The sequence below is a fragment of the Erinaceus europaeus genome, chromosome 16, assembly GCF_950295315.1.
Source record: "Erinaceus europaeus chromosome 16, mEriEur2.1, whole genome shotgun sequence".
NCBI classification, from domain to species: domain Eukaryota; kingdom Metazoa; phylum Chordata; class Mammalia; order Eulipotyphla; family Erinaceidae; genus Erinaceus; species Erinaceus europaeus.
The window spans coordinates 86493799-86565887 of record NC_080177.1 but is presented as its reverse complement, the minus strand read 5'-3'; positions in this window follow the sequence as shown (position 1 = coordinate 86565887).

Here is a 72089-nt window from a genome sequence, read left to right as displayed (position 1 = left end):
GAGTAGTGAGCATTCCTGTCCCCACTGGAGTAGTGAGCATTCCTGTCCCCACTGGAGTAGTGAGCATTCCTGTTCCCACTGGAGTAGTGCGTATTCCTGTTCCCACTAGAGTACTGCACATTCCTGTCTCCGCTGGAGTAGTGCACATTCCTGTCTCCGCTGGAGTAGTGCACATTCAGATCTGAATGGTGGCTGAGGCCTACTTTTCAGAATATGATATATTCCAGTAAGAATGACTGAAGCGATTGGGTCTCTGTGTTGTAGTCTCTGGGATCTCTGCACTGGGATATGGTGAGGCCATTTGTACAAGAAGCAGGAAGATAAAGCACTGAAGCGTGCAATTTGAACTGCAGGGCAGGATGGGCAGAGGTAGGACTGTGCACCTGCTCAGGCTAGAATGACTGAGCATCTGGAGTGCTTGACTGCACTGATCAGGTACCCCATCGGGAAGGAATGCTGGGGAGAGACAAAGCACATGTTGATATTTGGAGAAATGGTGCAAGAGCTCTGGGGAATGAAAGAGGCCAAGCAGACTTGACTACTCACTTCTGTAGCAACTCAGAATATTTCAAATTTCCGCTGTGAGCTGTACTGTAGCATCAGAATACCCCCACAGGATATTCACTTCATGAAATGCGAGATGAAGATCAGATTTCCCTTCTCCTTCTACCATCTCCTGCAGATGTCTGTCTGCTCCTGGAAATGAGATGCAAGATACCTGCTTAGTAATTAACTGGCAAGTGTCATGTAAAACATCAACATTAACTCCTTGGCTCTGGAAACCAGGGCAAGAAAGTGTTCATTGATTCTGAATCAGCAAGGAAGTAGGAACAGATCCTGGCTAGAAAGGGTTTGGCAAACAAGGGTTTCTTCTGATTGGCTGATAAAGGCCTTGTCATATAATCAGAGCATCATCCCTGAGACATTTCTCTTCCTTTATTTGCATATTCTAATTATTTATGAAAATCATTCAAGCGGGAGCTGTGCTCCAATACTTGATTAAAAACTGTGGGTGTTTATACTGGGGAGTGTTTTCTACCTTCAACATTTTTGTGTTGATATGCCATCTCTAACTTTTATTCATGGATACGATATTTGGGTGGGGACAAATAACATTGCTATTTATTTTTTTTAGGGTTTTAAATATAATTTATTGTAGAAGCAGAGAGAAGTTTTCTGGGATATTGTGCAGATGCAGTCACATCTGCCATGTTGTCCCCTCAGGCTACTGCTAGTTCCCGCGAGAGTTGGGACATTCTCAGAGTGCCAGTTTCACCATGTTGTGCCCTCAGGGAATTGTCTATTTCCCTGAGATATTTGGAGTGCTTTGGTCACTCCTCCCCCTTCCCATTCTCACGAGAGTTATCCTATCCTGGAGTGCTATGGTTACTCCTCCCCCTTACCATTCTCATGAAAGCTGCTCCTATAAAAGCCCTTCTTGCGCACCTCGCTCTCTTGCCAGCACTTCACTTCAGTGTCCAGACACAGGAAAGGTTACTGCAGCCATTTTCGCTACCTCCACATGGCCCAATCTGTTTCTCTAGCACCCAACTCTGAGGTGCCAGCACAAATAAAGATTTATGTTCCCTCTTTGCTCCGGACCTTCTCTCTCTCTCTTCCCTGTGGCCTGAACAACAACATCTGGCGCCCGACGTGTCCCGCACTCATGCCCAGCCTGAGGTCCAGAAAAGCTGCCCAGACACAGGTAAGTGGTAGCTGCCTGACTCTGTGGCCCTTCGTTTCCCCTCACCATGGGATTATTTTCATTTTATGAGGAGGTGTCCCAGACATTATCTCCTTCTCTCCTGGGACAGGTTCTTGCTCTCAGAGACACTTAATTGTCACTACACCATGGGTTCTCATAGCTATAATCGCTACTTACAAGATATGTATAATGTGGTCTGCCATGAGCATAAGTGACCTTGAGGCTGAGATACGAGAGTTAAAGCATATGTCTTTAATATGCCCTAAGCAGTCAGCAGCTAGTCCCAAAACTTCCATCCCCACAGACACGTACATGTGTTTGGACGCTCCTCCTTTGACCCCGCCCCCAGCTGCCACGTTTTCAGCTTCCCCTGAGGCTTCCGGTTCTCTAACCCCTCCCCCTGCTGATACCTCATCATTAAGAGACCTTGTGGCAGAGATACAGCAGTTAAAGGATATGTTTTCAGCGTTTAGAGACCTTAAACCTTTTGCAGTCTGTCCCAAGAGCTCTGTCCCCATAGATACGCACTCAGTTTCCCCTGTAGCCACTACGGCAGCCTCCACTTCTGTAACTCTTTCCCCCGCATCATCAGACCAAGTCCACACATTCCTGGTAAATGTGGCCCCCAATAGAGAAAACCCTCAGGTGTGGCACTCCATACTCCATACTCCTCAGGGAACTCAGACAAGCTGTGAAGGAGGACCTGTTGAAAGGAAACAAACAGCCCTCCTCAAAATGTAGGTTAACTCCTGAGGCCTCCTCAGCACTGGAAAGGGTTAACCAGGCCCTCCAGGACATGCACCTTGTTCTATTCTCCCCCTCCTCTCCGGTAAACCTTCTAATATTTAACTCCACCCCCACAGTAGTAGGGGCATTGTGGCAGAACCATGGGGTTCTTGAGCGGCTTCACACGCCAGTAGGTGGATCTCCAAGATTCCTCACTGAGATAGATGTATTAGCAGTCATGGCTCACCAAGGAAGAAATAGGTCTGTGCAGGTCTTAGGGAAAGAACCGGATTTAATTATTCTGCTCTTTTCTCTCACAGATACAGAGTGGCTCATACGCAATCATTCCTGCTTTGCCATAAGCTTCGTGGGGTTTCCAGGACAAATAGATAACCATTTTCCTTCTAATAAATTGATAGCTTCTTTACCTCTTTTGCCTCTACTAGCACCTAAACTTTTCTCTCGAGATCCCATTCCTTCTGCTCCTACAGTCTTCACTGATGGTGGAAAAAAGGGATCTGCTGCCCTTATATATTACCCAGACCAACAACCCCCTAAACCTCTCTTTACTGAGCTTCCCGAGAATTCCCCTCAGTACAAAGAACTTTATGCTGTTTTCCTTGCATTAAAAGCTGTACCAGAATCCTTCAATTTTTTTTCTGACAGTGTGTATACTATTAACTTATTCCCATGGCTTGCTCATTCTTATGTGAAAATTGATGACAACCCACTTTCCCCTCTCTTGATTCAAATAGCCTCTATGCTCTCTTCTCGAACCCAAACACTATATATTCAGCACCTTCGTTCCTACAGCCCTCTTCCTGGTTCCCTTTCTGAGGGGAATGCTGCAGCTGACCGCCTTGCCTCCACAGGAGCTCTCCTAGTCTCTGTCTCTGATCCTGCTGATTTCCATTCTCTAACCCATGTTAATCTTAAAGGCCTTCGAGCTCGATTTCCTGATGTTCCTTTACCACAGTTAAAACATATTCTAGCTACATGCTCTTCCTGTGCAAGTCTCATAAAAACACCTGCTATTCAGACTCTTGGTGTTAATCCCCGAGGCTTAAAAGCTAATGGTATTTGGCAAATTGATGTCACCCACATACCAAACTTTGACAAACAAAATTATGTGTTTGTGTCAATTGATACCTTTTCTAAATTTATGTGGGCAAGAGCTCAGACAGGAGAAAGCTCTAAAAAGCTTATAAGCCATATGCTCTCCTGTTTTGCTGTGATGGGCTTACCTCTTCAACTGAAAACTGACAATAGCACTGTGTTTACCAGAAAACAATTTAATTTTTTTTGTTCCCTCTGGAACATTACTCATACCACAGACATTCCCTATAATCCACAGAGACAAGGCATTGTCGAGAGGGCCCATCAAACCCTTAAGGCTCAATTAAATAAAGATAAAGGAGGAATGTACCCCCCCAATAACCAGCTAGCAAAAGCCTTAACTACGTTAAACCTCTTTAATATTTACAATAACTCGGACTTACCTCCTATTATTCTTCACTGGCAAACACCATCTACTCTCTCATCTATTAAGGTCAAATGGAAAGACCCACCTGATAAAATTTGGAAAGGGCCTGACCCTCTATTGACCATGGGAAGAGGTTTTGCATGCATTTCCCCACATAATTACTCTAAACCTGTCTGGGTTCCTGCCCGTCATGTCCGACAATACCCGCATTATGGGACTGTTATCCCTGAAGAACAAGAAATACAAGAGGACTAGCCGCAGGATACATCCCAGGATCCATAATATGACATGGCAGAACCTAGAAAAGTTGGCTCACAGAGCCCACTCTCCTACCCCTCCCCTGAAAGTCTTATGTTATGACTGGCCAGTTGTGTTTTGTGAGTGTGTTGAATGACCAAAAATTTTTGCATGACCCATCTGCACAGAGTACTCTATAAGGTAATTTTATATTTTATATAAAAATGCTGAATGCAGTCAAAATTTCTGGAGACGTCCAGAAAAATTCCAAATTTTTTTTTCTCTCTCTTTTGATTTTATATATAAGTTTTGGTATATATGTAAGTGTTTAGTCTTAAACTGTGTGAGTAATAACAGATAAAATTTGTTCTTTTTTTAGGTTGTTTCAGTATTTATTTATTTATTTTTATTTAAATATTGGTCTGTAGTTTTCCTTTTTTGTTCTGTCCCTATCAGCTTTTGGTATCAGGATGATGTTGGCTTCATAGAAGGTGGAAGGGAGTTTTCCTGTTTCTTCAATCTTATGGAAAAGCTTAAGAAGTATGGGTACTAACTGTTTCCTGAAAGTTTTGTAGAATTCGTTTGTGAAGCCATCTGGTCCAGGACTTTTGTTGTTGGGGAGATTCTTAATAACGGTTTCAATTTCTTTGTCTGTGATTGGTGCAATTAGATTGTGTAGTTCTTCTTGGTTCAGTTTTGGAAGGGCATATGCTTCTAGGAATTGTTCCATTTCTTCCAGATTCTCTAGCTTGGTGGCGTATAGTTCTTCATAGATGTTTCGCAGGATTCTCTGGATTTCTGTGGTGTCAGTTGTGATATCTCCTGCATCCTTTACAATTCTATTAATTTGAGTCTTCTCTCTTTTTTGTTTGGTGATTCTGGCTAGGGGTTTGTCAATTTTGTTTAATCTTTCAAAGAACCAACATTTGGCTTCATTGATCTTTTGTATGGTTCTTTTATTTTTGATGTTGTTTATTTCTGCTCAAACTTTAGTGATTTCTGTCCTTCTGGTTGCTTTAGGGTTCCTTTGTTCCTCTTCCTCTAAGTCCTTGAGGTGTGCAGTAAGGTCGTTCATTTGATCTTCTTCTTGGTGCTTAATATGTGATTGTATAGCTATAAGTTTCCCTCTCAGTACTGCTTTAGCTGTGTCACAAATATTTTGATAGGTTGTGTCTTCATTTTCATTTGTTTCCAGGAACATTTGAATTTCCTGCTTGAGTGAGTCTCTGACCCAGTGGTTCTTAAGGAGTATGTTGTTTAGTTTCCAAATTCTGTGACTTTTAATAATTTTCTGTTTGTTGTTAAATGTTAGTTTTACTCCACTGTAGTCTGAGAAGATACTTTGGATGATTTCAATGCTCTTGGATTTATTGATGCTGTCTTTGTGGCCTAACATGTGGTCTATCCTTGAGTATGTGTTATGTGGATTTGAAAAGAAGGTGTATTCTAGTTTTTTAGGGTGAAGGACTCTGAAAATGTCCAAGAGGTCTAGTCTGTCAATCTCTTCATTCAATTCTCTTGTATCTTTATTGGTTCTCTGCTTTGTTGATCTGTCTAAGTGTGAGAATGGGGTATTGAAATCTCCCACTATTATATTACTATTGATGAATTTTTGAAATTCTTTCAGTAGGTGCTTAATGTATTTAGATGGTCCCTCATTGGGTGCATAGATATTAATAATTGTTAAGTCTTCTTGGCTTATTGATCCTCTAATCATTATATAATGTCCTTGCCTATCTTTTATTACTTTATTTAACTTAAAATCTATCATGTCTGAGATGAGAATGGCTGTTCCTGTTCTTTTTTTTTTAAATGATATGTTTTTATAACAAAAGTTTTTTTTTCCTCCTGTGTGTTATAACTAAGTGTTTATATGTATGTTTCAAGTTTGGTAAAACATTAACTTAATGGTTCAAGTGTAACCTTGAAGCTATATCACTACCAGGAAAGGTAAAGTTAATTTGCTAAAGTTACTGACTATTTAAGGTAAAGTCTAAATATTTAACGTGACAATATATCCCCAAAACTAAAATGCAAATTCTGTATACAGGACGCTTTTGGAGGGCCCGCAAAAGTGCCCTGTAAACTATCTTGTGGAAATTAATCCACAACAGATCTGGCATCAATCTGGCACTGCAAATGTTAAAGCCATTGTCACTAAGATATGTTAACTCTGTAAGTAACCTGAGTCTGTTTATACTCTAAAGTAAAAATGGTTAAAAGTCAATATATATTTTAACTATAATTGGTCTAAAGATCCTGCTCTAGAGACTGCTACAGGAGGTCACATTAGATGAACTTTTAACAAAATCATAAAGATATTCAAACCAATTATAATCATCGAGGTATCAATTATAGTAAACCTCTAACTTGTTACAAGTTTTATTATTTTTTTCACAAGTAAGTGAGTACAGCTATTAAGCCTTCATATGAAGAATCATCTGTTCATATGGTAAGGTATTAAACTATAAAAAGTTCCTCCATACACAACCTATGTAAATTAACAACATTCACATATTCTTGTAAACTTAACTGGGATATCTTTTCTTGCCATCATAAGCCATGCCTTTGTCAGCCAACAATTTAAAGATGTTTCCCTTTATAACGTCACCCATGCCACGGACATCCTTTACTACCCCCAAAGACAAATGGCTGTTCCCCTAGACATCACATCCACTGACTGCTTCCCTTAGACCTGAAATACGATCCCATCTCTTCATACCAATGGATACATTCCCCCTTCCTTACCTGTCTACCCTTAGTTGTGGGACCCTAGCTTGTTTCACTTCTTCTGCTCACAGTAGGTCCTATAATTCTTTTTTAAAAAAAAACATTTTAATTTATTGAGAAAGAGAGGAGGAGAGAGAAAGAACCAGATATGTTTCTGGTACACATGCTGCCAGGGATCGAACTTGGGACCTCACGCTTGAGAGTCTAACGCCTTATCCACTGCGACACCTCCCAGACCACGGTCCTATAATTCTTAACAAGCTCATGGCCTTTTGCGGCAACAGATTGATGCCATAAAGATGCAACCTATACAAACTCACTATCATAGGCTGGACATGGCAGAATATTGAGTTGCTTTGGAGGATTTGCCCCCCTCCATCAGAACGTCCACCATGTAGAGGGCTGGCTAGCCAATGACGGGTAAAAGGGAAACTAGTGCCATCCAATCAACCTAAGACAGGGCACCTGGTACTACTGGGCAAAAATGACCAGGTGTTCCAATGATGGGTAAGACCAAAGACTGATCCCCAACCTAAGACAGGCACCGTCTGCCCTGCCACAAAACAAAGTCCGCCAAACATCAAAACATGATATAAGAAAGGGGGACATGTGGGGAGCCACATGTGCCGTCAAGGTTGCTATTGGCATGGCCATAGAGTTTATGTTAAAAGATAGTTCCTGGGAATCAGGCAGTGGCGCAGCAGGTTTAGTGCAGGTGGCGCTAAGTGCAAGAACTGGCTTAAGGATCCCAGTTTGAGCCCCTGGCTCCTCATCTGCAGGGGAATCGTTTCACAGGCGGTGAAGCAGGTCTTCAGGTGTCTCTTTCTCTCCTCTTCTCTGTCTTCCCCTCCTCTCTCCATTTCTCTCTGTTCTATCCAACAACCACAATATCAGTAACAACAACAATATAATTACAACAATAAAACAACTAGGACAACAAAAGGCAAAATACAAAAAAAAAAAGAAAAGAAAAAAAGAGATAAGTTTCTGTTTCCCTACACCTTAGAGTCCTTGTTGAAAGATAAGTTCTTTTTCCCCATGAATCACCCAGGACCTTCCAGATAACGGCTGACTACCATGACAAATAATATAAAATAATAATAATAAATGAATAGGAAAGATACATCCCCCAATACTCAGTTGGCTAAGGCACCAAACCTCTTTTTCTATAAAGAATTCAAATCAGATGCCCTGCTAACCACGAGAAGCAGATTGTTTGTGTTTCTTCCACAGTAATCCTGGAAAAAACCATCTGGACCCCTGCACACCCTGACATCACCCACTAGTTGGCACGACTACAGTGGCACACCTCCCCCGAAACCCTAGATGTCACCTGACGTGATCTGAAGAACCTGATTCACAGACTCCAAGGACAGAACTTTTTTACTGCCTGTCTGCCTTTCCTGCTTCTGCTTTGACCTGTCACGTTTTGGCGGTTCCAGCTCACTCTCTATAGAAAAGCAGAATTCCAGAGGCTGACCTTCCTTATGCAGCATTTCATCCCCTGCCATTTCTCCCCCTAGTCGCCTACTTTGGACTGAGACTTCTATCGGACTTGCTGGCATACCCTTTGGACACTTTAGACGATTTTACAGCAGCTTCCTTCCCTTCACGTTGCTGGTTTTTCATAGACTGACCCTTAGTAGTTCATAGACTTTACACACTGTTGCCCTGGGCATTAGATAAAAGGAAAGGGGGAGATGCTGGGATATTGTGCAGATGCAGTCACATCTGCCATGTTGTCCCCTCAGGCTACTGCTAGTTCCTGTGAGAGTTGGGACATTCTCGGAATGCCTGTTTCACCATGTTGTGCCCTCAGGGCATTGTCTATTTCCCTAAGATATTTGGAGTGTTTTGGTCACTCCTCCCCCTTCCCATTCTCATGAGTTATTATCCTATCCTGGAGTACTATGGTTACTCCTCCCCCTTCCCATTCTCGCGAAAGCTGCTCCTATAAAAGCCCTTCTTCTTCCGCACCTCGTTCTCTTGCCAGCGCTTCACTCCGGTGTTCAGACGCAGGAAAGGTTACTGCGTGAGGCGGCCATTTTCACTACCTCCATGTGGCCCAATCTGTTTCTCTAACACCCAACTCTGAGGTGCCAGCGCAAATAAAGAGTTGTGTTCCCTCTTCGCTCCGGACCTCCTCTCTCTCTTCTCCGTGGCCCGCACAACAACAGAAGCTGAGAATGTAAAGGCGACAGAGAAGGAATGAGAGACACCTACAGCCTGTTCACTCTTCCTGAAGCTTCCCCTCTGCAGGTCAGGACTAGGGACTCGAACCCAGATCCCATCCTCCATATTTCTGTTCACCTGTATCAATATAATTCTGGTATTTTCTATTCTCAGAATCCACACTCCTACTGTCAAGTGAAGCCCTTGTGTGGACCCTGGGAAGCCCTTTCCTTATGCCATGTTTTGATATGAACTGTCAGAAATGACAGTCACCCAGTTAAAACCTCAGAGTGCTGTTGGTGGACCTCTGTCTACCACCGTGCTACCGTCGCCCACTCTGGGAAGCTGTGCATGTTTCAAGGCAGGGATGACATCTACCCTTTGCCTCTTAGGACACCCTCTGCCCAGAGGCCTCTTATAGTTCTGCTGCTGAGTAGTTGTAAGAGCTCTTGAACCTGGTATTTTGGTGATTCTGAATCAGCAAGTGTTATGATCACAGAGAGAGAATAATAGAATGGGATAAAAATGACAGAAGTCTGCAAATTCTGGATTTACATTTCCTTTTCAATTTGGTATAAAAGTAATTGAGTGTGTGTATGTGTGTGTGTTGAGGGGGTGTCCTGAAAGATGTTACATCTGATGTCTCAGTACTTGATTGACATTCTGTATCAAAGATCAAAAGACTTGAACTTCTCCTGGGACTTTAGCTTTTCCTATTAGTCACTGTAAGTGGCCAAGTGAATTAATAAGAAATACTAATCTGCCAAGAATGTAGCCTTTGCTGAACATTGACACTGGTGTTACAGTCGAACAAGAATATTTCCCTCATCCAGCCAGGCTGCCTCTCATCACCTTAATTCACTCTCTTCTGATGTGGTAAGTTCCTTTGCTCTGCTGAGTCAAATTTAAGAGTGAATTTAAGAATCATTGTTAGAAAGTTCTAACACACAAACACATAAATAGACAGAGATGGGGGCCGGTGTGCAGTGGGTTAAGTGCACATGGTGTGAAGCACGAGGACCAGAGTAAGGATCCTGGTTTGAACCCCTGGCTCCCCACCTGCAGGGGGGTTGCTTCATTAGCAGTGAAGCAGGTCTGCAGGTGTCAATCTTTCTCTCCCCATTTCTGTCTTCCCCTCCTCTCTCCATTTCTCTCTGTTCTATCCAACAACAATGACAGAAATAAAGACAATAATAATAACAATGACAACAAGGCAACAAAAAGGGAAAAATAGCCTCTGGGATCAGTGGATTCGTAGTGCAGGCACTGAGCCCCAGTGATAACCCTGGAGGCAAGAAAAAAAAAAGAAAAGAAAGAGAAAGAATGACAGCCCAGCATGCAGCTTCCCGCGGAGGTGCGGTCCTGGTCTGATTCAAGCTTGTGCCCCTGACAAAGCCTGAGACCCCTTTCAGTGAGCCCCTTGTGGCTCCCTAGAGATTCTGGACTTCTGGGAAACCCCGAGTGCTGGAGGACACTGACATCTGTGGGTCCACGTTCTTTGCCTCAGAGTGGGTGAGGGGAAGCCTCCACACCAGCAGCTTCTCCGTGGTGCTTAGTGATCCTGGCCGCAAGGTACTGCCATTCTGTGTTTGCACCTCATATTTGATTGTGAACCTCTCGAGGGGTGTTTGCTTTGTTCATATTTTAATGAACTATTCTATTGTTTTGTTTGGTTTTTAACCACCAGGTTTATTATTGGGGGTTGCTGCCTGTATAAACTCTATAATTCCTTGTGATCATTTATCATCCTGTTTTTCCATTAGTGATTTAATAGTGATTTACAAAACTATAAGACAACAAGAGTATAATTATTATCCTTTCTGACAGATGGTGACAGACAGAGAGGAGAGAGGCTGAAGAGAAGGAGAGTCAGTGAAGTATGCTCTACTGCCATGGTGCTTCCCTCCCACGTGCTGCCCTGGGGCTTGAACCCTGGTCCTTTGTGGCGGTGGCAGGTGCTCACTAGCAGGCTGGCCACTTGTATTTATTAAGCCCCACCAGTGCTGTGCACACAGTAAGTGACATTTTGGACAAAGTTTACAGAGGTGGTCTCTCCTTGTCCCTTGGGCATGTGGAAGCAACTCTTTACTTTTCTTCTTCAGATAAATGTTTATTTAAAAGACACTTGTTATACTGTGTGACAGCTACTGTCTGTTGTTTTCGATGGGCTGGCTTCACGGGCGGGTAACAGATGACCAGGGACTCATGGTTGAGCTGTACAGAGTATCTCTTTATTCATGCAGGATGCAGCACAATCTATACCAAGCTAAGCTAAAACTAACTACTACAAACAATCTTGTCCTTATAAATATACTAGCCCAGTAGGGTGGGAACAGGATGCGATGCAGAGAGGGTGGAGAGAAAAGTGACTGGTGAAAATCAGGGTATGACAAGGAGAGGGGGCGGAGCAGGTGAGAATTCTACCACTGAACCACCAATGCCCTGGAGGGAAGGTGGTGCTTGTTAACAGAGGTTATGTAAATAGAATGAAGTGGTTATGTAAATAGAATAGTGTTAAGCAGGGGGGATTAAACTAATGAAACAGAAGGGGTTTTTAGAAGCATACCAACAACTGTCCCAGTGCAGAGACCTAGCAGTGACTAGAAAGACAGAAATCTTCCTTTGTGTGTGTGTTTTCCTAGAGCACTGCTCAGCTTTGGCTTATGGTGGTGTTGGTGGTGGGTGGTGCTGAGATCTTAGGAGCCTCAGACAGCAAAGTCTTGGATCAGCATCATACAGGGGCTGTGAGGTGGCACACCTTTTAAACGCTCACGTCACAGTGTGCAAGGGCCCTGACAGTGTGTTCAAGCCCCCGGCCTTCACCTGCAGGGAGGGTGCTTCAGGAATAGTGAAGCAGGGCTGCAGGTATCTCTCTGTCTCTTTCCCTCTCTATTTCCCTTCCTCTCTCAATTTATCCCTGTCTTTAGTCAATAATAAGTAAATTTAAAAAATCTAAAAAAGGTAACCATTACACTATCTTCCCTGCCTGTCTTTTGTAGTTAAATAATAAAAGCAAGTAAACTTAGTTGGTTCTGGGAGTGGAAGAGAAAGGGGAATTGGGGAGAGGGTGGCGGCTGAGAATAGCTTTCAGGAAACACAGTCAGGAGAAGCCTGTGCTCAGTGACCCAGGGCCAGTGGAGAGACAAGTTTTCTTGATTTGGGGGGGCATCAAGGACAAGCCTGGGGGTCTGGGGCTGGGTATTCAAGAAGGAGAAGATACCTGTGTATTTATAGGTCCACACCTGAGGGAGAAGGGACAGGAGCTGAGTCCATAGGAGTGGGGAAGGTGAGGCCAAAGAGGCCTGTGAGCCCAGGGTCCCCTCTGCAGAGCACTGAAGCTGGATGGACAACTGCATTTTTTTTTTTAAAAAAAAACTTGTATTTATAAAAAGGAAACACTGACAAAAACCATAGGATAAGAGGGGTACAACACCTCACAATTCCCACCACCAGAACTCCATATCCCATCCCCTCCCCTGACAGCTTTCCTATTCTCTATCCCTCTGGGAGTATGGACCCAGGGTCATTATGGGATGCAGAAGGTGGAAGTTCTGGCTTCTGTAATTGCTTCCCTACTTCATCTGAACTATTCCAGCCTTTAGGTTCATGATTAGTCAACAATTTGTTTGACTTTTTATATTAAATCATTTTTCAGCCACCAGGTTCCAGATGCTACCATGATGTCAACTAGACTTCCCTGGGCAGAGGACCCCACCAGAGTGTCCTGGAGCTTTGCTTCCCCAGAGCCCTGCCCCACTAGGGAAAGAGAGAGGCAGGCTAGAAGTATGGATCCACCTGTCAACGCCCATGTACAGTTGCATTTGTATCAGAAACTCTGACATCCTCTATGACCAAGAAAGTTCTCTAAGATAGAAAGCCACTAGATGGGGTACACAGCAGCTTACCTTCTAGAGCACACACCTTACCAGGAGCAAGGACACAGGTTCAAGTCCCCATCTCCCACATGGTGTGGGCTACCCAAGAGCCACAGGTCTCTCTTGTTCTCCTTTCTTCAGTCTCTCCCCACCCTCCACTCTTAATTTCTTTGTCTCTCTATAAAAAAAAGCCTCTGGGAGCTCATGCACTGAGCCTCCTTCAGTAAGAAGCTTGATGGCAAAAACAAGCCAGCAATTCAATGGTTTGGGAGCTTAGAGTTGAAAGCATACTTTTGTCACACCCAGAATTTTAAGAAGCATGTTCCTGGGCAGGGGTAGATAACATAATGGTTATGCAAATAGACTCTCATGTCTGAGGCTCCAAAGTCCCAGGTTCAATCCCCTGCACCACCATAAGCCACAGCAGATCAGTGCTCTGGTAAAATTAAATAAATAAATAAACAAATAAATAAATACAATGCAAGTTTCTTGCTAGTCAGTTAGGGAGCTCAGTCAGCAAGTGGAGCACAGGCCATGTGAGACCTTGAGTCCCATCTCCCCCACCCCAGCACCGCACATGACAGAGCCATGCTCAGTCTTCCTCTCCCACCTTATAAAATTAATTAATACATTTTAAAAGACAGCTGAATGTTTCAACCCATAGGGAGATTTTTGTGATTCTGAAGTGCATGTGCCTATATTTTACTTATATAAAATTGATATTATATGGCCTATGCTTTAGTGATCTTTGTTTTTCTTAAAATGAAGCTTTATGCAGTACTCAAAATATACTTTTTCTGGCTTCTCATCTACCGAGGGGCTTCTGCTGTGTGCTTTATACAGAAGGGACTATAATTCATTGAAAGTAAAACCCCACTGAGGCAGTAGTCATTGTAGGCCAGCAGTCACAAAGTATTTTGGACTTTGCACCCAGACCAGTAAGACTTTTGGATATTCACCTCCACCCTACATATGCGTGTCATTTACATACATGTACTCCAGTAGTCCTATATGTTCTTTATAAAGCCTATACTTATAGGATTAACAGGCTAACATAAACATACGATAAATAGCTCAGAATGATATCCTGCCTATTGTTATAAAATACTTATTACTCTCCCTGAAACATCATGGATTTTAAATGGCAATGATGTACTTGAATCAGTTTTACTTTTTTTTAGAATATGAGTTTAAACCTTGCAGTGAAGCACTTGGAGGTGTGTTTCAGATTCTAGTTTATTTTGAGATTTAGTTTTCAATATTATCATAGTTGAAAAATAGTTCTCAAAAGTATCCATGTGGTGAAGAAATGCATCATGAACTTCACTTAGTCGTTTAAGTTAATTTCCACTTTCAAATTCGTGTCACAATGGTTTTCACTAAGACATGACTAACACATTTCCATCTTCTGTGATGGCAATCAAGTGTTTTTGCCAAGAAATTTTGAGGTATACATTCTAATGTTCTCAACAAAGGCATTCAGGACCCCACTGAAGCTCTGTGTTTGGAAGATTTAAGAAGAGTCTTAAGATAGAGGATGTTTATAGCAATATGCTTAATGCTGTTTGCTTCAAAAATCCTTTAATGATGCATTCGTTTGCACAATGCTCTTTCTGCAAATGAATTGCTTTTGAAAAGCAGTTTCCTTCTTGCTTATTGTTGGGACGTCTAATTTACCATCAAGGGCCAGATGAAGTGGAGAGCCGACAAAGAATTTGCCCTGGCACAGAAGTGCTGGCTGGCTCCACAGCTGCCATCTGAAGTCTAAGATGACCTGCATCTTGCACTATTGGCGTGTTGTTTTTGTGCAGAAACCTCTCATAATCATCAGAGCGCCTGGTGGGCTCAGTGCGACTGAAAGGAGATGATATGAAACATTTGATTGCCACAGCGTCCATTGGGGCTTGGCGCTTGAATGACAAACCCACCGCTCCTGGTGGCCATTTTTCCTTCCTTCCTTCCTTCTTCTTTCCTTCTTCCCTTCCTTCCTTCCTTCTTCCCTTCCTTCATTCCTTCCTTCCTTCCTTCCTTCATTCCTTCCTTCCTTCTTCCCTTCCTTCCTTCCTTCCTTCTTTCCTTCCTTCCTTCCTTCTTCCCTTCCTTCCTTCCTTCCTTCCTTCCTTCCTTCTTCCCTTCCTTCCTTCCTTCCTTCCTTCTTTCCTTCCTTCCTTCCTTCTTCCCTTCCTTCCTTCCTTCCTTCCTTCCTTCCTTCCTTCCTTCCTTCTTCCCTTCCTTCCTTCCTTCATTCCTTCTTTCCTTCTTCCCTTCCTTCCTTCCTTCCTTCTTTCCTTCTTCCCTTCCTTCCTTCCTTCCTTCCTTCCTTCCTTTTCTTCCCTTCCTTCCTTCTTTATTTCTTCTCTCTCTCAGAGAAATTGAGAGATGATGGTTAGATAGAGGGGCAAAGAGAAAAACACCTGTAGACCTGCTTCACTGCTCATGAAGCTTTTCTCCTGTAAATGGGGACTTGAACCCAGGTCCTTGAGACTGATAACATGTGTGCTCAACGGGTGAACCACTACCTGATCCAACATATGGATCTTTTATTTATTAGTGATTTAATAATGATTAATAAGATTGTAAGACAACAGTGGTGCAATTCCAAACAGTCCACCACCAGAATTCCCTGTCCCATCCCTTCCATTGGAAACTTTCCTATTCTTTATCCCTCTGGGAGTATGGACCCAAATTCTTTATGGGGAGCAGAAGGTGGGAGTTCTGGCATCTGTAATTGCTTCTCCACTGTACATGGGTGCTGGCTGGTGGGTCCACACCCCCAGCCTGTGTCTATCTTTCCCTAGTGGGGTAGGGGTCTGGAAAGGGGAGGTCAACTTCCTAGGGAGGCCAGGTTGGCATCATGGTAGCATCTGCAGCTTGGTGGATGAAATGTGGTCAGATATAAAATAAGAGAAAGTGTTTAATAACCAGGAACCCAAAGATAGGAATAGAGCAGATGAATAGGGGTCTCCATGTGGGAGGAGCTAGGAAGTCTAGTTTAGGTACCAACACATAGTTCTTGATGGGGCTCTGGTACACCACAAGGGCAGGGTGGTCAGCCCCTCCACTCCGTTTCAGAACCATCTCCTGGGTAGTGACATCTGACTCTGAAAGGTGCGAGAGCTGACTCAGACACTTTGATGCCTTCCACGTTTAGAGTATGAGGATGCATACGAAACAGAAGTCCAGATATTTTTGCTGTGGGGGCTGGGCCTTAGCGCAGTGGGTTAAGCGCACATGACACAAAGAGCAAGTAAGAATCCCAGTTCGAGCCCCCGGCTCCCCACCTGCAGGGGGGTTGCTTCACAGGTGGTGAAGCAGGTCTGCAGGTGTCTGTCTTTCTCGCCCCCTCTCTGTCTTCCCCTCCTCTCTCCATCTCTCTCTGTCCTATCCAACAATTGAAATAGCAACAATAGCAATAAACAACAACAAGGGCAACAAAATGGGAAAATGGCCTCCAGGAGCAATGGCTCCGTAGTGCAGGTACTGAGCCCCAGAGGTAACCCCGGAGGCACAAAAACAGAAAAGGATATTCTTGCAGCATCTCACATAACCCAGGGTCCCTACAGCTCAGCTGGAGGCTGTCATACCTGAGGGGGCATTTTCCATGGGAGCTTGATGAGTCATCAAGAATTAAAAAGTATCTTGCTGGAGCTGGGTAGTGATTCAGCTGGCAGAACACACAAGTTGCCATTTCTGAGGACCTAGGTTCAAGCCCCTGATCCCTATGTGCAGGAGGTTGGGCAGGCTGCAGGGGCCTTCTGTCTCTCTCACTCTGCTTCTGTTTCTATCATAATAAAAAAGACAAAATAATTAAAAGTAGACTGCTATTCTGTTGCATGTCAGATCCCACCAACAGAAGATGAGGCAGTGGAATACTGATAGGGGGGTCAGAGAATTAAGGGCATTCCAGTGTGTGAAAGCAGACTTGATTAGCCCCTGATCTGGGATGCTTATGGCACAGGCAGATGAGTCCACAGCTCTCTGAGAAGCACTGCTACCTGCTTTGCAGTGGACCCAGTGGGGATGAGCACACACACATACACATTCACACACATACACACACACATACACATACACATACACACACAAACACACACTCACACACACATACACACATATACACACATACACTCACACACATACACACACATACACACTCACACACACATACACTCACACACATACACACACTGACACACATACACACACATACACACTCACACACACATACACTCACACACATACACACACTGACACACATACACACACATACACTCACACACATACACACACTCACACACATACACACACACTCACACACATATACACACAAATACACTCACACACATACACACACATGCACTCACACACACACACTCACACACGTACACACAGTCACACACATATACACACAAATACATTCACACACACATACACACACTCACATACATACACACACACTCACACACATACATACACACACACTCATACACACATATACACACAAATACACTCACACACATATACACACACATACACACACATACACACATACACACACACACTGGGTATTTCATTGCCTGGGGATATAGCAGGCTCATTTATTTATTTCCTCCTTTTGATATCAAATTATTAGTGTCATCTCAGGAAGGGAAGTGAGTGGTTGGAGACCAATGCACCATTTGTCTTGAATTTATGAAATGTTTTTAAGTGACATCCAATCTGTGATGTTTTTTGTCTTTCTTTTTCAAAGAAAAGTTATTATTTTTAACGGGCTCCGGGAAAAGAAAGTGCTTCTTGCTAGCTTGATAGTGTGAAAGCACCTCTCAGAGCTTACAATTCCCAGGGTGTTGCACAATATATGTATTTTTTCTTAACCTTTCCTCCTTTTCCTGAGAAATATCTTGGGAGAAGAATAAACTGTTAGAACATAGAGGGATTGCAAATAATGTGTGGCTACAGTGTTGAGTTGTGTTGCCACTGGTGAATAATGTTAGAAACCCAGGGGCACAAACATCAGTAGAAGGAACAGGACTAGGCTTGATGAGTCCCTAGGCATTTTGTATTCCTTCCCTCCCTTCCTTCTTGCTTTGCTTTCTTTCTCTCCTTGATCTTCCTTGATCTTCCTTTATCTTCCTTGATCTCTTTCTTCCACCACCTTCTTTCTATGTTGCATAGATACATTTACAGACATTTCTGGGAGCAAAAAGAGAGATAAAATACTTATTCTGGACATAAGATGTTTAAGGAAGTCAAGAGCTCAGGTGATGTGAGAACCCAAGTGAGTAAAGATGGGTGACACCCTGGCAGGCAGGCCACATGTTCTCAGAGCTAGGGACACTTCTGGAGACACCCAGATGAGGGGAGGAGTCTGACCTGCTGAGGGTGCCGGGCAGAGTTCACGACCATGCACATGTGAAGTCTGCACAGGCGAGAGAGCCCACGTGGGCTAGGGACATGGTCACATAGACAGAGCGACTTAGCTTTTTAAATAGAATAACACACTCATGCAGCTTAATGTTATTTATTTTGAACCTTATTTATTTATTACTGGATAGAGACAGAGAGAAATTGAGGGGGGGGCAGACAGAGAGGAAGAGAGTCAGAGAGACACCTGCAGCCCTGCTTCACAACTCGTGAGGCTTTCCTCCTGCATGTGGGGACCAGGGGCTTGAACACTGGTCCTTTCGCACCCTAGTGCATGCACTCAACCAGATACACCACCTCCTGGCCCCTCAGAGTGTGACTTTTTTTTCCCTTTAATAGCACTACTCAACACTGGCTTAGGGTGGTGCTGGGAACTGAACCTGGGGTAACAGAGCCTCAGGAAACAAAGTCTTTTATGTATAACTGCTATGCGATGTCCTCAGCCTCAGTGTGACTGTCTTCTGCAAAACTTGATTTTACACCTTCAGAGGATGGTAGAGGACAGCAGAAATTTGCCCGGCTCCTCCAGCCATGGGGGGTCTTGTGAGTGTAAAGCCTGCTGGCCGCACCTTCACTACAGACTGTCAAACAGCAATGAGGGAGGGTGAGAGGGATGGATGCACTGGGCACGTGAAGCAGATGCCTGGGGAAGAAATAGGGAGGTGGCATTTTAATACAGACAGAAGTAGAAACCTGCCCGTCAGGGCTCTGGGGACTTTTGTGCTCAAGGTCACAAATCTGGAATAAATGTGGGTGATCTCTTCACTGAGTGCCCTTCAGAAGGGGGAAGAGGAGCTCTTTTTGTCTCCCTTCTCAGTGTGACTGTGACTGTGGTGTGCTGCTGGGAGGCTTTGTATTTCTACTGTGAAGGGCACTGTGCTAGGACACACTGACCTGTGACACTGGGCCGGGTTACAGGTGGAGACAGGTGCAGGAGCCCACACACCATCTTCCTGACTTTCCCACGCAGTGGGAGGCTGGCAGGGTGCTGCTGAGAGGGTGCAGGATGTGCTGTACTTTCTTCATCTCCCTGAGTGCTCTGGGGGTGGGGGCACCCATCTCTGCTCACACTGTTCAGCTATGTTTGTGCACTCCTTCTGAGGTGAACTCCTTTGCACCGACACACTGAGCCATGATCTTTCTTCATATTCTGACTGTGCTGGGGAAATAAGCTCTCTGCTCCCTTGGCTTTTTCAGAGATGATTATCCTTTAGGGTCTTAGCATCCAGAATTCACCTGTCTTATTTTATTTTATAGTTTTCACTTGTTTTTTGGAATTTATGATAGGCTATAAAGTAGATGATGTGGTGTGTTGGTAAATGTTGAAAAACTAACTCATAACCAAACCAAACCAATCCAAATGAAACCAAGCCAAGCCAAGCCAAACCAAACCCAAACCAAACCAAACCAAACCAATCCAAATGAAGCCAAGCCAAGCCAAACCAAACCAAACCAATCCAAATGAAACCAAGCCAAGCCAAGCCAAACCAAACCCAAACCAAACCAAACCAAACCAAACCAATCCAAATGAAACCAAGCCAAGCCAAGCCAAACCAAACCAAACCAAACCAAATGAAACCAAGCCAAGCCAAGCCAAGCCAAACCAAGCCAAACCAAACCCAAACCAAACCAAACCAAAGTAAACCAAACCAAACCAAACCAATCCAAATGAAGCCAAGCCAAGCCAAACCAAACCAAACCAATCCAAATGAAACCAAGCCAAGCCAAGCCAAACCAAACCAAACCAAACCAAACCAAACCAAACCAAACCAAACCAAACCAATCCAAATGAAACCAAGCCAAGCCAAACCAAGCCAAACCAAACCCAAACCAAACCAAAGTAAACCAAACCAAACCAAACCAATCCAAATGAAACCAAGCCAAGCCAAGCCAAGCCAAGCCAAGCCAAGCCAAGCCAAGCCAAGCCAAGCCAAGCCAAGCCAAGCCAAGCCAAGCCAAACCAAACCAAACCAAACCAAACCAAACCAAACCAAACCAAACCAAACCAAACCAATCCAAATGAAACCAAACCAAGCCAAGCCAAGCCAAACCAAGCCAAACCAAGCCAAACCAAGCCAAACCAAACCAAACCAAACCAAACCAAACCAAAGTAAACCAAATCAAACCAAACCAATTCAAATGAAACCAAGCCAAGCCAAGCCAAGCCCAACCAAGCCAAACCAAACCAATCCAAATGAAACCAAGCCAAACCAAAGCCAAACCAAACCAATCTAAATGAAACCAAACCAAGTCAAGCCAAGACAAACCAAGCCAAACCAAAACCAAACCAAACCAAAGTAAACCAAACCAAACCAATCCAAACCAAACCAATCCAAATGAAACCAAGCCAAGCCAAACCAAACCAATACAAATGAAACCAAAACCAAGCCCAAGCCCAAGCCCAAGCCCAAGCCCAAGCCCAAGCCCAAGCCCAAGCCCAAGCCCAAGCCAAGCCAAGCCAAGCGAAGCAAAATGCCCCTTAGCTTGTAGCTCCAGTTGTCAGTGTTGTAAACACTCTCCATGCAGGTGGCTTCACATACTACTATGATGTTGTCAGCTGCAACGTTCAGTGATCAGTTTTTGCAACTGGCTACAAGTCAACTTCAGTGTACCCTTGGAGACTTTACCCAGAAAGGCTTTCTGTTTAAACTTTGCTAATTTTAAATATTACCTGATTATATAGGAACTAAGCCTATGTGAATGGTCATTTGGAGTTGTAATATAAAGTGATTAAATCTTCTTGATTTCTCTTCTTTCTTTGTTCCTTCCTCCCTTCCTTTCTTTCCTCTTCCTTTTAATTTTTTTAAAAATATATATAAATTAATTTATAAAAAAAATAGAAAATATCAACAAAACCATAGGATGAGGGGGCTAAAATTCTGCACAGTTTCCACCACCAGAGTTCCCTATCCCATCCCCTCCACTGGAAGCTTTCCTATTCTTTATCTCTCTGGATCATTATGGGGAACAGAAGGTGGGAGTCCTGGCTTCTGTAATTGCTTCACTGCTGGACATGGGTGTTGCCAGGTCAATCTATACTCCCAGCCTGTCTCTATCTTTCCATAGTGGGGCAGGGCTCTGGGGAAGGGGACTACAGGACATACTGATGAGGTCCTCTGCCCAAGTCAGTTTGGCATCTGCAACTTGGTGTCTGTAAAAATCATTAAAATATAAAGAAGAATAAATTGTTTAATAATGTGGAATCTAAAGGCAAGCATACTGCAGATAAGATTAAGGGTCTCCATTTTGGAAAAAGCTAGTAAGTCTATTTTAGGTTTATTCCAAGGGGCCTATGACTTTACTAATTTTTGCCTGAGCTTGACAGCTAACATGCAGGTGGGCTAAAAGTATTGTCTGGGGAGATGGTATCAGAGTTGAAAATAAGATAGAAAACTTCATCAGGGAAGAGAGTAGCTGCCAAATCTGGGAAAAGTATATAAATGCCATTAACTGTAAACCCCATCAATTTGATCTGGGGCCTTTATTCATTGCAGGGGCCTGTAGGTCTGAGCTCACATTCTGTGGTCATGGTTAGGAACATTCTAGGCTGCACCCATTGCTGGATCCATCTTCCTTGAGTGGTAGGGGCTTTTGGTTCAGCCTCCCTTCCAGGAATAGAACATTCTCTACCACTGTTTATTCACATTGAGGAAAAGGTCTGATAGGGGCCCACCTAGGGGTCCATGATGTTGTTCCTGATGGAGATGACCAGTGACGGGGGGAGAGGGATTTATTAGAGGTCTAGGCCCATCATGTCTGTGTGGGAATCCCATAATTCCCTGACTAGGCCCCCAGGAGACAAAGTGGCCTGGTAGTAAGCAAAAGAGCCATCATTAAAGTGTGCTGGTCTCTTGCCCTTATCCAGCTTTTATAGTCCTTACTTTACCTCTTCCATTTTTCTTTGTCACCAGGATTGTCACCAGGGCTCATTGCCTGCACAAGGAACCCACTATTCCTGGTCGCCATTTTTTCCCTTTTATGATAGTGATATAAAGAAGAAGGTGGTGGCCAGGCAGTGGCACACTGGGTTAAGTGCCCATAGTACTAAGCACAGGGACATGGATAAGGATCTCAATTTAACTCCCCACCTGCAGGGGTCTTGCTTCACAAGCAGTGAAGCAGGTATGCATGTCTCTCTTTCTCTCCCCCCCACAACTTCCCTCCCCTCTCTTCTCTCAATTTCTCTCTGTCCTATCCAGTAGAATGGAAAAGAAATGGCTGCCAGGAGCAGTGGATTCTTGGTACTGGCACTGAACTGGGGTAACCCAGGAAGGAGAGAGAAAGGGGGGGGAAGGGAAATAGGGTGAAAGAGAGTCAATTAGAGGAGGAGGGGAGAGAGAAAGAGAGAGACAGAGAAAGATTTACAGGTTGTTCCACTGCTCATGAAATGTCCCCTTTCCAGGTAGAGGTTGGGGGTAGAACCTGGGTCCTCACACATGGTAACATAAATGCTTTAGTGGTTGCACTACTGACTGGCACCCATTTTCCCCCCTTTTTTTAAAGTTAATTTAAAAATTCATAGTAAGGAATGGAAGGAAAAATATAATTTAGACATTCTTAGATGATCTTTAAGCCTGAAGTAGTGATGTGTTATTTGTTTCTTTGTAAAATAGAAATAGAGAAAAAGGGAGATATGTTTAGATTAGACTTCCTGATTAGATCCTAAAACTAGAAGGAAAGCTAAATCAGCTTTCAATTGTCTCTTCTGGAGAGCTGGAAAAATAACCACACTAAGGCCACCCAATACGGGCTGTCCTATGTCGACCTGGCAAAGTGTGTGTGTGAGGGGGTCTAAATGATGCTCCAACTTCTCCCCAGTTCTCTGTTGATCTTTGATTTTATTGAAAGAGAACAATGTGCTTTCTCTTACGGTTTCTAGGATGTGTTCTCTCTCTATTGTCTGTTGTCTGTCTTCTTTAGTGCACCTTAACCTATGAGTCCTCCATATAAGCTATTCTTCTTCTTATTTACTTTTCTTGAAGTACAGAAGAGAGGGTGCTCTTAGTCCAATAAGCACAAGTTCCAAAATGGAGGCAAATTACCAGACAAATGGTTTCTTTTAGTGCAGGTTTTATAGTAGTCATTGACCATGGTTTTTCTAGGAGTTTTAAGTGGTTCTGAATCCTCTCCTCTACTCTGATTTTTAAAATCTAGAAACCAAACATTTCCTGAAGTGATGTGTGAAGAGACATGCTTTTTTAAAAATTTTCCTCCAGGGTTATTGCTGGGCTCGGCACCTGCACCATGAATCCACCACTCCAGGAGGCCATTTTCCCCCATTTTTGTTGCCTTTGTTGTTGTAGCCTGTTGTGGTTATTATTATTGCCATTGTTGATGTTGTTCATCGTTGGATAGGACAGAGAGAAATGGAGAGAGGAGGGGAAGACAGAGAGGGGTGAGAGAAAGACAGACACCTGCAGACCTGCTTCACCACCTGTGAAGCGACTCCCCTGCAGGTGGGGAGCCGGGGGCTCGAACCGGGATCCTTACGCCGGTCCTTGTGCTTTGCGCCACATGTGCCTAACCCGCTGCACCACCGCCTGACCCCGAGACGTGCTTTTTCAAGTCATGTGTGCATGTTTCTGTCTTTGTTCTCCTAGGGTTAGGTCTGTATGTTGAGCAGGCCTGTGTCACTGTCTTCCTACCAATGCTAGAGTTCTAAGTTACAGAGTAAAGCCCATAGATCAGCTCCCCGGCCTACGGTTAAATCTACTCCTTTCTGTTCTTCCTGTTTGCCTTGGTTCTTTCCTTTTCTCCCTTGGCCATTACCATGCTAGTAGATTGTGTACACTTTGAGTATAAAATTCTTTCATTTTTTTCTGTATTCATCTTTGATCCACAGAGTTTGAAACTGTGCATTGCTATATCAGACACACACACGCACGCACACACACACACACACACACACACACACACATATATATAATTTTTATTTATAAAAAGGAAACACTGACAAATTACCACACAATTCCCACCACCAGAACTCCGTATCCCACCCCCTCCCCTGATAGCTTTCCCATTCTCTATCCCTCTGGAAGCATGGACCCAGGGTCATTGTGGGATGCAGAAGGTGGAAGGTCTGGCTTCTGTAATTGCTTCCCCGCTGAACATGGGCATTGACAGGTGGATCCATACTCCCAGCCTGTCTCTCTGTTTCCCTAGTGGGGTGAAGCTCTGGGGAAGTGGGGTTTCAGCACAGATTGAAGGGTCATCTGTCCAGGGAAGTCTGGTTGACGTCTTGGTAGCATCTGGAACTTGGTGTCTGAAAGAAGAGTTAATATTTAAGGCATATCCGACTTTAAGCATGTCCATTGGAGAAGCAATTACAGAAGCCAGAACTCCCACCTTCTGCACCCCAAAAAAGAATTTTGGTCCAGACTCCCAGAGGGATAAAGAATAGGGAAACTTTCAATGGAGGAGATGGGACATGGAACTCTGGTGGTTGGAACTGTGTAGAATTATACCTCTGTTATTTTATAATCTTGTAAATTATTACAAAATCATTAATAAAAAACTTAAAAATAAATATTTACAAAAAGAAAGAAAATAATTTTAAGCTTTTCTGACTAATTCATCTGCTCTTGAGTAACTATCTCTTAGGTCTTAGGCATTTCTTTTGTTGAGTTCTTTGGATGAAAGATGAGATACAGAATAAAGAGCACATATAGTATAGGTGAGGGTGAGTGAGTTTTGATTTGAGATGGATCACCAATGACAAGTGTATGAAAGATAAAAAGAGCCTCCTTTGGAATAGTGTGAGACCCACCTGTTGGAACTCAGTTTACCACTGGATTAGCTCATTGTTCTCTTTGCCATGACAGTTGAGGTTCTGTGATGAGGTCAAACTTGGATGAACTGAACTGAACTCTCATGGAGAGATATTCCACAGTCGTGTCCTCAGCTTTGAGTACTCTGGAGTCCCCTACAGGGACTTCACAAGTTCTTGAACAAGTCCCCAATTCTGAGTTAGTTTGAATGCCACAGGGCAGCTAGATTTTAAGAACTTTAGGTCATAATGTGTGACCAAAGTGGAAAAGCGCTCAGCATGGCGGGTGAACGCAGAGAACACACGGGCAGTAGAAAAGTGTCCACTGGAGGAAAACAGGCGCCTTGCCACTTCTCACAGGAACGACCTGGGAGACCTTATGCTAAGTGAGGGAAAGACCAGACCCAGAAGGACAAATGCCACATCATTTACTTACCTGTGGAATCTAAAGCTGAGCTCATAGGAACAGAACCAACGGTGACCTCCAGTTTATGGTAGGGGGCAGAGGAAGGGATGAGAAATTGGCAAAGGCTGTGGCATTGCTACCAGCTGGATAAATTCTTGCTTTCTAATGCACAGTAAGGGGGCTGTGGGTCACCACATCAGTGATCTGACTGATATCTCAGAGAGCACATCCTAAGCACCCTGGGAGCAATCACACACAGGAGTAACTGTGTGAGGCGAGGAACGTGTTTTAGTGTGATTGTCGCCATCCCTTCCTGATCACCCTGGGATCACTCACATGCAGGAGTGACTGTGTGAAGCAAGGGATGTGTTTTAGTGTGATTGTCGCCGTCCCTTCCTGATCACCCTGGGATCACTCACATGCAGGAGTGACTGTGTGAAGCAAGGGATGTGTTTTAGTGTGATTGTCGCCATCCCTTCCTGATCACCCTGGGATCACTCACATGCAGGAGTGACTGTGTGAAGCAAGGGATGTGTTTTAGTGTGATTGTCGCCGTCCCTTCCTGATATGTGTGAATGCACACCATGCCATCTCCCTGCATGCCCGCAGTGCTCACAACTTCTGTCTGTCAACTGCACTGCAACGAAGCTGGGGGGAGACAAAGAGCAGCACTGCCTGCAGAGCAGATGGGGCCTTCCCCGAGTTAGCAGCAGCACTCTGACAGATGATGTGTGTAGACGGTGAGGAGAGTAGATGGTCCTCTCTGAGCTGCCGGCCTGTGGTGGTGCCCTGAGGGCCCTGTGCAGGGATGTGAAGGTAGAGCTGAGAGGCTTTCTGCGTCTCTCAGAATGTGTCCAAGTAGAAAGATATCCTGTCTGAGATGTCTTGTAGAATGAGAACTCTGAAGGACTGAGGGAAAGGGGGACTCAGAGAGGTTTGATGGGTTTAAATTTAGATGCTGAGGTGATTACTCTGGACAGGGTCCTCCTAGGAGACCAGGTGATGATGAGCTATAGTGGGCAGATTGGTGTGGAGCTTGGCTGGAGAGTCTGACAGAATGACCCTGGAGAGAATCCTGTAATGGACTAAGAATGAATATATTAGCTAATAACTAGAGTTTCTGGGCTGGATGGCGGTGTGCCTGGCTGAGTGCATATGTTACAAAGTGCGAGAAACCATATGTCAGGCCCCAGTCCTCACCTGCAGGGTGGCAGTATTTGGGCATAACTCCTTCAAGGAATGTACATCGAGGGCTGGGTGGTGGTGGTGGCAGCTCGCCTGGTTAAGTGCACGTGTTGCAATGTGCAGGGACCCGGGTTTGAGTCCCCCAACCTCCATTCCCACCTGCAGGGGGAACAGCTTTGCAAGTGGTGAAGCAGGGCTGCGGGTGTCTCTCTGTCTCTCTTCCTCCCACTTCTTCTCTATTTCTGGCTGTCTCTATCCAATAAATATATACAAATATAATACTAAAAAAAAAGAGCTAAAGTTTCTCCCTGGGAAGGCGACCTCACCAGTATATCCCAGAACCTCACCTCTCCAGAGTCCTGCCCTTCCCTTATTATACTCACACAGAACTTATTATACTCACAACTATTACTCAAGTTAGTTAACAGCAGTTGTTATGGCTTTCGTGTTGAGAGTTAACTCTGATGTATGTTGTGGGAGGGGGCAGTTAAATATGACAGCTCACTAATGTTCATGTAGACAATGTCAGCACACACTTGAATTTCTTTTATTTTTGAGAAATAAGTTAGAATTGCTGAGATGCAAATAGGAGCCCTTACAAACCAGAAAAAAACTGCTTCAAAGGGTTCTAACCAAAATTTTTAACTCAAAGATGAAGTGGTCATGTTGGGAAGCTACAAGTAAGTTAGAAAGTTTACATGCCTAGCCTAAGCGCACGTGTCACTCTACTGCACAGTCCAGTCTCAATACAGCTTGAAACCACTATGAAGAATTTAAAAAGTAAACTACTAGTCTATGTCATTAAGGATCAGTCCATTCCGAAGTGCATACTATGAAAACAGTAACAACCACAGGCCTAAAGCATGCATTGCAGGGCAGCCAACTCCCTTCTCCCTTCTGGCTCCATGTTTTCTTTGAAAAGGGCCCCAGGAGACAGATCACTGAGCCACAAGGCAGTTTTGTTTCAGTGTTCGTTCATCCACAGGGCTTGGGCAGATTCACCTTCCTACAGCAGTGTAGAAAGGCTCCTTTGCCCCCTGTGTAATTTCTACCTTTCTATGACCGACCCAAAGAAATCTGTGTATACCTGTATTCATGGTGACATTATTTGTAATAGTCCAAACATGGAAGCAACCCAGATGCTCAATGACAGATGAGTGGCTAAGAACACTGTGGTATAAACACACACAATAAAATACTATTCAGGCATTAAAAGTGAAGAAATCATTGCCATTGCCTCCTCTTGGATGGAACTTGAAAGAATTGTGTTAGTGAAGTTGACCAGAAGGTGAAGCATGAATCTCATATGATCTTACTTATAGGCATATCTTAAAAGGCAGGGAAAGAAAGATAAAACATGGGGGAAATGTGAACTAGATTTGGTGTTACCGCGAGCTAAGGATTGGGTGTGCCGGGAGTGAGGCCTGTGCACAGTTGCCGGGGAGTTTCACACTGGTGGTGAAACTGGTACGCAGACACCTATCCTGGGGAGAGAGAAACTGTATCCATGTAACAACCACTTCTTGTAAATCTTTATGTGTCCAGTAAACCATTTATAAAGGAAATGGTAGAGGGCTGGTGAAGCTGTTCACTCAGGTAATATGATACTTTCCCAGGTTTGCTCAGCCTCCACCACAGTGAAGGAAATTGTGCTGTGGTCTCTCTCTCTCTCTCTCTATTTGAGAAGCAAGCACAAAAGGGAGGAAGAAAGAAATGGAGGAAGAGAGAGAGTGAAAGAGAGAGAGAGAGAGAACTGACGGAAGTGTCAAGGAAATAAGACCTTATTCACAGGTGACAATTTGTTATGTAGCACACACAAAAGGATCGGTAAAGTGTTAGAGTTAGTATATAAATTAAAACACATATTCAATGAAGCATCCAATTTTATTTTTATTATAACAAACACCTCATCACAGACCCCTGCGAGCATCAACCCGGCTTTGACCTAGCACGTTATGATTGGGCCCTCCTCCATCGCTATCGAACAGGCCATGGCCGGTGCGCCGCTATGTTCCATCGCTGGGGAGCCAGAGACGACCCGAACTGCCCCTGCGGCTCCAGACAGACTGTGACCCACATAGTCAACGACTGCCACCTCTCCAGATTCAAAGGAGGTCTCGAAACTTGACATCAGGCTCCACCTGACGCTGTTGACTGGCTACGGAAGAAGGGCAAACGCTAGAAGAAGAAAACATTAAACATAAAACAAAATTTATGAATGATACTATTTACATTATAATTAAGTGCAATGCTTTCCCCTTTGAGCTATCTTTCCTGCTGGAACTAAAAACATTAACTTAGTAATGAGTGTAGAGAAACATGTGAAAACCTTATGCAGAAAGATAAGTTGCTACTGGAGAGGCTTAATAACAAGCCAGTGGAGTAACCCTCACTCTGTGTGCCATGCACCCAAAGGCAAAGGGATTTTCTGAGAAGCTGGTGTAATGTTTGATTTCTTGACCTAAGTGGCAGCTAGAGAGGTATATTAATTGTTGATAAGCTTACAAGTGTGTAAATTTGGTTCTATCCTGTATGTTGTACTTGTATACAGATTTTATCAAAAGTAAACAAATAAAATATATCTAAGTAATTTGCTTCACATTGTTACTAGGTATTTGTCAAGATTCAAAAAAAAAAAAAAAGACATTAGATTCAGGCCAATTATCCAGCCAGCTTCCAGGTATGTGTGAGGTCCCCAGGTGATGTTAATCAGGCTGATTCCTTCTTTAAGAAAGAAGGAGAGGGGGAAGGGGGTACTAAGGAGACAGCTTAATGGTTATGCAAAAAACTGCCTTGCCTGAGGCTCCAGAGTCCCAGGTGCAATTCCCAGCTCCAGCATAGGCCAGAGATGGGCAGGGCACTGGTTGCTCTCTGTATATCTTTTTCTCCATCACTAAAAATACATATATATTTTCTTAAAAAACAAAAAGACAAAGAAAACAGGGAAAAGCAATTTCCATGAGCAGGGTGTGTGTTTAGTCACGTGCACCACTCGTGAAGCTGTCCCCCGGCAGGTGGGGACTGGGGGCTGGGACCTGGGTGCTTGTGCCCTGTGACGTGTGCACTCAGCCCGGAGAGCCACCACCCAGCCCCAAGGTAGCTTTTTTTATAGCCAGGCTCACCATCCTTCTTAGGCTTCCTAGTTTAATTCTTGTAGGCAGGTAAAATATGGGTAGGAAGATTTTCCTGAGTCTCCTGCTCCTCAGTTACCTGTAACTCAAAGTGGCATGTTAGGAGGCCATTCCCCTTTCAGCTCTCCTGTCTGAGGCTCCGAAGTCTCAGGTTCAGTCCCCTGCACCACCATCAGCCAGAACTGAGCAGGGCTCTGGTAAAAAACTAACCAAAGTTATCAAGACATGCGACTCTTCTTTGTGTTAAAGTTACACGCATGCAATCAATTCTTATTTACAGTGATGTTACATGATTATTGCTCCCCTGAACTTCTGGGCTCTGGATCTCTCACATTCACTTCTTTACTTACCTTCTTTTTTCAGTTTGTGGTTCTTTTTCCCCCAGAGGCAACCTGGTGAGCAGCCACCCTCTCTTTCATACTGTCACTGGGAAAACTACATATTTTTTGTCTGCAAAATAGGACAGTTTTTGTAATAATGAAACTTTAAAAATGAGACATATTCTGAAAATCTGGGAGAAATGACTGCCATGGTCAAAGTCTTATGTTTAATAAAAGCTGGGAAAATAATCTCCAACCACACTTCATAGTTGGAGACCCAGACTCTGCCAGAATTCGTCTGTGTGGATGAATGAAGCAGGTACCTGGGCTGCTTGGTTCAAGCACCACTTGTACCCACACGTTTCAGTGGACTGGTTTGCTCGGTTTTGTGGGGCTTCACAGATGGATGCGACTCAGGTATAATGAGGCAGGAATCATTCTGCTCTCTGGAAGGTGCGAGGCCTGTACTCGGGGCACTTTTTGGTTTGCTCTACTGCCTTTATTCACAGTGATTTGAGTGGAGTCGTCCACTCTCCAGTCCCATTGGCGATGTAATTGGTTAAGCATTCGTAATTTGGTCTGTGTGTTTTCTCTCAGGTGTCTGTTTTTATGTAGCTATTTGAGTGTTTTCAGTTTTTCTCCCAATATTTAGAGTGTCAGCAGATACTGACTCCCGTCCTAGGATGCTGGCTCTGGGCGCTGGTGTCAGCAGTGTTCCCTTTGCTCAGCTGAGGCAGTTGTTCCAGTAGTGCTTTGGGAGCTGATGCACACCAGTCTTCATATCCAGCTCAAGAGGTAGTTTGCTTTTCAGGATGATGCAGAGGGCATGTCATGTTTTCTTCTTGGGAGATTTTCTGCACTGTGGAGGTTTTGTTGTTGAAGAAATGAGGTATATGTTTGAGAGAACTCATCATCCCAAGGCAGGTGTCAGTTTTACTTTTGTGGGAACTTTCTGTATTTTAACCAACTGGTCTTCATTTTCTTCTTTGTCTTTATGGAAATTCACCGAACTGACAAATGTCAATTGCATATTCAGAGTGAGCAGACACCTTGGGGCAAGTTAGACAAGGTTTATGTATCTGGATGCTGTTGAAAGAGGTGAGGGTAGCACTGTCCACTGACAGGTGGAGGCACAAGCGGCCGCCTCTTCCAGGAAGGATCTCACTGGCAGCCGCACTGCCTTAGATGACAGTCCGAGTGCTGCCTCGGGGATTTCTGGATCAGATGTCTGGCGCTTCCCTCTGTGTCTGGAGTGGTTCGGCAAGCAGTTTGGTGTGCGCGGGGGAATACATGATTATACCAGGTAAGTTTGATCAGTGCTGCCACTAAGCAGATACAAGAGCTTCCCTCAAAGGGCAACAAGAGGGAAAAAAAATAAATATTAAAAACAAAAGCTTCCCTCCGATTTGACACTATGCCCACTTCTCACTTCCAGATTCCGAAGCCCTTACAATCTGGGTTTCGAAGGCAGTCAGTTACCTGTTGTTAATGTTCGGGGGCTCCAGCAGGTCAGGCTAGCTTCGTGGCGGTAGACAGAGACAGAGACTCGGGGACACATGGCTGGGCCGAGAAGCTGCAGTTTAATCTTTATTCACGAACGGGCAAATCACCACACCATGTGCTTCCCCATCATTCTTCCTCCACAGCTGCTGCTGGGACTCTGCACGACCTTAGCATAAGGGGCGGGGAGAAAGCGGGGAGTGAAACTAGCAAGGGCCAAACCAATTCTCTCAGAGGTGGGGGAGAAGGGGAGCAAACCAATATGAAACATACCAACAATTCCCCCTTCTGTTTTTAACTAAATGACCACAGTATCAGGGGTGTGGGGTGAACAGAAACCTGTATCGTACAGGCATTTCCTCATGGAGGAATATAATTTGGAATCGACCAAGTGGACATGGGGGCTACGGAACCATCCTGGGGCACAGTATTCTGCAGTGGAATAGCATAATGCCAGACATGATGATCGCAGTGTGGAAGCGCTCGCGCCCCATGAGGAGCTGGCCAGTCTTGCAATGATGTGATTCCTCATGCCCACCTTTGCTGCAGTTTTTATGAGGTGTTCGTGAAATGACAGGGTGCGATCGAGAGTAACGCCAAGATAGACTGGCTGGGCTTCATGCTGGATTCTCGTATCGCCAAGCTGCACATTAAGCTCACGCGAGGCTGAGGCATGGTGTAGGTGGAAAACAGATGATACCGTTTTTGCAGTACTAGGGATTAGTCGCCATTTTTTACAGTCATCAGATATCAGAGACATGTCTTTCGTGAGAGTTTCCTCATTACTTATGTGTGGAATCACAGGAACGAACAAACTGTGACCTCCAGTGGCTGGGGACAAAGGGAGGGGCACAAGTTGGTAAAGGCTGTAATGCTGCTATGAGCTGAATAAGTTGTTGTTTTCTAACGAACACTACAGTGGCTATGGTTTACCATATCAATGATGTTACATGTCATTTATTTATTTTTAATAATAGTTTTTATGTATTTTTGAGGAAACTGGTTTACAAACCTATAAATGTTCTAGTAGTATCGTTTTCTGCCTCTCAGAATACTCTACCACCGGGAGTTGGGCAGTAGCACAGCAGGTTAAGTACAGGTGGTGCAAAATGCAAGGACTGGCATAAGGATCCTGGTTTGAGACCCGGCTCCCCACCTGCAGGGGAGTCGCTTCACAGGCGGTGAAGCAGGTCTGCAGGTGTCTGTCTTTCTCTCCCCCTCTCTGTCTTCCCCTCCTCTCTCCATTTCTCTCTGTCCTATCCAACAACAACGACATCAATAACAACAATAATAACTACAACAATAAAACAACAAGGGCAGAGGGAAACTTCAACAATTCTATATACAAAACAACCAGGTTGAAGAGATATATAGGAAAAATTCTACATCAAAGTAGCAGAATACAAATTCTCTCAAGTGCACAAAGAACATTTTTAGATAGACCATATGCTGAGTCATAAAACATGTCTCACTCACACCCAGAAGGCTTCACTGGTGAATTCTATAAATGTTAAAGAAGAATTAATACCAATTCTTTATATCCCTCAATCCCCCAAAATAAGAGGATTCTTTCTTTCTTTCTTTCTTTCTTTCTTTCTTTCTTTCTTTCTTTCTTTCTTTCCTTCTTTTTTTTTGCCTCCAGGGTTGTCACTGGGGCTCAGTGCCTGCACCACAGATCCACTGCTCCCGGAGGGCATTTTTCCCATTTTGTTGCCCTTGTTGTTGTCGTTATTGTTATTGTTGCCATTAATGTTGTTGGATAGGACAGAGAGAAATTGGGAGAGGAGGGGAGACAGCGAGGGAGAGAGAAATATAGACACCTGCAGACCTGTTTCACCGGTTGTAAGGTGACCTCCCTGCAGGTGAGGAGCCGGGGGCTCGAGCCCAGATCCTTGTGCGATCCCTGTGCTTCACACCATGTGCGCTTAACCTGCTGCACTACTGCTAGACCCCACCCCCACCCCAGAGAATTATTTTCTAACTCTATGAGACAAGTATAATTTCAAAAAATTCAGGTAAAGACCATATACACCAATATCCCTTATGAGTGTAGAGATTATAACATGAAAAAAAATACTAGCAACCCAGACCCAATGACAAATAAAAAAGATAATATTCCATGACTAATTGGGATTTACTGCAGGGTTGTGAAGCTATTTAATACCTGAAAGTCAATCAAAGGAAGCAATTCATAGAGTGAAAAGACAGCTTATAGAATTGGTGAAAACATTTGGATATTATATGTCTGTTAAGGAATCTGTTTTTATTTTTCTATTGTTGCTGTCACCGGATTTTAGAGCTCTAAGCCATTTTTTTTCCAGATAGAAAAAGAGAGAGACAGAGATAGAAAAGGGGAAAGGGAAGGACACCATAGCTTTCACTTTTCCCCCATTTAGAATGATGCCAGCTAGCCATGAGTTTGTCATATATGGCCTTTATTATGTTGGTGGAATTTCTGTCCTCTCACAATTTCCTAAGGATCTTTATATAAATGGGTGTTGGACCTTGTTAAATGATTTTTTTTCTTCATCAACTGATAAAGTCATGTGATTTTTATCCTTCTTTCTGATGACTTGCAGCTGTTGAACCATCCCTGTCTCCCAGAGATGAATCCCATTTGGTTTTGGTGGATTATTCTGTTAATATGTTGTTAGATTTGATTAGCTAGGATTTTGTTGAGGATCTTTGCATCAGTGTTCATCAGGGATGTAGGTCTATATTTTTCTTTTTTTGGTGAAGTCCATTCCTGCTTTGGGGATCAGGTTAATATGTTTTGGGAGTGCTTCCTGTTCTCAGAGGAAGTTCATATAGGCGTGTATTTGGTAAGTGGTTTCTACAGGCTGTGCAGTACAGAATGACTCTTACCAGAACTGCCTAGAGACTTTCTTCTAGAAATGATGGAAATTTTTAATATTAGAGCTGTTTATACAAAGTTATGAATATATTAAAACAACACTGAATTTTAGAATGATAAATTTTATTACATATGAATTACGTTGCTACAAAGCTGTTATAAAAAAAATACTGGGAGTCAGGCTGTAGCACAGCGGGTTAAGCACAGGTGGCGCTAAGCTCAAGGACCGGCGTCAGGATCCCGGTTCGAAGGCCTAAGTAAGAGTGTAATGGAATTGACTTTGCCTTTTTGACTTTCTACAGGGAAAAAAATCATCCCAGGAAGCTATCAACCCCACCAGCTTGCTTCATGAAAGGTCATGAAGGTACCTGTCAAGTCTTTCAGAGAAACCTTTCCTCAGACATTCTCTGAGCTAGAGTAATGGTCAAGATGATGAGAGGGTAAAGCAGTAATGAGCTGGGCGCAGGGTGCCAGGAGCCATTTCTCTGCTTTATAGATGATAAGCTTTGAGACAACGGAACCCCTCAAGACAAATGTTAATTCCCCCCTGGGCAGGCCATTTCCCCTTAGGTAAACCATTTATCAGTAATCAAGTGAGTCAAAACAAGTGAGTCAACACACAGTTTGGTTCCTGCCATTTGTTGCAAGGAACATTCCTCTTTGAAGATTGCTCCCCCTTCCCCTCCTCCAGCACTTCCCCCTCCTTCCCCAAAGCCTTATAATGCCTGTGTTCACAATAAAATTTAGAGCTTGATCAGAAACTTGACTTGCTCTCGTTCTTCGCGTCTCTTGTCCCTATCATTTCAGGTCTCATTGGGTTCCTAGCCCCTGCTCACCGCCCTGCTGGCCGGGGCAGCAGGGTGAGGGTCCACAGGGCTCTGCAAAGAAGTGCTGATCAAAGTGCTAGCACAGAAACCAAAGCCAAGCTACAACTTTTCTGTTGGCAGGAAGACTGAGCCCCCATCAGATTGGCTAGTGAAATCTATAACCAGAGTCTCAGTTCTCAGCATCTGTCACATGGCAGATAGAAGTCACTTCTTTTCTGTTTATATCTAGAACCACAGCATAGAATGTGCTCCCTGGAACAGGGCTCTGAGTGTTAGAATTGTATGGTGTGTTAGTATTAGATCCTTCTAAATCTTAAAAGTTGAATACTTTTCTCTGTATCATTTTTTCCTTGCTATCTACCATGAAACAAACAAATACAAAAAACAAGGTGTTTATGATTAGTATTTTTGGTTTCACGCCGTATTTGTCCAAGAGAAGTGAAAGGAGTTCTCTGCAGTGATGACTATGCAGTGCTAATAATGGCCAGCACTCTGGTTCTCTGTATTTAAATTATTCCGTGGGATCCTCACAAGAGCCCTGTTGTACAGGCAGCCTCATGACTTCATTTTCAGATGGGAAAGTGGGAGAGTGGTGGTTAAGTAACTTGCCCAAGCTCGTGTTATTTGAGAAGTGCTAGAGCTGAAAGCTGATTGCAGTGGCACATTAGTTTATAAAGGTGTGTTTTATTTATTTCATATGAGATAGTTTCATGAGAGAGACACAGGGAGAGAGAAAGACAGGGAAAGAGAGAGACAGGGAGAGAGAAAGAGATGGGGAGAGAGACAGAGAGAGAGAGAGGGACAGGAAGAAAGAAAGAGACAGGGGGAGAGAGAGGGAGAAAGAGTGACAGGGAGAAAGAAGACAGAGTACCCCTCCAGCTCGTGACACCACAATAAATGATAATAATAAAAATGTCAGTTATATGAATATAAAGCCTCGGTCAGCCAGTCCTGATTGTCTTTACTCTTTCACCTTTGCTTTTATTTTGAGTGCTAACTCTGCTTTTCTTGCTATAAATATCCCAAGAGCTTCATCTCACAAAGAGAAACCATGTCTGCATACCCAAGTGGCAACATAGCACAGTGATAAGTCATCTACTTCCCAAGCTGATGCCACAACAAAGGGGCACGAGTTAAATCAGATAGTCTGTGAAGCATGGGTGCATGGGATGTGGACATGGAGAGACAAGATTGCAGGGTATTCTAGCTGAAGGGTGCTGTGGAACAGAAATATTATGAATGAGTCCTGGTATGGTAGAGAGTGAATTCCTAGTATAGCATATGTGACTAGCAGGGGAGAATGGGATTGGAAGGAGTGTCTAGACTAAACTGTGGAGGGCCTGAAATATAAATCCAGGAGACATTTAGTTTTACTTTTTCACTGATTCTAGAAGGCTGTGCATTATCACAGATCTTTAGGGGTGGAGCTGCACATCTGTGTGTGTGTGTGTGTGTGTGTGTGTTTGTGTGTGTGTGTCACCACACTGACCACTGAGTTTCTGAGCCACTACATCAAAGACACCATTTTAAAAAATTAAACTTTATCAAATCTATTAATTCATTTTGCATAGAGACAGAGAGAAATTGAGAGGGAAGGGGGAAGTTAGGGAGAGAGACAGAGAGACACCTGCAGCCCTGCTTCATCACTTATGAACCTTCTCCCCTGAAGGTGGGTGATGGGGGCTTGAGCCTGGGTCCTTGCCATGGTAACCTTGGCACTCCACTTAGTGAACCATTGCCTGGTCCCCTAAAGACACTGTTCTGTCTGCCCCTGCTTCCTTTCCCCATTCCCACGGATAACCACCAGCTTTCACTGATCGGAAGGGTTGACTTTGCTGTGACTATCCCTTTTGAAAGTCCATTTGTTATTTGTACTCCATGTAAGAGTGAAGCCATCTGGTGCTTGCCCTGCATAAATGCACAGAAAGCAGAGGGATGAATGCTTTCTGCACGACAAAGAGAAGAAGAACTGAGTACAAGGAAGGGTATAAATGAGTGTAGCATCAGTGAGAGAGACCTTGAGGACAGAAGTAGTCATCCTCAGTGTTAACTGTGGAAGGCAAACACTTCTGTTCCATTCTGTTGCCTTGCAGTCTCATTGTGACTTCACTCCCGGAGAGCTGTGGTAGCCACAGGGGACTTTAACATGGCTCTGGCTGGATCAGTCTGATTGACACGTAACTTTACAGAAGTGCCACAATTACAATTTTCCTTCTTTCTCATGTTCTCTTGAGGACTAAAATTGTGCATATGTCATTATTAAGTCAAGGTGATTTATTTATGTGATGCACTTCATTTTTTTCAGTTGGCCCGTCATTTTAGTATATGTCATTTTAAATGTGTTTTTTTGGTAATAATTCAAATTTATGTAATTTTAAGAGCTTGTCCTGTGAATTGCTATGCCATTTTATATTTTGCTGTTGTCATAGCAACTGGTTATAGCCCCCTCTTTTTCACCTGAATCTTTCAGTTCTGTTCACTGAAAATTGCATGCAAATGTGAGCTTCCAGGTCCTATTGGAAGGGGAAAATGAATGAGGTGGGGGTGGGGGGCTTTATTTGACTTTTCTCTGCTAGGAAGGTTAACATTCAGGAGATGTGAGACCAGCTTCTGTTGTGCAGATGCTTAGAGGAGGGAAAGTATGACTGGAAGCAGCAGTGGTGGTGGAAAGGCACAAGGCAGACCACGCCCCAAGGCTAAGGGAGACATATCAGAGGATGCCAGAGGAACCATTCCAGATGAGGGTGCCTTGTTGCTGTAATGTATGCAGAGGGCTGTGGACTCCCAGAGTCCCTCTCCCTTGAGCTTCCAAAGTGTCCATCACTAATTCTACCATGACACATGAGAACAAAGCCCAACAGAAACTTGGAGCTGGAGGTGACTTCTGGAGGTAGGTCTGCACCCCCAGCCTCAGAGAGGAAGGTTCTGCCTTTGAACAGTTTCTGAGAGCTGTAGCCACAATGGCAACATGGCCTTCAGTCACATGCTGAGCTCAGTGGGCTTTCACAGGCCAGTCTGATGGGTATAGACAGAGGAACCCAAGCAAGGTCATTGAGATTATTTGGCTGTGAGTACATTCCAGCATTATCAGGAACTGTGTGACCCTGGACCAATAAATCAAAGGTCACAGGCCCCAGTTCTCTTATCTGCAGAACAATCATCACTACATATTTTGCATAGTGCTGGGGCTCACGTGGAGTGGCTCCAACCAGGGGGTAAGCCTCTGACCCTCCCTCACTGGCTCTAGAGGCTCTGTGACTCAGAAAAAGGCATTGGGGCATATTCTGGTGGGAACTTTCATTTATTGGGAGAAGAGTACAGGTTTTTATACTGAGTTAAACAATGGACATTTTTCACACATGTCAGAGATTACATATTTATTAAAGGTCAGCTTGCCCCTATGACAGGGGGCTGGTATGACAAGAATTGATGAGATAAATAAAGGTCAAAATGATTAGTCTCAATGATGCAGGCAAGTTAATTATCCAAAGGCATTTGAGAGAATCATAGGGTTAAACCAGTAATGTGAGGTAGAAAAGAAGAAAAACAAAACTTGTTGTAAATCACAGATGTCAAAGGGCACAAGGGAATAGAATTTCGGGTCTCACTGCCTGGTGTTGTGGGTGTATGATAGAGTGTTCTCCTTTATGATCAAAAGGTGAAGTGGATGTGTGAACTCTGAGTGAACCCTAAAGCAGGCAACCATGTGGCCTGCTAGCAGGGGAAACTAAGTGTGAGAGGCAATAGGCTTTCTGTGAGCCTGAGAGACTAACAAGGAGAAACTTGAGTCTGGGAGACTTTTCCTTCTTGGCTCATCTCTATAAGGAGAGAGGCTAACAAGTGGGGTGTCTTTCCAGACCTCCATCCAAGGATGGGAGAGCTCCCCTAAGCTCCACCAAGCTTTCACATAGTCCTACAGCATAGTGTTTTAGATGATTTGCCGAGGATGTGCCTACAGAGCAGTGAGCACATGATGACAACCTGGAAGGGTGGTCAGTGTGCAAACCATGAAGAGAGATCTCAGTAGAGTCTAACCTTGGCGATATTGATTTCAAATTTGTCAGTTTCTACAACTATGAAAAATAAGTGTTTGTTGCTTAAGTCACTCAGTTCATAGTAATTTGTAATAACGTCCCAAGATGACTAAGACCAACTATTACAAGACTGGTATTTGATTGAGAACAACTGATTTTCTTTTGCCAAAGTGTGTGTGTGTGTGTGTGTGTGTGTTTGTATGCTGTTGTGACACTATGTGACAGAGCTCTCAGTAGAGGTGTTTGGGAATCCAAGTAGTGATTTCAGCATTCCATTTTCTCTCTTTAGTGGACACAGAGTCAGCATGTATCTATGACCTTACTCTACCACCCACTATGCTACTTAGAGCAAAAGCAATGCTGTGTGGAGTCTAGTACAGCAGGCTGCAAGATAACAACATGCTGTATGAAAGAAAGAAACAATAAAGAGGAAAACTGATGGAAATTATAGGAAATGAAAGCCCTCATTTTTATATTACATAATGTGTGCTGAATATTGTTTTGCATGCAGAGACTTTAGTAGTTGACTTAGTTCAGAGTGAAAAGTAAAAATGGCAAAGTGCAACCCAATGCCATTCAGAAAAAATTGGAACACTCTAATTCAATTATATTGTCTGCCATTGGTGGAAAGTTCCAGTTTTCATATTCCTCACTGGCACCACACTGTGAACAGAAGGTAACTGAGAAGGTATATATGGAATGCCAATGTGTATTTCCATCTGGAGTAATATGGCAGACAAAAGAGAGGCTAGTTGGTTTTCTAAATATACTACATCAAAATCCCACCACTTGGGTATTGTTAAATAGAAATAAATATGCAGGGCACAGATGGGAAGGAGAAAAGAAATAACTGAATAAATAAAATAGGCAAGGAATTTTGGTATTAAGAAATCAACTACTTTTTTAAAAATTAAAATATCAATTATAGCCCAATATGTTTATCCTGCAGCTATAGGCTGTTAGGCTTTTCTTAATATGAATATTCCCTAAGTTCATGGTTTATCAAATGTAAAAGTTGATAGAAGTCCACATGGTGAGTAAGTACTAGAAGTAAGAATAGCCTGTCTCAAAGTAAACAAGGTATACTGGTCTTTTGTGTCACGTGTGTCTCTGTGATATTTTTGTTCTACACTGTCTACAGAAGGGTCAGGCTCCATTTGGGTGGTGGTGACATGAGGACCCAGTGCTGATTCTGGCCCAGACGGACAAGCAGATGATGAGGGAGTGAGAACCAACATGGCGGCTACAGGAGAAAGAGAGCTCTGAAGTCCGGGTAGCAGGGAGGGTCTGGTTATTGATGAACCTCAGGTGGAGAGCAGACACCAGTTCCTGTACTGCCTGCAGTTTTCCAGAAGGAGAGGTTTTCTAGGCCAAGTTTTCATGGAGGAGAGCCAGTTGCAAAAAAAAAAAAAAAAAAAAAAGGTTGTTTGAGAAGAAGCTGAGACTTTTTTTTTTTTTTTTTTAAGACTTGGCATTTGTAATAGAGACCTGGCAAAGCCAGGAGCGAATCTTGCTGTGCCATCTTGCATAAATGTTAGGGAAAAGGAGCAAGGACACAGATAATGGTTTTTGTAGACTAAAGTCACTGAAATTCTCAAGGCAGAGAAGCAGGGCATCCACTAAACACATTGTATGTTCACACACAGTCTTGGGGTATGTAAATACTCACAGCTTCCTAATTCCTCTGGCCGCCGTATTGCTGTTATCATATTGCTATGATGGTGAAGATTTACCATAGACATCTTCACCATCATATCATCCTCAGTTGGGGACCACATTCCAAAGTCATCTTCACGGTTGCTGCTGTCTCTTTATGCCACTACTCACCTGCCACTGAGCCTACTGCTTCTCCCCAGTCCTTTGCCAGACCCTTGTGAATCTAAGACCCACATAACCAACAGTAACCACGACTTCCGTATCTGCTCTATATCACGTGCATTAAAATGAGCCCCAGAATGCCCCTGACCATGAGGCTGGGGAGGTCGCCCAATGGGCAGGGCTCATGTGAAATGGAATACAGAGGACATTCAAACAGCTCTGTGGAGGAGAAGGCCATGGCAAGCAGCAGCCAGTTGGCAGTGGAGGCTCTGAGTGAGCTCTGGTCACAGTCAGTGGGTGCAGCTCCCAGCTCGAGACCTCACTACAGCACCCAGCCACAGTGCTTCCAAACTCCTGGCTCACAATCAGACTCTCCAGATGTTTGTTGTTTAAGCCACTGAATTTCACTGTGGTTTGTCATGTGGCTGCAATGGCTGCGGTTAGAGGGAAGAAAGAGTTAATAAAACTCACTTGGGAGATTAAAGAAAACATTGTAGGGATGGAAATGCCCACATCTGTTCCTGAATATTTGAAGCTGTTCTCCATTTGGTTTCTTTTTTGGAGAAGACTATATTTTTATACCCTCCCGCAATGCCTGTTACCCTGTACATCATCAGTGGTGCTGAAGCTTTCATGATAGACTTCTCAGAACAGAGGGCAGTTGCTACATCAAGATGTCTTTTCTTTTTTCTGTTCAGTTCCATTTTTGTAAATCAAAATTTGTCATGTCTTGTGAATGAAGAAATGTGACTCTGTGTGTGTGTGTGTGTGTGTGTGAGAGAGAGAGAGAGAGAGAGAGAGAGAGAGAGAGAGAATCACCTCTAACGACTATTCACAGGTTCCTTCCAAGTTCACATTGCATACAGCTAGAAAATAGCTCCAAAAAGCAGATTAAACATGTTTCATAATCATATTATATTTTATTTTCTTGCTATTTTGCTGAAAGGCTGGTCTTAAATGGATTTAATTAGCTACTGATCAGAAACATTTGCTGTAGGAATCCATTTCATTTAGTATAAACAATGGTATTTAAAAAGTGGAGTGTACAATATTAAATCAGAGTTAATATTCTTTTTTTTAGTCTTTGTTTTTCAGATGGAGAGTCAGAGAGACAGAGACAGAGAGAGAGAGAGATGGAGGTATCAAAAGAGAAAGGAGAGCATGGCACTGAAATGCCCTTCAGTGTGGTGGGTGTCAGGCCCCAAGCTGGGCTACCCCACATGGCAAAGTGGCATGTCACCCAGGTGAGCTGTCACTGTGTGTTGCAGGTCTTATCACAAATATCATAAAGAGTTCATTTCATTTTTATTCTACTTTAGCACTTTTCTGGGGATTTGTAACTGTGGCTCCACCACTCTAAGCAAACTATTATCTATCTATCTATCTATCTATCTATCTATCTATCATCTGTTTATTTATTACTTTACCTTTTCTCTACCTGGAGGATGCAAGACAGAGAGGAGGAGAAATACCGAGAGAAAGAGACACTGCAGGATGGGTCCCATCACTCATGACGCTTCCTTTCTGCACGCTGCTCTCATGGGTGACCAGGGGCTTGAACCTGGGTCCTCACTAATAGCAAAGTGTGTAGTCTATAAAAAATAAATTCAAAGTGTAGACTTTGCTGGTGATTTCTCTCTTGTGCCCTGGGATTTCTCTTGGGATTTTGAGTGAGAAGTGTTCAATGCCTTTTGAGAGCTTGCTATTTGCCACAATGTCCTTCTCAGAATGGACTCAGAAATGGAGAACACTGATGTGTTAGTCATCTTTTGCTCAGATGGTATTCAAGGACTTCAGAATTTCAGGAAGCTTTTCTGTGTATGGGTCATTGTTTAAATTAGTGTTCTCTGGAAGCCAGGGAGCAGTGACTCTGCCATGATGAGGGAATCTCTCCTTTAAGACAGTGGAGATGCAAACTTCTAGTTCTCTGGAAACGTTTGAGTGAAGGACATTGTAATGCGATTAATTAATCAAGTCAGTTTTGTTCCAATTGTAAGTGACATGGGGTCTTAACTCTAAACTCTGATTCAATTTGTTTTCCATTAGTGGTGTGTGTTATCAAGTCACAGGAATGAGAAAGTCTGGGTTTATTGACATCGGATTTAGTTTTGCATAATTGCATAGGGACTAAGGATATTCTTTTCGAGTTTCAAAAATGTCTAAGGTAGACTAGACATGGCCTGCACAACAGTTCACCAGGACAGTTCACCACACAGGAGGGAGCTTTAGTGCTGTGTGCTGTATTTTGCCCTCTCCCTATTTCTGAGAAAAAGTTGGCTTGGAGCGGTGATAAGCTGATGATGACAAAAAGACAGAATCTGAGGGATAAAGTCGTTCCACTTAATGTCAACTGTGAGACAGTTGCAGCCACAGGTGTGGAGGTAGTTTATAACCTGTGAAAGGGGTCTCCATAGGATGTGAAGGTGCTGAAGAGGAGGGATGGCCTTAGCTATGTGGTGAGACCAAGAACCCTGTGAGCAAGTGCTGAAAGGAACTGTGTGGAAGGCAGTGAAACATTCCAGGACACAGGCTGACAGTCACTCAGTGTGTGTGTGGGGGGGACCCAGGGGCAGGCACTCTCTCACTGTACTGGAGGAAGCTTTGCTATTTCCTTTATTGTCTCTCTGTCTGGATCTCTGTCCTTCCAGCTGAGGTCAGCCCAGACTGGTGATGCCTTAGCAACAAGCAGGAAAGGATGGTGTGGTCTGGGAGACATGGTGGTGGCTTTGAGTTGCAAGCATGAGGACCCACCTGTTGAGCCAGGCCTCTCATATGTCAGAGAGCTTCTCTGGCCTCTTTCCCATCCCGACCCTATCTAATGGAATAAATAAAATAAATGCTGAAAAGAGAAGGATCACGACCTCCTCTGTAACTTGAGAATGCTGATACTTGGGCCAAGTATGGACTAGGACTAGCTGCAGGTGGCATGATGGAGAGCCAGGTCCAGTTCACCAAGTGTGGACGAGGACTAGCTGCAGGTGGCATGATGGAGAGCCAAGGTCCGCTCTCAGTTCACCAAGTTTCGGTGAGACTATTCTTCGTCTAGCATTTGCCCTTCTTCCGTAGCCAGTCAACAGCATCAGGTTGAGCCTGATGTAAAGTTTCGAGACCTCCTTTGAATCTGGAGAGGTGGCAGTCATTGACTATGTGGGTCATAGTCTGTCTGGAGCCGCAGGGGCAGTTCGGGTCGTCTCTGGCTCCCCAACGATGGAACATAGCGGTGCACCAGCCATGGCCTGTTCGATAGCGATTGAGGAGGGCCCAATCATAACGTGCCAGGTCAAAGCCGGATTGACGCTCGCAGGGGTCTGTGATGAGGTGTTTGTTCTTTACCTCAGCTGACTGCCAGCTCTGTTTCCAAGAGTCTGGAACAGAGAAGTTCAGTGTAGGCGTAGGGGACCAGATTGGGTGACGAGACGTCAAGCGTTGGACAGGGTGGGCGAAGATCTCCGCCTATATTGGCAGGTCCGGTCGAGCGTAGATGTGGGAAATGAACTTAGATGATGCCGCATCCCGACGAATACCTGGCGGGGCGATGTTGCTGAGAACTGGCAGCCATGGAACCGGGGTGGAACGGATGGTTCCAGAAATGATCCTCATGGAGGAATATAATTTGGAATCGACCAAGTGGACATGGGGGCTACGGAACCATCCTGGGGCACAGTATTCTGCAGTGGAATAGCATAATGCCAGAGAGGATGATCGTAGTGTGGAAGCGCTCGCGCCCCATGAGGAGCTGGCCAGTCTTGCAATGATGTTATTCCTTGCGCCCACCTTTGCTGCAGTTTTTATGAGATGTTCGTGAAATGACAGAGTGCGATCGAGAGTAACGCCAAGATAGACTGGTGAGACTATGATAATTAGAATTAGCAGGGAGAAGTGAAGATGGTCTCTAACTTGGCCAGAACACCTGAAGTATATTATAGACACTGGTAACTGGTGTTTTTCAGACTATAGCATGTATGAAGGAGGCATTTGCTAAAAGTGTAGTTTCTGGTGTATTAGATTTGTAGTTAATTCTACACCATTAGCATCAGAATTCTGTGTCCCCCTTCCCTCCACTGGAAACTGCAGTAGCTCTCCTAAGGTCACAGATACGGGTTGACTATTCCTTCCATAACTGTGTGTATATATATATATATATATGCCATTTAATTCCCCCTATAGTCCTGTCTTCTTTTCCATTCTGAGTCACATATACACCTATTACTACTTCCAAGTGTCTTTCCTTTCTTCTATGGGTCCTGATAAAATTGGACATGGGTGTTGCCAGGTAGCTCCACACCCCCAGCCTGTTTCCATCTTTCTCTAGTGGTGCAGGGCCCTGGGGAGGGGAGGGTCCAGTATATGCCTTTCCCAAACACTCTGGGTTGTCAGTAAGGTAAGGACTCACTTTTGCATTGAGAAATAATAGGTAAACATGCCAGGACTTTTTTTTTTAAGTTTTTATTTTTTATTTATAATAAGGAAACCATGACTAAACCATAGGCTAAGAGGGGTACAACTTCACACAATTCCCACCACCAGAACTCCATCTCCCATCCCCTCGCCTGATATTTTTCCTATTCTTTATCCCTCTGGGAGTATGGACCCAGGGTTGTTGTGGGGTGCAGAAGGTGGAAGGTCTGGCTTCTGTAACTGCTTCCCTGCTGAACATGGGCGTTGACAGGTGGATCCACACTCCCAGCCTGTCTCTCTCTTTCCCTAGTGGGGAGGATGCCAGGACTTTCATGACAGCCCAATATTTTGCATTGTTTGAAATCTCTTTAATTTTATTCTTCCCACTGTCTTTTTCTATGAGAAATATTTTTTATTCATTTAAATGATAATGGTAATGATGGGCCAGGCTCTTGATTAGAACATTCTCTTAAATGATAGTTTCTAAATGTTGAGACTTGAAATGAGCCTTTGGTAAACACTGTGTTAATTATCATGCTTAGAAAGTTTTAGGGAGATTGAATTTTGTAGGAGGGTCTTAATAGAATGGTACCTACTGAAAAAACAGTCATAGTTTAGCAGATACCCATTATTCCTTGTAGCCAGACTGGGAGGCAGTTTGAGCTATAGCAGGGTTGTTGTCATTTTTAGATTCACAAGGAGGAGATACGTGTGACTATAACCTGAACAACACACAGCTAGTCACATTCCCAAAATGCGCTGCTTGGGGGAGAGGAGTTCAGGTACCCAGAGTGGAGCTGACTTGGCTTCAAGTAGCCCTTGAAAATGTTCTATATCAAATCTGTCTTTTTCTTGAACACACTTACTGATATTCATTGTGTCTACTAAGACATCAAATATTTGCATGTAGAACTGTCCCAGTCTTATAAAAAGGTTATTTGTATATATATTTTTTAATTGCCAGTGTATCTCCATCTGCTTTTCATAGGTCTCTGCCAACCAGAACAAAAAAATTAGTCTAAGCCCATTTCTGCCATTCCAGAGTGAAACTTTTTTGAAACTCTATGTTTGTTTGGAGAGAGTGAAATATAAGCAATAATTGTGTAGTATGGCAGAGTTCCCATCTACTGAGGAGAAAATGATTGCCTGCCAGACCTGTTGAAATTAGGATGGTGAGGGAGAAAATGGAGGAAAATGATTCCTTCTACAGAAAAATTGTTCTTCATTTTATAGCCTAGGTTAAGTTGATTTGTTTATTTATTTATTCATTTAATTTTCTGCCTCCAGACTTATAGCTGGGCTTTGGTGTCTACACTACAAATCTGCTCCTCCTGGTGGCCATTACTTTCCATTTTTATTGTTACTGCTGTTATTGTTGTTGTTGTTGGATAGGACAGAAAGAAATTGAGAGAGGAGGGGAAGAAGACAGAGTGGAAGAGAAAGACAGACACCTGCAGACCTGCTTTGCCACTTGCGAAGTGCCCCCTCCCACAAAGGTGGGGAGCCGGGGGCTCGAACTATGATCTTTGCGTGGTCATGTGCTTCCCACTATGTGCACTTAGCAGCTCTGTCACTACCCAGCCACCCCTAAAATATTTACAATTAAAAGATTAATTCTTTTCCTAAGAGTTTTTTTTTAGCACCTACCATATTAAAGTTTGTTTTAGCTAAGTGATACATACTCCTTTTCTACTAAAACACATTATTACTAACCATTCTCTTTAATCAGTAACAACTAAATTCAAGCTTATCCTCCTTCCTTCCTCCCTTCCTTCTTGCTTATCTTCTGCCTTCTTCAACAGGGTTGGCTGACATCCTGAGCTCCCTGGGCAGAAGACCTCCTGGGACCTCCCCTCCCCAGAGCCCTGCCCCACTAGGGACAGACAGAGACAGGCTGGGGGTGTGGATCCAGCTGCCAACGCCCATGTCCAGCGGAGAAGCAATTACAGAAGCCAGAACTCCCCCCTTCTGCTCCCCCATAATGACCCTGGGTCCATACTCCCAGAGGGATAAAGAATAGGGGAGCTTCCAATGAAGGGGATGGGATGTGAAACTCTGGTGGTGGGAACTGTGTGGAATTGTACTCCTGTTATCTTAACAACTTGTTAATCGTTGTTAAACCATTAATAATGTTTTAATTCAGTGATAGATGTAATATACTGCCTTTGAGAATTATTACTTTGCTAAACCTACCCTTGAATAAATTTTCTTTCTTAAATAAATTGCCATAAAAATTCAGTGATAGCTGTAATATAGTGCCCCTGAAAACTATTATTCCATTATTCTGCCTCATCAAAGCAAGGGCTGCTGAAGTTGAATAAGGACAAGAGACTGGCATACTTACCAATGACTCTTAAGTCATTCTTAGCAGGAACAACAAAATAGACCCCTTTGGGGGCCCCCATAGGACTTTGCCCTCAGCTTGGATCAACAATGGTAGAGAATGTTCCATCCTCTGAAGGGAGGCTGGACAACATACTCTATGCTACACCTGAGGAAGATGGGTTGATATTGGGGCAGCTTGGAAAGTTCCTACTGATGACCACAGAATGTGAGCTCAGATCTACAGGGATGCAGAGGTCACACAGGCTCCTAAGCTGAATATGGGCCCCAGATCATATCAAATACATGGGGTTTATAGTCAACAGTATTTATACTATACCTTTCCCATATTTGGGAGCTATTTTCTTCCCTGATTCAGCTTTCTGGTCCTTCTGCCAGCCATGACATCACCTCCCCAGACAATAATTAGGATCCACCTGTATATCAGATTTCAGGTTCAGGAAAAAAAACAAAACACTAGTATAGCCACAGGTCCTTTGGAATATAACTAAAATATGCCCACTAGCTATCTAAAAAATGGAGGATCCCCCAGCTCTTCATCTGCACTATTCCAGCCTTTAGGTCCATGATTGGTCAACAATTTGTTTGGATTTGTATGTTAACTCTCTTTTCAGCCACCAGGTTCCAGATGCTAGCAGGATGCCAACCAGACTTCCTTCCCTGGACAGACAACCCCACCAGTGTGTCCTGGAGCTCTGCTTCCCCAGAGCCCTGCCCCACTAGGGAAAGAGAGAGACAGGCTGGGAGTATGGATCCACCTGTCAACACCCATGTTCAGCGGGGAAGCAATGACAGAAGCCAGACCTTCCACCTTCTGCTCCCACAGTGACCCTGGGTTCATACTCCCAGAGGGATAGAGAATGGGAAAGCTATCAGGGGAGGGGAGGGGATACAGAGTTCTGGTGGTGGGAACTGTGTGGAGTTGTACCCCTCTTATCCTCTGGTTTATCCAATGTTTCCTTTTTATAAATAAATAAATAAATAAAACATTATTCTGGGCTAGTAAAAATCAATTTAGAAGCTTAACAAAAGGGCACTAAATGATCTGAGTGGAGGAAAACACAGATCTCTAAGGAGAAGAGTGGTTCTTGTTTCCAGAGAATGTTACAACCTCCTGACTTCTTTCTGGTTCTCATTCCAATTCTCATTCATTAGGAAAGTTGTCTGATTTGAGACAGATAGCTTTTTTCAGGTGGTACTATGAGTCTTTTTTTGAGTGTGTTATGAGATTGCTATGTTGTGGGTTTCCCCATTATCATTATGGTCATGCCAGATTTGTTTTCCAAACTCTTCCTCCATTTGGGTAAATCACAGAGATTTGAGCATCTTGCTCCTTTAGGCAGAAAGGAAGGACCCTAGAGAAGCAAGTGCCATAAGTAGAGAGTTAAGATCTCACTCTTTCCAGAGCTGCCAGTGTTCTAGAAGCTGGCAACACCACACTTAGCACTCACAAGTGCAAGGCTCACTCCATTCTGAATACACTGTCTTTGAATTACATTAATACCCTTTGAGATCCTTCTACATGCAGGTTCTGGTCCTGCCCAAAATAAAGTTGCTATGGAATGCCATGTTTGTATTTACCAAAATGCATATGCTAAAACTTAACCCCCAATGTGATGGTATCTGGAGGTGAGGTCTTTAGAAAGTGATTAAATCATGAGGATGGAGTCTTGTGAATAAAGTCTGTGTTCTTACAAAAGAGTTCCCAAAGAGATTTATTTATTTATTTATTTATTTTTACCTCCAGGGTTATTTCTGGGGCTCAGTGCTGCACCATGAATCCACTGCTCCTGGAAGCCATTTTTTCCCCTTTTGCTGTCCTTGTTGTTGTAGCCTTGTTGTGGTTATTATTATTATTGTTGATGCCGTTTGTTGTTGGATAGGTCAGAGAGAAATGGAGAGAGGAGAGGAAGACACACAGTGGATTAAGCCAAAGAGATTTCTTTTTTTTTTTTTAAATTTATTTTTTATTTAAGAAAGGATAAATTAACAAAACCATAGGGGAAGAGGGGTACAATTCCACACAATTCCCACCACCCAATCTCCATATCCCATCCCCTCCCCTGATAGCTTTCCCATTCTCTATCCCTCTGGGAACATGGACCCAGGGTCATTGTGGGTTGCAGAAGGTAGAAGGTCTGGCTTCTGTAATTGCTTCCCTGCTGAACATGGGTGTTGACTGGTCGGTCCATACTCCCAGTCTGCCTCTCTCTTTCCCTAGTTGGGTGGGTCTCTGGGGAAGTGGAGCTCCAGGGCACATTGGTGGGGTCTTCAGTCCAGGGAAGCCTGGCCGGCATCCTGATGGCATCTGGAACCTGGTGGCTGAAAAGAGAGTTAACATACGAAGCCAAACAAATTGTTGAGCAATCATGGACCCAAAGCTTGGAAAGTGTTAGGGGGATACTCACTGCAAACTCTAGTGCACTTCTGCTTTCAGGTATATATTTTGCAGTAGTTTACGGATACGTGTGAACATATGCTCTCTCTCACAGAAACTGGTGTATATCTAGGTTTTGGGACTTTGTTAGAAAGTGAACCACCTGGGATGGAATTAGAGAATGCTATGAAAGGAAAGGTCTCACTCGAGTGATGAAGCAGAAGGGTTGTCATTCCACACATGAAGTCTCTGGACACAGTCTGAGCTGAAGCATGTTGAGGTGGCAATTGTTGCGTTGATTAGGTTGTGATCCCAAAGAGATTTCTATCCCTTCCCGCATGTGAGATCAAAGATGGCTGTCTGAACCAGACACTGAGTCTGATATCATCTCAATCTTGAATTTTCTAATCTCCAGAAATTTGAAAGATAAATTTCTGTTGTTTATAGACAACCCATACTACAGTATGTGTTTTTGAGAGTCATCAAACTGACTAAGAAGCCAAGGAAATACAACACTCATCCAGCAGTCTAGAGTCAGATCATCCTTGAATGTCACTCACAGTCAATCAAAAATAATTTTCTTCACTAGTTACACAACTCTTAGCATAAAATGTTACAGAGGGCTTATAAAACATTGTTCCTACTCCCATCAAGGTTATACAGCAATCACAAAAGCAGAACACGTAAGCGTGAGAGGCCTATGGAGAAGCTGGGTAGAGACACGTCTGGTTGAGCACACATGTCACAGTGCACAAGGACCCAGGTCTGAGCCCCCAGTCCCCACATGCAGGGGGAAAGCTTTCTCAAGTGGGAAAGCAGGGATGCAGGTGTCTCTCTGTCTCTCTCCCTCTTTATCTCCCCTTCCCTCTCAATTTCTGGCCATCTGTACCCAGTAAAGATAATTTTAAAAATAAAAAAATAATAATAAACTAAAGAGAACTATGGAATGAGAAAGAATCGGCAAAGAACATCTTCCAGGAGATCAGGCAGTGACACACCAGTTGAGTGCCCATGTTTCCATGCAAATTAACCTGGGTTTAAGCCTCTAGTGCTCACCTGTAGGAAGGATGCTTCATGAGTGAAGAAGCAGGGTTTCAGATATTGATCTATCCTTTATCTGTCTTTCTATCTATCTGTCTGTCTGTCTATCTATCTATCTATCATCTATCTATATCTCTCATCCCTCTTAGTTTTTCTCCCTTTCCAATAAATAAATAAATAAATAAATGTATGTTTTACTCTTCAAGAAGGATATACTTGTTCAGAAGATAAAAATAACTTATTTCAGGCAGGTAAGAGTTAAAAAAAAAGTCCAGGGAGTACTTCAAGGTCTCATGAATCAGGCTGATGTGAGAAGTCCAGAAGAGCTGTCATGTAAGCTGAGTCAATGTCAAGTACATCTAAGTTTGGGATTGCATTACAGGGAAGGGTAAGCTGATAATCTGCACAGCATTTGATGTTGCCCAGAAGATGTATTTACCATTTAAATGAAATATATTACTAAAGATATCTAAATAATAATAATAATAAAAACAGACAGAATATCCTGGGGGTGGGCATGGGGGGCTATGTAGTAGTGACTCTTTAAAATGAAATACTGTCTTCCTTCAAAGGAAAGGAACATTAACAGTGTGAACTCTCATCCCTTTCCTTTATTAAAGACAAAATAAGTAAGTGCTTTGGCCTTTAAATCTACTGTCCCATGAATGATGATAAAGGAGAACATTCTTCTCCATGTGGCAACATATTTCTCTTACTGGCATTTACAAACGAACAGTTACATGTTGAAAACAGTAATAAAATAAGACATCAAAGGTCCAAAACAACAGGCCTTGGATGATTCAAGGATCATATGATTTTGTAGAGTATCATTTCTGGAAGTATTGCCTAATCTTTCATTAATTATTTAATATTTTTTTATAAGACAGAGAAATTGAGAGGGGAAAGGGGTAGAGATGGAGAGAGAAAGAGACATGGGCGGCACTGCTTCACCATCATGAAGCCTCCCTCACTGCAGGCGGGATGGGGGCTTTCATCCCAGTCCTCCATGCTGTGCTGTGTGGGCTCAACTGAGCACAGAGTTGCCTGGACAACCACGTGTTCTTTAGAAGTCACAGAATGAAAGCATCCCTCTCTGACTCAGGAGATACTAAATTAGCAGAATCATTTCTATATATCCAGTACTATGTGTGTGCTGAATTCCTACAACATTAAGAAATACTTTGTTGGAGGGAGGAGTCAAGATGGTGACCAGAAGCCAAGGCTAGGGAACTTCAAGAGGTGTGGCTATGGGTTAGGAGCCACATTAGGTTGCTCTCCTGATAAACTGGAAAAAAATAACAATGAATAATCCCCTGAAAACTCAAAGAAATACAATCAGGATCTCTTCAGGTATTCACTAAGCCACAGCCATCAAGTTTAAGATGCTACCATAATGCCATCCTGACTTCCCTGGGTAGACAGCCTCACCCATGTGTCCTGGAACCCCACCTCCCTAGAGCCCTGCCCCACTAGGGAAAGAGAGAAACAGGCTAAGTGTGGATCCACCTGCCAACACCCATGTCCAGCGGAGAAGCAATTATGGAAACCAGAACTCCCACCTTCTACACTCCATAAAGAATTTTGGTCCATGCTCCCAGAGGGGGAGAAATGTTGGGGGAAGATGACCAGAGGGCTCTGAATTCTAACAGTCCACCAGTACCTGGAGAAAGAAGAGGGGGGGGGGACAAGAAGAAGAAGGAGGAGGAGGAGGAGGAGGAGGAGCAGGAGGAGAAAAAGAAGAACACTCATATGTAAAGGTGCGACATTTAAAAAGAAAGAGAAGGCAGGACCAAAGGAAAAAATGGTCAAATGTGTATAGATATAGAAAGTAATAGAAATGATAGTCAACCCGTATCTGTGGCCTTGGGTAAACGACTGAAGTTTCCAATAGAGGGAATGGGGACACAGAGCTCTAGTGGTGGGAATGGTGTGGAATTATCTCCCTGTTATAATTTTGTAAATGAATATTAAATAACTAATAAAACAAGTGAACTCCAATGGATCAAGAGCTTGGATGGCACACAAGAAACTATCAAATACATAGAGCAAAATATTGGCAAAGTTCTTTTCCATCTGTGTTTTTTAGATATCTTCAACAACTCATGTCCTTTTGCAAGAAGACAAAGACAAACAAACAACAACAACAACAAAACAGGACTCCATCAAACTGAAAAGCTTCAGCTGTGGTTTGACGATCATCTTGTCACTGGCCACTTGAGTAAGAATGGGATTTTTCTAGCAAACTGATATGTTTTGCTTGTGAAAAATACATCTGAGAGAGCACAGCTGAGGAGCTGTGACCTTCAGACCAAGGTGTAGAAGCCCTGGTGTTGTTGACCTGGGTTCTAGAAGACACTGCAACATGAAGTCTTAACAGAACTTGAGTTGTTAGGGACAAACTGGCGATTCTGTATTGTAGGAGGGAACACTTGAGAAACTCAGCTGCTTTCCTGACTTGGAGTAGAATCTAAAGCCACAAAAGGTTCCCACTGGCTCTTTTGATGGCTGTACCATCAAAACTGGTGAGAGATTTTGGAAAAAAAAAAAGTAAATAGGATGATTACATAAACACAGTGCCCTAAAATAAAATGAAGTGCTTAACTTTGTCAAATGATACCTTTCCCTTTTCCAATTTTCATATTTATGTTTTAGTAAATTATCAGTAGTATCTGTGTACCAATACTTTGCTTTCAATTTTTTAATTGGAGGAAATCTCTCATTTTCAAACATAGTTCCTCTGATTTTGTCAATGATCTCATTTATTTGTACTACTTTCAAACGCGTGAAATAAATCTCTTTTGTGTGTGTGCATATATAATCCTTCTTTCCTTAAAACACTTCTGCCTTTTATCTACAGTAGATGAAGAGTTTCCCATCATTCCAGAATCCCCTCCCTTTAACCTGCTCTGTTTTTCTTCTTACCATCTATTTTATTCAATTTGCCTTGTACGGTGAGCACTGTGTTAGGGAGAAATAAGGCCACATCAACACAGGGTATCTGCTGATGACTCTGGCCCAGAAGAAGGTGTAGAGAAAACAGACAACACAATAGAGTGTGAAAAATACAAATTAAGTTAGGTACAGAAGACAGGAACAAACAGAACATGGGCTACCTACTCCATTTCAGTGATTTGGAGGGCTTCTCAGAGAATGTGTTGCTTTGGTGTCCTCGTGAACCTAGAAATACCTGCCTGGGTAGGGGCAGAGAAAACGAGCAGAGGAGTACTGATTGCTGCAGAATAAGCCTGTTGGTCTGGAGCCAGAACCCACTGAGCAGAGCAGGGTGTGTGTTTAGCCATGCACCACCCAGGAAGCTCCTCCTGCAGATGGGGACTGGGGGCTCAAACAGGGGTCCTGTGCCTGGTAACATGTGAGCTCAATCATGTTGCCACCGCCTGGTCCCCTCACCTTTATTAATACAACTTGCTGGACAAGTAGTTTTCATTCCATTTAAATTTTGTCTTTCAAAGTTACAATGACTGACTTCTGCTTTAATTAGGTTAAGTAGAGATAAGCAGGGGCCCGGGTGGTGGCCACCTGGTTGAGTGCTCATGTTACAATGAACAAGGATTCAAGTCTCTGGCCCTCACCTGTGGGGGGAAATCTCTGTGAGTGGTGAAGCAGGACTGCAGGTGTCTCTCTGACTCTCACCCTCTCTACCTCCCCTTTCCCTCTCCATTTCTGGCTGTCTCTACCCAATAAATAAAGATAATAAAGAGTAAAAAACAAATTATTAAGAAAGAGATAAACAGGAATGTCCACTGAGCAGTCTGTAGAGGTGCATGCCCATCCTGTGGGAGGAGAGAAATGCATGATTTAATAATACTGACCCATCTTGGCAATGGAGTTTTCCCTCAAAGTGTTTTTCCTTTTACCTGACCCATGGAGATTTTTTAAATGGGTGGTGGTATTGGTGTGCAGAATTGAGACCCGCACCCCCTGCTACTCTCTCCGCTTGCCCAAATGAAGACGGACAGAGCCCATAAGTGGACTAAGATATGTGCAATTCCTCAAGTGTAATTCCAACCCAGGAAGTGGGCCAGCAGATAAAAGACCAGGCCATTTTTTAAATATTTTATATTATTATTATTATTATTATGTAGGACAGAGAGAAGTCAAGAGGGGTGGGAAGATAGCCAAAGCAGAGTAGTGCTCTGGTCTCTGGTCTCTCTCTCATTAATATAAGCTATGCTTTAAAATTGTTCTTTTCTGTGCCTTCAAGTGAGGGGTGCAGCTTTTATCGAGCCTCTGTGCCCATCCCACACAAAGCAGGATCCTGTCAGTGCCAGAAGGAAGCTCTGAGATGACCTGGGGGTCCCAAGGGATGACCAGGGCCCGAGCTTGTCAGCTGACGATACCTACTGCCCTGTGTCTTTCTTGACCTCAGAGCTTCAGGGTCACCCTGAAGCTGACTTGCGCTCCTTCCTTGGTTTAATTGGCCCCAGGCTTCTCAGTGTCCCCATCTGAGATGATGAATCACTTTCTACCTATACTCCAGAAGTAACCTTCAAATTCGTCTCCCTGTGTCCAAGCTGTAGTGCTTTTTGACATCCTTACTAAGCAAGTTTTTACACTGACTCTCCCCTGCCCTGGCCCTCCAACAGCTCTGGATGTTAAACGCGGTCCCCAAGCCCTTAGTCCCTGCCTCTCTGTCCACGGAAGAAGCACAGATGTTGTGAGGTGTGCACACTGGCTGGCTGCAGCCTGGACCCAGCTTCCGGGGGCCCTGGTGGGGCTGCCAAGGCTTAGTCTTTGGGGCCGGATGGTGGGGCTCTCTGGGGAGCCCTGCGTCAGGGGGCTGGGGACATGTGTGAGCCAGAGCACCTACTAACTGGTAGGGAAGTATGTTTATACCTTTTCTGGTTAATTCATGTCCCTGGGTAGTGAGATTGATTGACTCTGCTATATACTTCAGGGCTTCTGGGAGAGCCATTACCTTATAAAACTCAACAACTGCACTATAGTTTATAGTTTATTCAACTATAAACCCTTACCCCCCAATAAAGCGGAAGCAAATCCCAGTTGTTGTCGATACCTGTATTTATGCGCCCAGTAGCTCATGCTAACATAAAACGTGCAACCACTGCCCAGATATGGGTTCCTCTGTCCCTGTTTGAATTTGCCACCTCGCCCGGCAAACTGCCACTCTGCTTCAACTCCCACTGCCTGTTTGGAGGGACGGTGAGTGGCCCTGTTGTGGAGGTCAGTGTGGCCACTGGCCGGGCCACTGTCTGGCTGTTGCTTGAGCTGGAACTGGAAAAGCCCTTGCTGCTTTAGGCTCATTTCCTGTCACCATCCTTCTTCATGGCGACTTCATGAAGAGGGTTTTTATTTACTTGTTTATCCTATTGTCTGCCACCAGGTTATTGCTGTGGCTCAGTGCTTACACAATGAATCTGCTGTTGCTGGTGGTTCACTTTTTCCTCCTTTCCCTTTAAAAAAATGAAATTATGGCAGAGACTGAGAGAAACAGGGCAAGAAAGAGGGAGAGGGGAGACACCTGCAGCACTGTCTCACTGCTTGTGAAGCTCCCCGCCCAGACACACAGACAGGTGGGGACGGGGGCTTGAACCTGGGACCATGCGTCTAATAATTTGTGCTCTTTAGCATTTATGCATCACCACAAAACCTCGGTTTTTAAATTATGTATTCATTCATTCCCTTAATGAAAGAGAGAAAAGTGTGTGAGAGAGGTAGGGAGAAAGAGAGAGAGAAAGAGAGAGGGAGAGGGAGGGAGACAGAGAGGAGGAGGGGAGAGGAAGGGAGGAGTGGATATACCCTTTCCTTTGGGCCATGCTCCTGCTGAGGGAGTTGTGTTTTGGCTCAACTAGGAGAGACCAGGGGTTAGAGTAGTGCTAGCAGGACCCCCCAGGGTCTCTGTTCCTGCGCTAACCAGTGTCCTGCTGTGCTCCTGTATGGACAGCCTGTGTGTTCATCACAGAAAAGAGTATTTTTGTGATTCTTGAGTTGACCTTATAATACATTGACTTCGGCATGATCTAGTTTGAATCTCTTTGCTACTTATGAGGAACATAAGAGAATACATACAAAATGAAGAAAAGGACAATCTCTTCCTTTCTCTAGCAGGTTTTGCACTTGGTAAGGACCAGAAGGCCAGAAGGCGGGTTCCTGGCTTTAGCATTTGGTCAGACTTGAACACTGAACTCGAACGATGGTGGATTCTTTTTTTTTTTTTTTTTTTTGCCTCTTGGGGTATCACTGAGAAGTGGAAGCAGCACTACAAATCCACTGGTCCTGCCGTCCACTTTTTCCATTTTATTAGACAGTATAGAGATAACTTGGGAGAGGAGAGGGAGATAGAGAGGGAGAGAGAAAGAGACTTCTAGACCTGTTTCACCTCTTGTGAAGCCTCCCCCCTGCAGGTGGGGAGCGGGGACTCAAACCCAGATCCTGACATGGTTCCTTGTGCTTAGTATTGTGTGTGCCACCTCCCTACCCTCTGGATTCACTGTGTGGAAGCTTTCAGGTCAGGAGAGGACAATCCTTTGACCTGTCTTGGTATTCACACCTGCTTGAGCATGCCCTGCTGTGCAGGCCGGGCTGAGCCTGAGCCTCAGGGTGGGGCTCTGTGCTGAGTCCCTGGAGAACAGGGAGCTGGACTTGGTGTTGTAGATGCTTCTGACCCTGACCAAGCATCTGAGGACACAGTCATCCGATAATTCATCAGTGAGTCTGTGCTTATAAGTATCATTTGAGCACCTTTTCTGGCCAGACGTTGCTCCATGAGTAGCTGCGTCTGTGGGTAAAAAGCCAAAAGAAATGTTTCTTTCTGACAACATCCTTCCAGAAGGAGTAAGGGCATGAAGGACAGATACCAGATGGCAAGGTCCCCTGCAGAGATCCGGGTTCAAGCCCCAGCTCCCCACTTGCAGTGGAAAGCTTCACAAATGGCAAAGAAGGTCTGCAGGTGTCTCTCTTTCTCCATCCCCCTTTGTCTCCCCTCCTCCCTCAATTTCTCTCTGTCTTATCCAATCAAGTAGAAATGATGGCCACCAGAAGCAGTGGATTTACAGTGCAGGCACTGAGCCCCAGTGATAACCCTGGAGGCACATGAATGAATGAATGAATGAATGAATGAATGAATGAATGAATGAATGAATGAATGAATACATTTAAAAAATCAACTCTTCCGTGGTCCGGGAGGTGGCACAGTGGGAAAACTTTGGACTCTCAAGCATGAGGTCCCGAGTTCAATCCCCGGCAGCACATGTGCCAGAGTGATGTCTGGTTCTTTCTCTCTCCTCCTATCTTTCTCATAAATAAATAAAATCTTTAAAAAAAAAATCAACTCTTTACTTTGGGAGTTTTGCCTGTCTTCTTAAAAGCAGTATCATCACTGATGGGTAATGTTCAAATCAGGGGTTTTCAGACACGGACAATGGATGGAGCATCTGCAGGGTCCTGTTGCTTTGATCTTTTCTCTTGAGAGATTGTTAGTTTCCCACAGCCAGGGAGGCCTTGAGTCAGAGCTAGAAGAGGGTGCTAGGGCTCCCAGGACCTGTGCACATCTGCGAGAGGCCTGGGTGATGAGCTTAGGTTGCATCATGGCTGACACGGGACCTGAGAGAATCTGTGACTGGAGTTTCCATGTCTACAGTAGGATGTTTCCAGATGGTAGAATTTGGTCAGTTTTCCTTAGGGTCTTAGGATACTCACTTTTCCATATACAGTAATGGTATTATTATTCCAAATGTGCACAAAAACATATACTGAATTGTACCAAATAGGAATCATTTCCTCCTCTTCCTCCTCTTCCCTCACACCCTCCTTCTCCTCTTCCTTCTGCTCCTACTCCTCCTTTCCCTCCTCTTTCTCCTCCTCTTCCTCCTCCTCCTCCTCCTCTTTTCTTGCCACCAAGGTTATAGCTGGTGCTCTGTGCCTGTACAATGAATCCATGGTTCCCAGCGGACATTTCCCCCCTTTTTAAGAATCATGATAGGGACAGAGAGAAATAGGATGCAATAGGGAGAGACAGAGTGTGCTCAGGAAGCCTCCCTCTGCAGGGCTGAACCAGGGTCCTTGTGCATGACGACGTGTGCACTTCACCATTTGAACCACTCCCCTGGCCCCTTAGTTTTTGATATTTACATCTGAATTAAATATGTTTTTCCCTCTGTAGGCAGATTATTGCTTTTGTTTTCAAGGACACTTGAGTTTATCAATTCCACAGGGTATGGCACTTAAAAGCCTTCAGTCAACAGAAAGTTAAGGGCATGAGAAAGGGAAGGGGCACTTTCCTGATTGAGCACAGCAGGCTGGGGAGAGGACTCTGGAGGGCATTGACTCTCGGAGCTCAGGTTGTCAAATGAGACTCTTCAGGAAGAGTGTTTGAATTTCAGTGTGGAAACGGAGCAGCATTAAATACCAGCTCTTTCCTGGTATTTTATCAACCTGCTCAAAGATGCTAACTAGTTAACTGTCCCAATTCTCTCACTCAAGATTACCAACCAAAAGAGCTGTGGAGAAACCCTGGTTCAACACTCACAAACAGTGGATGTCAGAACCAGGATGATAAATGTACCTAGTTCTGCATTGCCGGCTTGAGGAGTGGAACTTCGGATGAACCCGTACAAACGAGGTCTTTCTTCAAGGTGGGGCAGTGCTCAGAGATAGCACTGCGCTTTGCCTACCGGCTCCAAAGTGTCCTGCTTCACAACACGTTGACTCTTTTCTTTTTTGGAAAAAAAACACATTTATTTATTTATTATTGGATAGAGACAGAGATGAATTTAGAGGGGAGGGGGGATAGAGAGGGAGAGAGACAGAGAGATACCTACAGCCCTGCTTCACTGTTCATGAAACTTTCCCCCTGCAGGTGAGAACTGGGGGCTTGAACCTGGGTCCCTGTGCACTGTGATGTGTGTGCTTAACTACCTGGCGTGCCACCACCCGGCCCCGCTGCTGCTTACTTCTCCCTGAGCTGCTAGCAGCCAGTTTCTTTTGGGAGCTGTGGTTCGTAAAGCGTGTTCCAGGTGGAGATTTTGGTTTTGAAAGGTGAGCAGTTAGGACTCAGCTTTCACATGGTCGCTGGTGGCTGACTTTCACTCCACACTCTTAAAGCTGTCACTGCAGAGTTCAGAGAGCTCGCAGGCCGTGAAGGCATGGAGGCTTGGCAGGAATGGCACCTTGGAGAGGGTGCAGAAGCTCTGTGCCTTTTCCCCGGAGCTGGCTCCATGCACCTCTTACAGTTGTCTGTCCCCCGCTATCATCCTTCCTGTAAACGAGTGTGACTTGTAGGATGTACCCAAGCAGGTGTGCTGCCACCTGCCCCCTTAACATTTTTCTAAAGATTTATAGTTTTATTAATTTGATCTAATTTTTTGTTTTTATTCCATTTAGTTTATTTGCCTTTTCCCTCTGTCTCTCCTCTGTTCCTTTCCTCCCTTCCTTGACTTCTTTCTTGAGTGCTGCTTCTGGCTATGATGGTACTAGGGACTGAACTTGGGACCAGAGAGAACCACACACCAATTGGCATTTGCCTGGGACAGAGCTCAGGACCTCATACTTGCACCTCTGGTGTTCTAGCCACTATGCCACGTCCCAGGCCACTTTAAAAGAATTTTTACTGTTGCCAGGGTCTTCTTGCCTTAAGAATAATTGAAGGACAACTGTAAAGACAGACTGCCTTTTCTCCTTCGTGAGAGTGCTGGTCCCCACCAGCCCCCTTGACTCTTCTATTTCTGTGGCATTTCACCATGCACAGCTGCCTCTTTGTTATCTTATTACCAAACCGTTGGCTCGTTAATGATTCATGCTCCAGCTGTGTGAACTGGTAACTTCAACTAGCTATTACTGTTTTACAATAAAAAGATTGTTTCACTTAGGAGTGTTTAACACAACAAATGACTTAAGGAAAACATGCATTTAAAAGGAAATACTTTTATTTGAATTGTGTTTAAGCTCCAAATTTATTCTTTATTTTATTTTCAACTTGAGAGCTTATTTATACAACATAATTTCTGTATGTTAGCAGGGTTCTTTGCTTTAAATGCTTGCAATGTGTTATGACTGCACTCCCCAAGCCCCATCACCTTATCAGATCTCCAGGGTTAGTTCTACATTCCTTTAGAGGCTGTAATTTGGTAACTGTATAAAGCACAGCCTCACTTGCTTGGGCATTTAGTCTAAATCCAATTAAATGTCTCTTACAGGCATGCTTACCTCTAGCCATCATGTTGTGGTACTAGCTGACTCAGAGGGGCGCTGAACCTTCAGGCAGGAGGCTCCCCATGACAAGGGGAGACACTGTGTCCCTGGCCGCAAGGTTGGGGGGTTGGGGTTGAGCTGAGTCATCTTGCTTGTGTCCAGCTTCTGACCAGAAAGCAAGGTTCCCAGCAGTGCTAAGAGTGGTCATAAAAAGATTGTAATCATGTGTGAAGTAACATTGTCTAAGAGCATGTGAGTTTCAGGTGTGAGTCCTGGCAAGTCAACACCTGTCTCCCCACAGGCTTATCACTGAGAGTCGACCCTTTTTACTCAGCCCAGAACCATGCTCCTCTTCTCTTCCAGCAAGGACTCAGTAGGCCTAAATGTTCACTTCTTTTTTATTTAGCTTATTTGTTTGCCTTTTTCAATTCTTCTCTCCCTTTCTTGCACCCTGCTCAGCTCTGGCTGGTGGTGTGCTGGGGACTGAACTGGAGACCTCAGAGCCTCAGGCAGGAGAGTCTTTTTGCAGGACTACTAAGCTGCTTGTCAACTCGGTTACTCAGCATACAGTGTATGAGTGAGATCACACTTATCTCTTTAGCATAAGACCCTATAAGTTCTTCTGTGCTGTTGCAAATGGCAGGATTCCATCTTTTTATATATGTGAGTAGTATTTTAATTATAAAATTGTACTTGTAGTAGAAAGCCAGTTTTAAAATGAAATTAATTTACATTTAATTTTGGCACTTCAGTATTCATGGTAAATGGGCTGTAACAAGGTCTATTATCTTGATCTTCCCAAGACTTTGGGCTTTGTGTCACCAGATCTGACCATATTCTTCTGTACTATCTTTCTAAAGGGATTGTTAGATGGTTTCTATGTGGCAAAAATTTTCAGTTAAGTGCTTGACAAAAGAAAACATTAAGAATTAGAGAAATTTAGACAATTATAATCTTGAACTTAATTGAATTGGAAGTATAAAGTCTATTTTACCTGAATAAGCATCTTTAGACAAACTTGAACAACCCCAGTTACCATTCAACTGATGTATTTTTATTCATGTTTAGAATGCCATTACTGAGTTGGACTCACTGCTGTGAGATCAGATGTGGCTTGAAGGACTACAGAAAGGGCTATACAGAAAGGGCTATGCTGGCTAGTGGTCGACTATGACCTGTGACCTTGCTAACCACAACAGGTGGAGAGTAGTTCTCTTCCAACTTTATTTCTGCCTCTGTTCTCTGGGAAAGAAAGTCTGCTACCTTTTGGCCACTTGCTAATTGGCATTAAAATGATTATTTCACAAATTATGAACTGAGGGTCAGGTCTCAGGACAAACAGTGTAATTCCCCCATAGAAAATGTCTTTTATTTTTGTGAAAAATGTGACATTACCCTCCACACTGGCTCTAGTTATCTGAGGATGAAGGAGACCGGAAGTAGGTCTGTTTTGTCATTGTGCTGTGATGTCCTGTTTAAAAACCCTGGCTGTATTATATTTTACATTTCTTGGGCTACTTTGCCTTGTTAAGGGTTCTGCAAAGTGTTTTCAAGAGCTGATTGCATTTCAGAGCATGTTTTAAATGGAAATATGGGCCCCAAGGAGATTGGTGTTGTTTCACAGATAGTTTGGAAGTGGGGCAGAGAAGCAGAGACAGTGAGCAGAGCAGGTGTGTGGGTTCTTTCCCACTGAGGTTCACTCGGACATCAACTGAGCTGAGAAAGGTGTATTTTGTGGTGAGCCTCAGTGTAGCCTCAGTGTAGCTCAGTGTAGGTGCATTCTCACCTACTGTTTTAGTCAGAGTTCCTTTGGTTGAAATTTGGGATTGTGTTGTTTCAAGGAGGGAGTCATTGGGGAGTATGTGTGAGGTGTGAACCGGCAGGGATTTTAAAATGAACACTTACAAGTATATACAGTTTTATAATAAACATGCAGGTGGAATTTGAAGATGCGTTGGAGCTGATCTTAAATGCCGAGGTGCCACCCATTAGAGCCTGATAAGCACTGTTAGCTTCCCAGAGGAAGGTTCACAGCCATCAAAAATGGCACTTAACTTTCGAGTTTAGCAATCCCTGCTGGGAGCTATGGATTCAGAGCTTAAATGTCTTCTAGGACATCCTGCTAAGGGGCTGTTCAGTTCAGGTTCGCAAGCTGCAGGCTGAAGACATACATGTGTGTCTTCTGGCTGGTGCCGTGCAGGCAGCACACAGCAAACCTTACAGAACATTGCCTGGAACAAACAAGTGGAACGGTCGCTGGCTGCCTCAAAAGACAGAGGTGCCCAGGTGTGAACAGCCCCCTTGCAGTTGAGTCCTGTCAGGAGCACAGATGGGTGAGGCGGGTGACAGGGTGACCTGGCTTCTCACTGGCAGAGGGCAGCAGCAGGCCTCTGCTCTACAAGTGTCCAGAGCCCCTGTAAGGGCTGGGGGTGATGGGCCGACCTCTGAACCATCACTAACTTGTCAGCCTGGCACAAGCTGCCTTACTACTTTGCATGGCACCGGGCAGGGCCTCCACTCTGACCCTGGCAGTCCCAGGGGAGATGACAGCAGTGTGTGGGAAGCACCGCAGCAGCTGTCCCCAGGCCTCCCTCTTCTCACCTGCCCTCAGGCCCGCCTTCCCTTCTTTCCCTGTGTCTTTCAGCAAGGATTCTCGCCTGTTTCTTTTGAATGTATTTTCTTTCTTTCATTCTCCAACAGTGTAACTGATATTCTGATTTTGATTCCTATGGAAATGCTGCCTCTCCATGTACTTTATTTTTTTTAAGTTTATTTTAATTTTTTTGTATTATCTTTATTTATTGGATAGAGACAGCCAGAACTCAAGACAGAAGGGGGAGATAGAGAGGGAGAGAGACAGCGAGACACCTGCAGCTCTGCTTCACCAGTAGTGAAGCTTTCACCTTGCAGATCGGAAGAGGGTGGGTGCTCGAACCCTGGTCTCCTTGCACACAATAACGTGTATTCAGCTAGATTCACCATCACCTGGCCCTCCACATACTTCCTTGAAAGAGTTATGCCAAAACACTGTACCTCTTCAAGGCTGCCTAAGCCACATGACCCCAGTCTTCTCATGGGGAGCAGCTGGAAGGGACATGTGCTAATGGGGAGCAGCTGGAAGGGACATGTGCTAATGGGGAGCAGCTGGAAGGGACATGTGCTAATGGGGAGCCCTTGGGCACAAGAGGGGCCAGTGCCCTTTAGGGTCCTGCTTCTTACTGACCCACAGCTGCTCTTCAGTAGTTTCTTGCCTCTTGAAGCCATGGGGACACACACAGTCTGCAGTCCACTGTGGAGTGGGGCCACGCAGGTTACCAGAGGCTCAGGAACAGAAGAGTCCTAAGATCCCAGCCCCCAACCTCCAGCCCCAGCCCCCAGCCCCAGCCCCAGCCCCCAGCCCCCAACCTCCAGCCCCAGCCCCCAGCCCCAGCCCCCAGCCCCCAGTCCCCAACCTCCAACCCCAGCCCCAGCCCCCAGCCCCAGCCCCCAGCCCCAGCCCCCAGCCCCAGCCCCAGCCCCCAGCCCCCAGCCCCCAACCTCCAGCCCCAGCCCCCAGCCCCAGCCCCCAGTCCCCAACCTCCAACCCCAGCCCCAGCCCCCAGCCCCAGCCCCCAGCCCCAGCCCCCAGCCCAAAGCCCCCAGCCAAAGGCCCCAAACCCCAGCCCTAGCCCCAGCCCCAGCCCCCAGCCCCTAGTTTCCAGCCCCAGACCCAAGTTCCCAGCCCCAGCCCCCAGCTCCAGTACTCAGTCCCCAGCCCCACTCCCCAGCACCCAACTCCCAGCCCCTAGCCCCAGTCCCCAACCCCCAGCCCCAGCCCCCAGTTTCTAGCCCCAGATCCCAGTCTTCAACCCCCAGTCCCCAGCACCAGTCCCCAGCCGTAGCCCCCAACCCAGACCCAGTCCCCAACCTCAGCCCCCAACCCAGACCCAGTCCCCAGCCCCAGCCCCAGCCAGGAGCCCCAGCCTAGGTCCCAGTCCTCAAACCCAGCCCCTAAGCCCCAGCCTAGGCCCCAGTCCCCAGTTTTCAGTCCCTAGTCCCCAGCCCCAACCCCAGCCCCAGCCCCAACCCCCAACCCCTGTCCCCAGCCTTCAGCCCCCAACCCCAGCCCCAGTCCCAAGTCCCCAGCCCCAGACTCCAGAACCAGCACCCCAGTCCCCAGCACCCAGTCCCCAGCACCCAGTCCCCAGTGCCCAGTGCCCAGTCCCCAGTGCCCAGTCCCCAGCCCCAGTCCCCAGACACCCATCCCCAGTCCTCAGTGCCCAGTCCCCAGCCCCAGTCCCCCAGCCCCAGCCCCAGTCCCCAGCCCTAGTCCCCAGCCCTAGTCCCCAGCCCCAGTCCCCAGTCCAAGTCCCAGTCCCCAGCCCCCAGTCCCCAACCCCCAGTCCCTAGCACCCAGTCCCCAGCCCCAGTCCCCAGCCCCAGTCCCAGTCCCCAGCCCCAGTCCCAGTCCCCAGACACCAGACACCAGTCCCCAGCCTCAGCATTCCTGAAGTCTCAGCACTTTGGCAGGTACCCTGTTGCTGGAGTCCTGTAGCACATAGGAAGGATTGGCATGGGGCAGAGGCTGAAGCAGGTGCCAACAGGAGCAGGGTGAGGGGCAGATAGGAAGCTCTTCCTGAGGGGTAGGGGCAGGTGAGTGGATTTAGCTGACAGCAGAGTCCACTGGAATTTGGGAAGAGGCAAGACAGGCCTGCAGGCAGCAATCCCAAGGCAGGAGGGAAACCTTTGGGCATAGCAGGCCAGGTGATGGGCTTCAGAAGATGTGAGTGTGAGCAGATGAGTGCAGAAGCCCTTAACTCCAGTGTGCTTCCAGTGACCTCACCTGGGCAGGTGAGAATCCCATGGACGTGGCCGGATTCTTGGTCCCTGTACAGCATTCAGGGTTTGTCAGGTTCTCCCTGATTTTCTGCTTTCTGACAAAGAGAGTAGGAGTCAGCACAGAAATATAAAGGAGGCAATTCAGAAAGGTTTAGAAAATCAGTTATTGCAGATTTGTTTAACAGTAGTTTTGCCCTTTCCTGTTAATGCTAGAAAATATATTATTCTCTAGGAGAATTTAATATGACAGTTATCATTTTCATCTCAAAACAAATAGGGGTTTTGCTTGTAGTTTTGCATTTCCTCACTAGAATTATTATTATTAACTAGAAGGCTTTTCTGAAATCCTCTCCCTGAGGAGTTTTCAGGGAGAAAACTTTGCTTACTGTTTCTTTTTTCTTCTTCCTCTCCTCTCCTCTCCTCTCCTCTCCTCTCCTCTCCTCTCCTCTCCTCTCCTCTCCTCTCCTCTCTTCTCCTCTCCTCTCCTCTCCTCTTCTACCCCTCCCCTCCCCTCCCCTCCCCTTCCCTTCCCTTCTCTTTTCTTTGCTTCTCGTCTCTCTTTCTCTTTTATTTTTAATTATCTTCATTTATTTATTAGTTAGATAGAGACAGCCAGAAATAGAGAGGGGAGGGGGAGGTAGAGAGGGAAAGAGATAGACAGAGAGACACCTGCAGACCTGCTTCACCACTTGCAAATCTTCCCCCTACAGGTAGGGACCAGGGGCTCAAACCCTGGTGCTTGTGGCAGGTGCACCACAACCCGACCCCTCATTTATTTTCTCTTTTGTCCTTTCTGTCATTCTTTGTATTTATTTATTAATTTTTTTGCCACTAAGGTTCTTTCTGGATTTCAGTGCTTACAGGACTCCCACTGCTGTAGGTGGCTGTTTTTTTTTTTTTTTTTTTTTGGCTAGAGCGGGAAGATAAAGCAGAGACTCCACAGAACTGTTCCACTGCTCCTGAAGTCTCCCTTCTGCAGCTGCTCCCATGTAGCGTCCCATGTAGAGTCCAGGTCCTCCCTCATGGGCAAGTGGGCACACTACTAGACAGAGGAGCCCCGCGGCCCTCACCTTCTTCCTAGCTTTCTCCAGCTGCTTTTGCTCAGCACACACACACCATGCGTCTTAGCTAGCTAGGACTGTACAGAAAAGTTCTCTCTTTTCTTTTTTTAAACCAATCTAGACATCAGGTTGCACTTAATGCCGATGTGATGCACATGATTGGAGTTATATCATTTTTATTAAGACTCTTGTCATACTCTGGCTCTAAAAGGCCTTCTGTCTCTCTGATAGCCTGTGATAGCTTACTGGTGGTAACTAGCTCAGCAGACTGGGTTGCTGAAGCGTCTGCCAGGCGCTATCCATGCAGTGCGGTCTTCCACAACCCAGGGCTGCTTGGGGAGCTGCCTCCCTCCCTTGTGAGCCAAGACACGGATTCTCGAGCACATCCGGCAAGCCAACGCTTGGTTACGCTGTTGTCCTCAAAATATGGTGCACAATAGGCAAAGGGTTTAATTAATGTCCTCCAGTAATGTGGCCGTTTATAAAGAAATAATGTTCCGTAAAATTAAGCAACGTGTAGTGAATGCACCTCCTAATGGCGGGGCTCGCATCTTAAGTGACCAGTAAATCACTTAAATATTAAGACTTTCTTGAGCAAGGCTAATGAAAGGAGACATTTGGAAGTGGTAGATACTGGTACATACAATTACCCACCAAATCAAACATTTGTATTGTGATCACAGTGTTAACACATTGGAGAAGAGCCTAATCGGGAAACCTGGGAATTTGTACGGGAATATTTTCATCTCTGACACAGTTAACTTCAATGTTAGAATGTGGAGGCTGGGGTGTTTAAGCCTGTGGATGACGTCCCTGAGAGGGCAGCCCTGCTTCCATTTCCTGAGGCTGAGAGGTTATTTGTAACACCTTCTAGCCTTTATTTGGATCAGACCCTCTAAGCAAGATGTTTACCTTTCGGCTGTTTGTGCAGAGCCAGAGCTATGTGCTACTCCCCTAGACATGGACGGGGTGGTCTTGCTTGAGTCGCCAGTGGGCACCACCCGGGATCCCGAATGGTCCCCTTGTCTCTGTCGTTTCACATGATGTCCTTGCTCCTAGACAGGAATCTGGGGGTGTCAGCTTTACGTGCTGCCCAGCTGCCTCCTCAGATGACTCAAGACTCTCTCTGGGAATAGCCTCCTTTGATCCTGGGAGTTACACGGAAATACAGAGGGTGAAGCAATGGATGGAGCAGCTTCCCTGTGAGGGGGCAGGCATTTACAGGCAGGTGTCCTTCCTCACAGTCCTGGAGGTAGTGCCTGAGAGAAAGCAGGAGCTGCAAGTATGGAGCCCCAAGCTCAAGCACCAATGCATCCATCACTCTCTAGAGCGGGGCTCTGCGGCTCTGCTTTCCTCTCTCACTGGTGTCCTGCCTCTAAAGGACACTCAGAAAAACACATCTAAGAGAGCAAAGTCTGAATCATTCTTATGTACATAGTTTGATTATGAAGAATTACTCTGAGCCTTTCAAACAACACACTTCCAAGCCACTGTTTGTGACTCTCTCCCACTAATTCAAAGAGGACATTTTACAAAGACAGTTAGGAGTCACTGTAGTGAAACAAAAGGAGACCTTGGGGTCCCCACTGTCGGTCTGTTATCTATGGTTAAGAATACTGTGGAGGGGCTGGCTATTGGCGCACCTGGATAAGTGCAAGTTTTTCTTTTCCTTTTTTTTTATTGGGGGATTAATGTTTTACAGTCGATAGTGAACACAATAGTTTGCACATGCATAACACTTGCTAGTTTTCCACAAAACAGTACAACCCCCACCAGGTCCTCCTCTGCCATCATGTTCTAGAACCTGAACCCTCCCCCCCCGACCCAGAGTCTTTTAATTTAGTGCAGCACACCAAGTTCCTCTGATCTTGTTTTTCAACTTCTGCCTATGTGTGAGATCATCCCATACTCATCTTTCTGTTTTTGACTTATTTCACTTAACATGATTTCTTCAAGCTCCATCCAAGATGGAATGAAAATGGTGAAATCACCATTCTTAATAGCTGAGTAGTATTCCATTGTGTATTAATACCGCAACTTGCTCAGCCACTCATCTGTTGTTGGACACCTGGGTTGCTTCCAGGTTTCAGCTATTACAAATTGTGCTGCTAAGAACATGGTTGTACACAGATCTTTTTGGATGGGTGTGTTTGGTTCCTTGAGATGTATCCCAGGAGAGGAATTGCAGGGTCATGAGGTAGGTCTATTTCTAGCCTTCTGAGAGTCTCCAGACTGTTCTCCACAGGGGTAGGACATTCCCATCAGCAGTGCAGGAGGCTCCTTTGTCCCCACAACCTCTTTAGCATATGTTGTTGCTACTTTTTCTGATGTCTGACATTCTCACAGGAGTGAAGTGGTATCTCATTATTGTCTTTATTTGGATTTCTCTGACAATTAAAGACTTGGAGCATTTTTTCATATTTTTCTTGACCTTTCAGGTTTCTTTTTTGGTGAATATTCTGTCCATGTTCTCTCCATTTTTGTATGGGGTCATTTGTTTTCTTGTTGTTGAGTTTGGCAAGCTCTTTATATATTTTGGTAATTTTGTCTGATGTATGGCATATAAAGGTCTTCTCCCACTTTATGAGGGGTCTCTTGGTTTGAGTAGTGGTTTCTTTTGCTGTGCAGAAGCTCTTTAATTTGATGTAATCCCATAGGTTTATGCTTGCCTTAGTCTTCTTTGTAATTGGATTCATTTCATTGAAGAGGTCTTTAAAATTTATGTGGAAAAGAGTTCTGTCAATATTTTTCTCTAAGCATCTGATAGTTAATAGTCTAACATCCAAGTCCTTGATCTACTTGGAATTTACTTTTGTGTTTGGTGAAATACAGTGGTTCAGTTTCATTCTTCTGCATGTTTCAACCCATTTTTTCCAACACCATTTGTTAAAGAGACTCATTTTCCCCATTTAGTAGTCTAGGCATCTTTGTCAAAGATTAGATGTCCATAGGTGTGGGGGCTGACTTCTGGGGTCTTAGGTCTATTCCACTGGTCAGTGTGTCTATTCATGTTCCAATACCAAGCAGTTTTGATGACAATGGCCCTATAATACAATTTGAAATCTGGAAGTGTGATGCCTCCAGTTCTGTTCTTTCTTCTCAAGATTGTTTTGGCAATTCTAGGTCTTTTCTGGTTCCAGATAATCATTTGTAGCATTTGTTCTATTCTCCTAAAAATGTGGTTGGGATCTTCATGGTGATTGCATTAAATTTGTATATGGCTCTTTTAATGATGTCAATCTTAATGGTGTTAATTTTAATGATTTTAATTCTTCCAGCCCATATGGAATATCTTTCCACTTCTTTGTGTCTTTTTCTACTTCCTTGAATGGTGACTCATAATTTTCAGTATACAAGTCTTTCACTTCCTTCGTTAGGTTTATTCCTAGATATTTTACTGTTTTTGTTGCTACAGTAAAGGAATTAATTTCTGGATTTCTTCTACTAACTCAGTGTTTGCATGAAGGAATGACACTGTCTTTTTATGTTAATTTTGTAGCCTGACTCCTTACTGTATTGCCTGGTAATTTCCAAAAGCTTCTTGCTGAATTCTTTAGGTTTTCAACGTATACTATCTTATCATCTACAAACAGGGAGTTTGACTTCTTCTCTTCCTGTCTGTATCCCTTTAGTTCCTTCCCCTGCCTGATTGCTATGGCAAGAACTACAGCTCTGCTTCACCACTCACGAAAATCACCCTGCAGGTGGAGGCTGGGGTCTTGAACCTGGGTCCTTATGCACTGTAATGTGTACACTCAACCAGGCACATCATAATCTGGCACTTATTTTTTTAAATTGTATTCTTTTTTCATCTATTGCATAGGAACAGAGGTCTGAATGTCGCATGGCCAGGCTTCCTTACTGTCCCCTGAGTAATGGGGACATAGACATTCTTAGAAGACAGGCATTTAGAGATCTTGATAATGGTTTAGTTTCTCTTCCAGTCAGTTTATTTCATGCTGGAAAGTCTGATGAGGTGTCTCTTCCAGGATAAACTGACAAAATCTCTGAGAAATGCCACTCCCTGGGAGTAGGTTTGGCTGGAAGAGCTCAGAGGGTAAAGCAGTTAACAGATTAACCTCTGCCATTGTGTGCAGAATAAGCCACAGGGTCCTGGCTGGAGGCAAAGGGAGCTGGGGTCTATGTTTCTCTTGGGGGGTGGGGAGCCGCAGGGCCCCAGACCTTCCTTCTCCTCCTCCACTCCCTTCTCCTCCTCCACTCCCTTCTCCACTCCTTTTTCCAGCAGGGAAATGAGGGAGTGAGGAGATTCTGTCTGGCAGTCAACCAGGGATAAGGATGAGTTGGAGGAGCAGAAACTCAGGGTTCAAAGCTGCTTCCAAAGGGTGAGGGTGAGAGAGGCTGCTGCTAGTTCCTGCTCGGGGCACAGGGTCCTGCTAACAGAGAGGGAGGTAGAGAAGCGTGTGCGTGTGCATGCGAAGATGAGCATGCTTGTGTGTGAGTCTGTCAGAAATGGCGTGTCTTAGCTTTCAGATTTTCTTTTTAAAATGGCACTCCATGGAAGTAGCATTTACATCTGATGTTGATTTGGACGTTGCTAAGTGTTTATTATTCTAACACAAATAGAATTTTTTTGATTATAACATGCTGCTATCACCAGCAAAATACATTGCATTTGGATCCCTGTGAACTAAGAGTTAGGGCCAAGCATGTCCAAAAGGTAGAAATGGGGA